General features: G+C 34.1%; 5 protein-coding genes, 1 long non-coding RNA gene and 4 pseudogenes across 7 annotated transcripts in view; 6 read left to right on the top strand and 4 right to left on the bottom strand.

The window, feature by feature from the left end:
- Positions 1-2,571: 2,571 nt before the first annotated feature.
- Positions 2,572-6,810, top strand: LOC101215438 (FHA domain-containing protein PS1). The gene is made up of 6 exons (XM_004139710.3): positions 2,572-2,982; positions 3,069-3,277; positions 3,584-5,482; positions 5,562-5,697; positions 5,797-6,182; positions 6,363-6,810. Exons 1-6 carry the CDS (start codon positions 2,724-2,726, stop codon positions 6,594-6,596), a joined length of 3,123 nt encoding a protein of 1,040 aa, XP_004139758.3. The 5' UTR covers positions 2,572-2,723; the 3' UTR covers positions 6,597-6,810.
- Positions 6,811-15,045: 8,235 nt separating this feature from the next.
- LOC101220745 (protein SENSITIVE TO PROTON RHIZOTOXICITY 1) lies at positions 15,046-17,859 on the bottom strand. The gene is made up of 2 exons (XM_004139657.3): positions 17,705-17,859; positions 15,046-16,828 (listed from the first exon to the last, which is right to left on the bottom strand). The coding sequence occupies exon 2, from the start codon at positions 16,777-16,779 to the stop codon at positions 15,241-15,243; it is 1,539 nt and encodes a 512-aa protein (XP_004139705.1). The 5' UTR covers positions 16,780-16,828; positions 17,705-17,859; the 3' UTR covers positions 15,046-15,240.
- Positions 17,860-21,324: 3,465 nt separating this feature from the next.
- Positions 21,325-30,763, bottom strand: LOC116405255 (annotated as a pseudogene).
- On the bottom strand, positions 23,570-26,290 carry LOC116404949 (annotated as a pseudogene).
- A 3,483-nt stretch (positions 30,764-34,246) lies between the features above and the next one.
- On the bottom strand, positions 34,247-36,620 carry LOC116404950 (annotated as a pseudogene).
- Positions 36,621-37,705: 1,085 nt separating this feature from the next.
- On the top strand, positions 37,706-37,986 carry LOC116405291. The gene is made up of 2 exons (XR_004218447.1): positions 37,706-37,820; positions 37,941-37,986. It is a non-coding gene; the product is annotated as an uncharacterized LOC116405291 (long non-coding RNA).
- Positions 37,987-38,400: 414 nt separating this feature from the next.
- LOC116405254 (ABC transporter G family member 34-like) lies at positions 38,401-40,695 on the top strand. The gene is made up of 4 exons (XM_031889223.1): positions 38,401-38,730; positions 38,825-39,297; positions 39,775-39,849; positions 39,929-40,695. Exons 1-2 carry the CDS (start codon positions 38,401-38,403, stop codon positions 39,080-39,082), a joined length of 588 nt encoding a protein of 195 aa, XP_031745083.1. The 3' UTR covers positions 39,083-39,297; positions 39,775-39,849; positions 39,929-40,695.
- A 3,195-nt stretch (positions 40,696-43,890) lies between these two features.
- LOC116404957 lies at positions 43,891-50,556 on the top strand (annotated as a pseudogene).
- A 4,045-nt stretch (positions 50,557-54,601) lies between these two features.
- Positions 54,602-60,460, top strand: LOC101215394 (tetratricopeptide repeat domain-containing protein PYG7, chloroplastic). Of its 2 annotated transcripts, none has more exons than XM_004150352.3 (6): positions 54,602-54,848; positions 55,808-55,894; positions 58,095-58,146; positions 58,908-59,170; positions 59,373-59,519; positions 59,941-60,460. In XM_004150352.3, the coding sequence occupies exons 1-6, from the start codon at positions 54,738-54,740 to the stop codon at positions 60,220-60,222; spliced, it is 942 nt and encodes a 313-aa protein (XP_004150400.1). In that variant the 5' UTR covers positions 54,602-54,737; the 3' UTR covers positions 60,223-60,460. The 2 variants fall into 2 exon arrangements, with proteins under 2 accessions (XP_004150400.1, XP_011659092.1); XM_011660790.2 differs by having other exon boundaries at positions 54,604-54,848; positions 58,091-58,146.
- Positions 60,461-70,634: 10,174 nt separating this feature from the next.
- The window catches only part of LOC101215151 (dihydrolipoyllysine-residue acetyltransferase component 5 of pyruvate dehydrogenase complex, chloroplastic), a 4,577-nt gene continuing 3,470 nt past the window's right edge, over positions 70,635-71,741 (top strand). The window contains exon 1 of the mRNA XM_004150351.3: positions 70,635-71,649. Coding sequence (XP_004150399.1) covers positions 70,795-71,649 — 855 coding nt within the window. The 5' untranslated portion in view covers positions 70,635-70,794. The remainder of the gene's footprint in view (positions 71,650-71,741) is intronic.

Genomic DNA, 71,741 nt, shown 5'->3' with positions numbered 1-71,741 from the left:
TTGGGTAAAGAACACTGAAATTTTCTTAAACTATATGGATACTCCCGAATGAAAGAAAGAAAGTCCATTTAGTAGCCTTAAAACTTCGAGTTGGTGCTTCTGCGTGGTGGGATTAGCTGGAGATCAATAGACAAAGATGTGGAAAGCAGTCCATCTGCTCTTGGGAAAAGATGAAGAACCTATCGAAGGCGCGATTCCTACCCCCAAATTATAAACAGACCTTGTACAATCAGTACTAGAATTGCAGCCAAGGTACTCGATCAGTAGCCGATTATATTGAAGAATTCCATCGCTGGAGTGCAAGGAAAAATTTGAGTGAAAATTGACAGCATTGAATTGCAAGATTTGTAGGGGGTCTTCGACTTGATATCAAAGAAAATGTGAAGCTACAACCATTTCTTTTCCTATCTGAAAGCAATCTCTTTTGTAGAAACAATAGAAGAAATGAATGTTATTCGAACCAAGAACTTAAGTCAAAAGACAACTTGGGAGGCAACCTCAACTAAGAGACCAAACTATTCTAGTAAAGCATATGATCAACCTTCAACTTCAACGCAAGGAAAAGGAAATGAGGTTGAATGTCAAAACTTAGCCAATGACAAAAAGAAGGAAGTTGTGAACAAAGGCAAGGCCCAAAACAACTTCACTCGACCCTCATTAGGCAAATGCTTTCGATGTGGCCAATCTGGTCACTTGCCTAATACTTGCCCCCAGCAAAAAACTATAGCATTGACAAATGAAGAAGATGATTTGATAATCGAAGATAGCAAGGAACTGGAAAAAGAGACTGAATTAATTGAAGCTGATGATGGAGATAGAATCTCTTGTGTCATCCAAAGAGTCCTCATTGCCCCAAAAGAAGAAAGAAACCCACAACGCCACAGTCTAATTAAAACAAGGTGTACAATAAATGGAGAGTATGTGATGTGATCATTGACAATGAAAGTAGTGAGAACTTTGTGGCAAAGAAACTAGTAACTGCATTGAATTTGAAAGTGGAACCTCATCCAAATCTCTATAAGATAGGATGGGTGAAAAAGGGAGGTGAAGCCATTGTCAACGAAATTTGCACAGTTCCTCTTTTCATTGGAAGTAGATACAAGGATCAAATTGTATGTGATGTAATTGAGATGAACGTGTGTTACCTTCTCTTAGGAAGGACTTGGCAACATGATGCTTGAACCTTACATAAGGGGAGAGAAAACACGTATGAATTTCAGTGCATGGGAAAGAAAGTAGTTCTACTCCCATTAACAAGAAAAAATGGCGAAGGAACAAAACACCATAAAATTGATAGGCATCTATTCATTACTATTAGTGAGAAAAAGCTACTCAAAGAACTGGAACAAGACCTCCTAGGACTGATTATTGTTAATAAGTTCAAAGAACAACCTGAGGCTGTGGAACCGAAGTTACAACAACTATTTAATGAATTCCAACACTTAAAGAAAGAACCTGAGGGACTACCACCACTTCACATCACGCAATATAACCACCATATTCACATCTATCTTGTTCTCCTCGCACGTAGTGTAGTTAGTATTAGGATAGTTCATATTGTGAATATGACAATACTGTACAGTCACCGTATAAAGTTCACTTACGCGTTATAACCATAGGCAACATAGATTCCTTGTGTTCGATCCTGACTTACCCATGAAACCTCTATTTTCCCTTACACTTAGACAAGAGAGGAAAAAACTTGTACGCAATTGACAAATTTTTGGAAGTAAGCAACACATAAGTAGACATTACCCCCTTGTATCGCATAACCCTAACTTAGCCACCTAGCCTAGTTGCATAATTAGAACCTAAACTCAATACCCATGATAACACAAAATTCATTGCATACAAACAAACAAGCAACCATATATATGTATTGCTTATATACTATTTTTATGTTTAACGTTGATGAACAATTTCTATGTATATTATCTATAGACTATTAATAAGAAAATTGTGTGGGGGACAATTTGAGTTTAGGGATTTACAAGCTTGTCACACATAATTTCCATTTTGCATTCTTCAACCCTGGCCCTGCTCCACCCGAAAGAAAAGAAAATCTGTATGTTACATACACGCACGGAACCCGATCTCCACGGAATTCCCCTCCTGGTCCCTATGGAGAAATTTGTGAGGATGTGGAATGAGATAGGGTATTTTAATTTAATGATAATTAAGTAAACAAGCCTAATGGTATTTAGGTAGATAAAATAATGTGAAATTTTTATAAATAGTATGTATTCGAAGTGTAGATTATTTTATATATTTTAAACAATTTTATCATTTAAAACAATTTTTAAAGTAAGGATAATAACAAATGAGGATGCAAATAATTTAATAATTTAATAATTTAATAATTTAATGAACAATGTATGGAGTATGGTTGATATATATCTATTGATGTCCACTAGAGATAACAATTAATATGTTTATTAACTTGTATGTAATTTGCTATAAGTTTGTGTAGATTGCCATACGTGCGATTGCCCTAAAGATGAATAAGAAAAATAGTGCTTCGTAACCGTTAAATAATTACTCAACGGTCGCCTTTTCGAATATTCAAATTAGAAGCGAGTAAAAGCATAAATCCAAACAACAAACAACATCAATCCAATTCATTTCTCCTCTCTCCCACTCGGTGCTTACAAAATTCAAAAATCCATTTCGTCTCCTTCCCTCTCAAGAAAATCGAAGAACCCTGACCTGAGTCTTTTTCCAAAATGCCTGGCAGGGAAGAAGAAACCCCAGATCGAAACGAGTTGAAAGTCCCAGTCTTCACCGTCCTCAAGAACGGCGCAACTCTCAAGAACATCTTCATTGTCAACAATGTTGCAGATCGAGAGAAAGAGGAGGTAATAACCCTCGGACGACACCCGGATTGCAACATAATGCTCACACATCCAAGCATTAGCAGATTCCATCTCCAAATCCATTCAAACCCCTCTTCCCAGAAGATTTTTGTTGTGGATTTATCGTCAGGTAATTCCTAATTTTGTTATACCCTTCTCCATTTCTTGTTTGTTTCAGCTATTTACGGATTTTAATGGGATTTGGGTCTTGTATAGTGCACGGAACATGGGTTTCAGGGAAGAGGATTGAAACTGGGGATGAAGTGGAGATGAAGGAAGGAGATACTCTGAGGGTTGGTGGTTCGAGCAGAGTTTATAGGCTTCATTGGGTTCCTTTGAGCTGCGCTTATGACTTTGAAGGTCCTAAAGAAATGAAGGAACATGAAGTAGCAATTGTAGAGGAGAAGGATGTGAAGGATTGCGAGGTAATATCTGCCTGTAAGGTGTTTGTGAAAATGCTCTCTCAGATTTAAATATTTTTCTGTTAAATTACTAGTTTAATCTCCAAAATTTGAAGTTCATAAATTTTAAGAAGTGTGGTTCTTGAGCTTACATTTTCATGTTGAATCCTTGAATTTTGGACTACAAAATGGCTCCCTCGTTTTTGAAGTGCTCCAAAGGTCGAAAAATGACTCAATTAGAACATGATATTACAAGAGAGAATAGAAATCTCTTTATCTGAATTGAGTATGATTTTTTTCTCTTTTTTTATTAAATAAATTGTTGTGCAGAAGGAGATTTCATTGTTGGATGAAAATAAAGAAAGGGCGGTGGATTCAGTTTTTGATAGTATTGAGCCACTATATCCTGATGAGAATTGGAACACGGAGATGATGAAAGAGGTTCCTTTAGCACCTCCATTGAGTGAAGTTAAAGAAATGGCTGTGCCTTTAGTCAACCGTGTCGAAAGTGTGAGTGATTTGAGAATTGAATGTGAACAAGTGGAAACTAGTTTGTTAAGCAAACCTTTTGGAAATGAATTAAAAGGGTTGGAAATGAGTTTACAACCCCCTTCTCTGCCTCTTTCAGCAGAGAATCTGTCTTTCAATGTTGAAAACATTATCATGTCTTCATTCTTTGGGAATGACAACAAGATTTCCTCGAGTAGTATGTTTGAATGGAATGATACTAGTGGAATCTGGAACATACCAATGGAAAATATATCAAGCAATTCTCTGTATGGAAGGCAACTGTGCCACAGTAAAACTGAGAGCCCTCAACAACCTTCTCTGCATCTTTCAGCTGAGAATCTGTCTTTCAATGTTGAAAACATCATCATGTCTTCATTCTTTGACGGTGAAAGCAAGAGTTCGTCTTGTAATATGCCAGCATTGGAAAATAAATCAAACATCTTATCTGTGGTTGATGATACTGAAGCTACTCCAGACTATGCAACATTCAACATTCTGTGTCAGCAGGTAACCGAAAGTTTTCTGGATTGCCTATTGGAACCCAAAAATGATAGTCCTGTGAAGTCCACGTCCGAGGTAACATCAAACTCGCCAATGACACATAATGTTGAATGTTGCGTTGAAGAAACATATAATGGAAGACTCGAAATGCTTGAACCAAGCAAAAGCAGCATACCAGGGGAAGATAATGAACATAGGGAGGAACTCTCAGAGTCCAGTTTTATATCTTGTGCGTTGGAATATGTTTACTCATCTCTTCCAGACGAGGAAGTTCCCCCAGAGATTGCAGTCGAAAAAGAATGCCAGACACCACATGAGAACTTGGACTTGACCTTGCCCATAAGATCGGAGAGTGCATCAGCCATGGGAGGAAACATTTCGTTAAGAAAAGGTAAACCAACTAGTTTTCCTCAAATCGAGACAGGTGTGAGTCAAACAAATCGAGCAGGGACATTGTTAACAGATGAATTTAATCATGAGATAGTAGGAGATAAATCAGGAACAAATACTCTTGCTCATTTGGATGAGGAGGAGGAAGAAATCTTCACTCCAAACAAGGAGAATTTCACACCAAACACACTTTTGATGAAATCGTTGAAAGAGAAGGCTAGCATAGAAGACAAGGAGAGTGCATCAGCCATGGGAGGAAACATTTGGTTAAGAAGAGGTAAACCAACTAGTTTTCCTCGAATCAAGACAGGTGTGAGTCGAACAAATCAAGCAGGGACATTGTTAACAGATGAATTTAATCATGAGATAGTAGGAGAGAAATCAGGAACAAATACTCTTGCTCATTTGGATGATGAGGAGGAAGAAATCTTTACTCCAGACAAGGAGAATTTCACACCAAACACACTTTTGATGAAATCGTTGAAAAAGAAGGCTAGCATAGAAGACAGTGGGAATTGCTTCAGGTCATCCAAGTCCCAAACATCAATTTTCAAGTCTAGACATAAAATCAAACTAGAAGAAGAGCTAAGTGAAGAATCAGACAAAGAGAACCGAACTCCCAGAGTTCTCCAAGAACAGAAACTGTCAAAACAATTCTGTCAGAGGAGGCTTGAACAGGAAAACACAATGACAAAGAAAGGAGGAGGTGGACGGGCTCCATTTCAATCTTTGCAGTCAAATGTTGCCGGAAAGAAGAGACTGGAGGCTGCTTTAGTTAAGAAGTCTGCCAGAAAGAGTAATACATCTGTTTGCACAGGGGCCGTGAAGGTCAGTTTATCAACTATTTACCACATGCTTTCAAACAATTCTAATAAAGAACACAAGTTTAATAAATCTTTCTTTGCAGAATAAATTCACTGTGGAAGAAAAGAAGTGTTGGACTATGGTTGTGGACACTGATTCTCTTCTGAGTAAGGAATCGATGAAGTCACTACAGCTTTTACAAGGTCTCCAAGGGACACAATTGATCGTTCCACGCATCGGTAAAGAGCTCAAGAAGTTTCACACATTATTTGTCTTGCTCGATCTATTCATCAAAAGCTTGTTCATATGATTAATATATTTTAATCTTTTTCAATCAGTCATAAGGGAGCTGGACAGCTTGAGGAGACACGGAAGCCTCTTTCGAAAAAGGACAGAGGCAGCTTCAATTCTTCAATGGATAGAAGATTGTATGGTGCAAACAAGGTGGTGGATTCATGTTCAGAGTTCAGAAGAAGGCGTGGCTCCTGTGACGCCTCCTGCTACTCCTCAATCTCCATATACTGAGGGGAGGAGTCAGAGTTTATTCTGGAGAACAAGCTCAATCCAATCAATAAAGCAGAGAAGTTTCATGGAAGCTCTTTCACCAACTCCAGAAGATCATATCCTTGATTGTGCACTTTACTTTAGGAGGGGAGTGAAACATGGACAAGAACTTGTTCTTATAAGCGACGACGTGACGCTAAAAATAAAATCCATGGCTGAGGTACCACTTTCCTCAACCCAAGTTTTCTTTACTACTATATTCTTATTTCATATTGATTGAATTCTGTGGAAAAGCTGTATTTGATGTAAGTTGTAATGTAGACAAAGTCAATCCTGATAATTTCAGAAGACATTTTTCAAATCATTTCTTAAGACATGCCTTGTTTGGTTAATTTTGTAGGGACTAATTTGTGAAACAGCAAAAGAGTTCAGAGAGAGCCTAGTGAATCCATTTTCAGAGAGGTTCTTGTGGGCCGAGAGCTCTCCAAGGGGCCTGACATGGTCTTGCCCCGATGATATTGTGTTGAGGGAACGGTACGACCGATGCTGGTCGAGGTCATCGAAAGGAGCAGAAGGAGCCAAGGGTCTGAAGCTTATTTTGCTTCACAACTCCCATTATGGAATGTTCAGATAAAGAGATCTCTATTCTCTTTTGTAATACCATGTTCTAATTGATTCATTTTTGGACCTTTGGAGTACTTCAAAAACGAGGGGAACCATTTTGTAGTCCAAAATTCAAGGATTCAACATCAAAATTTAAAGCTCAAGGACTACACTATGTTAAAATTTATGAACTTCAAAGTTTGGTGGTGATTAAACTAGTAATTTAACCGAAAAATATTTAAATCTGAGAGAGAATTCACAAGGACAGGTAGATATTCTTTGCACATGTCATGCATGTGGTAAATTATTTTAGGTCAAAAACTTTTTTTTTATATATAAAAGTTTGTTTATAATTTGCAAAACTTTTATCTGAAAACTTTGGGCATTCCATTATAGGTTATAAATTGTTTTAAAAAAAGACATAGATTTTAGAATTAATTTATTAGATCATATATAAGGTTTTTACATATATTTTGATGTAAATATCACAAATGCCATATCTATAAAAATGAAAAATAATTAGAGAATCAAAACATAAATAAAAACTAGAATCTGGCCTAGGGAGCTTGGAAGAGTGGGAGATTGTGTTGCAAGGAGTTTGCCTTTTGTATTTTCTAGATTCGTCTAGTTTCTTTTATTTCTTTATTTTCTCATTTATTTCTTTATTTTCTCATTTGTTTGAATCGACTAAGCTTGTAACTATGATTTTTTACTCGGTAAATTATTTCATTTCATTTTAAGCATGAGCTAAATTTCTGAAATGATTGAGGTTTTTGTTAATTGATTCAAATTGTGTTGGAATGGTTGTTTCAAACTCCAGTCAATACTTCAAACCACTAAATTTTTTTAGTGAATAGAATTAAATTTGTTATCATCAAACATTAATTGGTTAAATAAAATTAATTAATTAATTTGGAATTAATAACCTAACATATTTGAATGAAGGCTATTTACTAAAATTTGGTGGTTATGTTTCTTGACTTGAAAATTTTTTATTGGAAAATTGCATTAGATGACACTACAAGAATTTAGGGTTATCCCGACACAAGAAAACGCGTCAGGATAAAGAACGTCGTAAGAGACGGGTTTTGTCGACGTCATTGCATTAATGTAGACGATAGGGACAACATCGACACAATACAATGATGACATCATTGAAGGTCATCAGTTAAAAATAATATTATAACTTCTAACGACGCCATGAAAGCCCACATCGGTGTTTCCACCCTAACGTTGACATTGTTGATGACGACGTTAGCAAAGCTTAATATATTATTAAAATGGATGATCTATCGTGACGTCTATGACGACGTTGTTGACCGCATCAGCAAAGATTGAACATCTCAGTCACTACAACGAATGACGTTTTGATTGATTTGACAGAAAAATGTCGACGTCGTAAGTGGCTGCGTCGCGAGAACCCTACTTCTTTTATTTGTGTTCATTTGACAGAGAACGGAAGGGAGAAAAAAGGAAGGAGGAAGGGAAGACAAAAGACAAAAGACAAAAGTGAGAGAGGGAGATTGAGCTACCACCATCCTTACCGCTGTTTGTCTGTCGTTGCCATCGCCGTCTATCGTCACCCATCGACCTCCTACTGGTAAAAAATGTCATTTTGTATGTTGGATATTGTATGTGTATTGTATATATATTGTATGTTTAAGATTTATGAATTGTGTATTATTGTATGTATATGTATATTGTAAATTGTATTTATGTTTAAGGTTTAGAGTTTGTGTGTTTATGGTATATGTATGTGTAAATTGTAAATTGTATATGTATATATTTGTAAGTTGTATGTGTATATTGGATGTGTATATTGAAAGGTTGTATGTATGTATATTATGTATATGTATATTGAAAATTGTTAATTGTATATATGTTTATTGGTTTATTGTTTAAATTATTATATGAAAAGTTTGCAAAAATAGCAAAAACAATTATAATAATAGAGTTCATGTTACTTACATTTTCAAAATTGCAAAAATAGTAAATTTAAAAATGGATTACCGTCAAATTACCATTTGGTTACTATCTGATTACCGTCATATTTGTCAATTTTGTAATATGTAAAAGGAGGTGTTATGAGCTATTTTTTCTATCTTTTTTTCATCTAATGCAATTTCTCTTATTGTATTCATGTATATGTATATTGTAAATTGAAATTGTATATTATATTTATGTATATGTATATTGTTAATTGAAATTGTATATTGTATTTGTATGCATGTTTATTATAATTAAATTGTAACTTGAAATTGTTATTTGTATGTTTAAACATAAGGTAAGATCACCTAGAACCATATGACCAAGATCTCCTTCTCCGCCACTCAGAAAAACTAAAAAGAATTTCAAATATTTCTAGAAAATAAACACTTGTAAAGCATATAATCAATAATGCCTGATTTGCGCATCTTTAATAACCATATGGTATCTAGATATTAAAATAATAATAAATAATTAGACAAGAGAAAATAAACAAAAAAAGTTGCATTCAAACCAACACGAATACCTCTTGGAAGATCTCTATTTCATTTAAAATGTCATATGCAGGAATTGTACGACTAACATGTGATGTAATGTTTTGAAATGAAATTAAGTCATACTTGAAGAAAAGGCCAGAACATTATAAGATAATAAAAAAAGTAATTACGAAATTATATTAAGAAGTCATGTTCTAATCTAAACACCAGAATGAGACTGCTGACCACAAAATATAACTAGCAACCTCTACTAAGTTATATATTCCACTCTCAAAGACCAAAGTCAACAACAAAATTGACAAACACATACAAATGACAAGCAAGAAGAGAGGAGAGAGATGCATACTTTGTCCTGACCACCAATATCCCATACGGTGAAGCTGGTGTTTTTATATACCAATCTCCATATTAAATTCTGATAAATAAATACATTGTTCTAAAAAAAATTCTGATAAATAAATAAATAACACACAAACTCCCTGACCTACATGATTTGGAATAGCATTTCCACATAATGCAAGAAATCTCGCAATTAATATCATAATACTGAGTACAAAGTCATTGGCACCTAGAACACAATCAAAGTTATAGAGAAAATCTTCAATAATTTTCATTTTTCTTAAAAGGGTACAAAACTAAAAAAAATAAAATAAAATCCCAATTCGATGCGTGTACATTTCATAAATGAGTAACAATAATTCAAATTAAGCAATCAAAACTTGACATTTCATGAAAAAGAAGAGTTTGTAATCAAAGAACTCACCAATTGTAGAAATAGTTGTGACAATTTCTTCGAGCTAGAGCTTGTACGAGATCGTGGTCTTTCTAGCAGCATCAAGACCAACCATAAAAATTTGCATCTCCTTCTTGGCAAAAAGCCTACTGAAAAGCTTGGTGAAGGTCAATCCCATTTCTCCTTTCCCTTAACCGGCTATTTCAGTTTGTGTAAGAATGACCTGAGATGAAACAAAAAGAAACCCACAAAAGTAATCAAATCAAGCAGTGTAACAAAAAACAAAGACACCAAAAGAGAACAAGAAATCAGGAAAAGATGAAGAAATAACAATTAGAAGAATGGTAAAACCGATATCCCGTCACAAAAATCCGTAAAATATGAAAAGAGATTGAAGAGATTACATAAGTGATAAGAAAAGAGAAGGGATGAATTGAAAGAAGATATGAAAAGTGAAGAGAGATTCAGATTGGAGGAATATCGAAGGTGGAGAATGATGAAGAAAGAAAGGTCGTGAATGAGAGAGGAAGAGGGCCAAAAGGGAAAAACGAAGTGTATGGAAAAAACAACCGTTGGAGATCTTGTGGAGTTTTGTGGGATCGTAGTAGTCCAAGACGATATGGAGACTGAGGAAATTTTTGATAACGAAGAGAGGATGTTTGTCGAGGATGGGAGAGAGAGTGACAATAGCAACGACAAGGACGGTGATAGTCTGAGGCTGTGATCTCATCGGCGAGTCTGGTTTGTTGGAGAATAATTGCTAAAAATGATGTACTGAGGGAAGTCTTTGAGCATGTTGGTAATATTGTTGGCGGAGCTGATGGCAACAGTGGCAAAGCGACGACGAGGAAAAGGTGAAGAGATTTGGAAGCCACTATGGGAAGTAGAGAAAGAGAAGAGAGGAATGATGATACGAATGAGGTGTTTGCGATAAGAGGAAAATGAGGGGAGGGGTCTATAAGAGAAGAGGAAAATTGGTGGAAGTTCGAAAAAAAATAAAAAAGAGCATTTGGGGCCATAAGCATAACGTGCAAAACCTAAAAAATTCAATTTTTTTTTAAAGTTTTCATTTTTCGCCTTCTTTTCCCTTCTATTTTTTATAGCTTAATACTAAACATGTTATGGTTGGATGCTATTAAAAGGCATATTTGTTGTAGTGTTTGTTATTAAAGTAAATTTAAGTTTAAATTGTTATTGTATGTATGTTTATGATAAATTGTAGAATTGATGAAAATGATGAAAATGATGAATTTGATGAAATTACACGTATGTGTAATATATGTATTGATATTATGTGTTATTTGAATTTTAGATTGTATGTGTAATGTACGTATGTGTAATTTATGTGAAAATTGTATGAGTTTGTATGTGTAAATTTTTGTGGTATATGTATAAATTTGAAGAAAATAAGCGTTCGATTGTTAAAATCCATGGATGAAGAGCTCTCAATGTATGTATATGTTCTTCTTGTTGTATTTATATTGTATGTATAGAATTATAGATTATATGTATGTTATTTGATATTAAATTTGTTGTATATTTTAGAATTACAATCTGCTCTGGTGGTCCGATATACAAGTGGAAAATTTTCTATGGTTTACCTGTTCGGTTCTCGATCTTGTCATTTTCTGTTCCTCTTTTTTCAATCAATTTTCTGGAACCACCAGAATGAGGGTTGCTTCTCTTTGAAGCAACCTCATATTTCTTTTGACACAGCTCGTAATAATGTTCAACTTCTCTCTTTGCACATTATGCCCATGTACCTACTCTTGGATTCGAGGTCATCAAACGTGGTCGAAGGAAATTCTTGCACCTAAGCTCTTCTACAGTCTTTTCATATTCTTCCTTTTCTTTCTTCGCCTTCAAGGGTTTTGCTGACGCATATACGACGACGTCGACATTAGGGTATTGCCGGCATGTTGACCTTGTCGGCAAATCATGCGTTGACCAAAGTTCTACGCCGACGTCGTCTCGTTTCTACATCATCATTACCTTTTACAACGCATCATTTATGACGCCTGTGTCGATGTGTTTCTCGACGTCGTCGAAACTTTCGCCAACGCACAAGGGCTTTTTGGCGACACATTTCTGTGTCTGCAAAACCCTAATTTCTTGTAGTGTGACAAAAAAAATTTAGAAAAAAGTAACCCATAGCACGAATTTTTTGCATATTGTAAATATGACAAGTAATTAGATATATCAAGTAACTCTTTTAAATTGTCTAATTTTGTAATGAAACCTTGAAAGTAGTCGTGATGCGATCTATGGTTGAACTTTATCAAATAGACAAGTATACACTTTGGTAAAACTGAGTTAGCCTAGACCAGAGTTAAATAGATGAATGTCTATTTTAGGGAAGGTTTAGTTGAAACTTTGTTTGAGAAAAGGATCATTAGGAATTCGACCAAAGTTTCACATTGGTTAGATAAGATTGTCATGGGTACATTAGCTGTACTTTATAATTTCAATTGATTGAAAGTATAAATGAAGTCTTTATTTAATTAAGCATGTTAGGATCTTTAAAATAAATACGATGACTTATGGTTGTTATGTGATTTAACACCTTATAAAGAGACATTATGAATTAAACATGAATCTTAAATTTCTTATTGGAAAGGAATACTAGTTAGGTTTACCAGACTCGATCTTCAAATATTTTGATGCATATTCTCATTTGACTAAAATATTTGAATTAGTGACTATAAAATGCTCGATAGGATTTGTATCATATATCACATGGACATCAAGAAGTCATTTACTCAAAGTTATTTGAGCTGATTATGTGAATATTATTTGTTAATATTCTTTGATACACGTGTTTGAGCTGATTGTGTGAATATTAGCTGTTAATATTCTTTGATACATGTGTTTACTCAAATTTATTTGAGTTCATTGTGTGATTATCTCTTGGTATGTTGATGATATATTGATTTTTTATACAAACATGATGTAAGTTACCTATGTTCTCACAATTTGAAATGGAAGATTTAGATGAGGGTGATGTGATACGTGATATTAAAATAAGAAAAACTGAAAATGAAATTTCTTTATATCAATCACACACTAAAATATGTTAAGAGATTTGAATTATTTGATAATGCTGAGGTAAGAAACACATTGTGGTGCTAGTACGAGTCTTAAAGAAAAATAAGGAAGATAATGTTTCTCAATATAGAAGTAGTGCATGCAAAACCTGATAATATAGAATGACGAAGGTTTAATAATTGTTGTGTTCTTAATGAGAGATGTACCATTGTGTGGGACCATCCGTATGAGTGACTTAGAAGCTTACTCGAGATGTGTACCATTGTGGAGGACTTCTATGTCAATATTTCTTTATTATGATTCACAAGTTATCATAGATATTGCTAAGAAAAACGTATTTAATGCCAAAAGATGACATATTCACTTGAGACATATGGTTGTAGAACAACTGTTGAAAAAAAATTATTGAAAGAGAAAACTATCTCGTTGGAGTATAGTATGTGAGGTCTAAGAAGAATTTAGCCAATCCTCTATTAACTAAAGACCTAACAAAGAGAGGAATTCTAATGATCTGAACAAGTATGAGACTCAAACATTTGATGGTCCATAGTCCTTTATTTGGTGATCTATTATGATAGACTTGATGTTCCGTAGCCTTGTATTATCGGTCCAAATACAAACTTGATGGACAAAACCAAAACCTTTAAAAATTTCATAGCCCTTATCTGGGTGGTCCTCGTATAGACTTGATGGACGGTAACTGTAATATCTTCATAGCTCAATTTTCTAATGGTTTGTCTTTGACAGACTTGATGAAGTTGATCTGGTATGGACTAGATGTGAAGTTTTCTTAACATAGTTTTTGAGTGGTCTATTGTGATAGACGGAATAAAGCAATAAACGTGATTGCATGAAAGCTTGGTCGCTTTTAATAATTTGAAGAATTATAAAAAAAAATTAAGATTTTTTAAAAAAAGATTTCACGTTGACCCGAGTTCTATGTTGGCCTTAAATAACACACTTTTTTATTGTGGAATCGATGGAAATTGAAGAAGTAAAACGCGTTATGGAGATCTCAACCATAGTTATTGAACATTTAAAAGGTTAACTTACTTTCTTTAATTAGATTGTTGTCATATCTGAATGCATCAATTTAAATAAAAAAATATTGATGTTTTATACTTATTTCTTTTATAAAAGAAAATGTTTTATTATTGTATTAACTGGAATGCTAGTCCATCATGTAAGATTAATAGGAATGACTGTCATTGTAATGATTTACCCGTTAATGTTACAATTGAAAATTAATGACAATAATGATAATAATAATTGTTATTGTTTTGATGGTTACAGATATTATAATCGTCTTATGGTTATAATGTTACGTTTTTAATACGTAATTGTTTTTCTTTTCTTATAAATTTGAGAAAAAACATTTGGTGTGGTGTGGTTCTTCTCCTTTTTTTCCAAACTTTCGATTTTCTTTAAGCAAGATTTTCTTTGATTTCATTTGTTATTTCAGCGAGTGCACGCTTGAGTTGAGATGTGTTAATTTTAGGGAGTAACCAACATATATGATTTATAATGATGTTACATCAAATTTTCCTTTCAAGGCAGTGGATCGTCTTCCACCATACAAAATAATCAATATTCGTTTTTAATATCCAATTGCCTAAACGAACTCCTATTTACTTTGTTTGGACTTCATTTTTCTTTACACGCTTTTAAATACTCATTGTAATCAATTTTCTTTTCCGTACAAATGAGAGTGGGAGGATTTAAACCAATGATCTCTTTAGTTATTTGTCTACCGTACTCATTATACTTGATTTCCTATAAATAAACTAAAATATCATTTGCTAGCACGATTAATCCATCCGAGATAACTCTTTTATAGAGTTATAATTACAAAATAATATAAGGTAAAAATCAAGGATTTGATAAGAGTAAGATCTGCCAAATTTGAAACCTATTCATTCGGGATTTTAAATCCCTACACCACACCTTTGAGCTAAAACAAAAAAGAGAATTTCTAAGAATCGTTCGAATATTTGCAAGGAATTGGAGGGGATAAGTGAACAGGAAGGAATGCAGAGGATGGTCCCTAAATATTATTATTTTAGTTTTTAGAATTCACATAAGCATTTCTATTAATTATGACTTGATTGTTCAATTTTGAAACGACTATATGATCATTAATATTAATTCAAATGGAAGTTAAAAGATTAAAACTATATATATAAAAGAAGAAGAAGAAGAAGAAGAAGAAGAAGAAGAAGAAGAAGAAGAAGTAGCAATAACAATTAGAATGAGAATGAACATTTTTTACAAGATTTTCTTATTATGGCAAGTTGAAAATAATGCAGCCGCAGATAGTTAATAAAAATAATTCATTTAGGAACTGAAGAACTTACAAAAGTACATCATATTTCAATTTTACAGAAAACCAAGAGGACTGAGAAAAGGAACATCATTCATTCAAGGTTATTAGAGCTTGATTCTGCACCAGATTTTTGGGTGTAATTGCCAGATCCAGGGATAAGGAACGAAAATGCATTGTCTGTGTTCTCGAATGGCGGTCGAGGAAACTCATGAAAGCCACCAAAATTACACGAATCGAAGTTCAAAGGTGAGAAATAACTAAGAGGATCATCAACACCACCTTTTGCATCTGCTATGGTTTCAACTGAGCTTCCTCCAGAAGCAATCGACCCAAAACTGAAATTTATACTCCCAAGCTTATTCGTTGTTTCATAGCGTTCTCCTCGATCACAGGACACGGTGGCTCCCTTCGACTCGTCGAGAGGAATTGCAGGAGTGTGGCCTTGGAAGAGAGCAATGTGTCCAAAGAGCTTGTCTTTCCTTGAGAAAGTAGTCCCACAAGAACAAAGCCACTTATCTTTCCCACAATGCTTCTCATGTGTTTTGAGATCAGCAATTACTGAGAATTTCTTAGAGTTGCATTTGCTGCAAGTGAAGCTTTTATCACAGTGAGTTCTCTTGTAATGGTTTTTAACACACAGAATAGTTTTCAAAGGTTGAAACTTCTTGTGATCCTTGTTCCGCTTGCAGCCGGTAAAGGGGCAGGAATACCTCTTAATTAGCATGGTCTCGGAACCCAATTCTTTGTTCGGCTTTGCAAGAGCAGCTGCGGTTTTATACTCATCACCATGGCCCCTCATGTGCATCCGTAAATTTGCATCTCTCTTGAACCCTTTTCCACATATTGCACAGAAGTGGGTGTGAGGAGCTAGAATCTCTTCTTTTTCTAGCTGCAATATTTCATATGAACCGGGTGGTAGGTTCTCGTGTTCATCTGCATCTTCTTCGTCCTTTGATTCGTGTTCTTCAACAGTCATGTTCTGTTCCTTCCCACACTTGCTACTTCCGTCCACTTGGGTTGGAAGCTCGGGGAGTTTAGTTCCATCACCATGTTGTGACTGAACACCACCATTGGTCCCGGGTCCAGATGCGAAAATAACCTTGTCAAACGGCTCCAGCTGCCCGACTGGAGGAACAGCAGCAGACAAGTTATGCTTTACAGATGGAAGCAGACTACCCGCAGTGGAGATTAACTGAACAATAATTGAAGTTAGATCTGCAGTTATCAGCTGTTGTTGCTGAACTACGAGTTCATCTGGCCTCCCAAAGACCTGGCCTCTTCGACCAACGATCAAATGCACGAGTTCCTGAAGCTGATGAATCTTCTGCTCAAGGAAAGAAAGATTATTTAGCATGGCCCTTGGGTCCCAATCTTGAATTTTACTGGCTAGAAGTGCTGCATTCATCTGATTACTATCTTTATCTAGGATTTCAATTTGTTGATTCGGGTTACAGGTTAGGGAGGCCTTCGATTCGGTCTGTTCTTGAAATTCTTGAAAAGGTTGATCCATAGCATAGTCTAAAATGGAAGTATCTGGCCATTTTTGTGGAGGTTGCTGAACATTACCATTAGGAAAAGAAGAAGATTTTGTCCAAACTTCAGAACTACACAAACTATCTTCAGGTTCCATCTCTAAAACCTTTTCTCTACTACAAAGATCAACAATGGTTGATTTAGATCTGCAACAAGTTACAAACAAATTCTCAAATTTAGTAAAATGAGGCAAATTTTGGTTCATCCCAGTTGATAAAGCTTTTTGTTTACCAGTTTTCGGTTTTTAAAAATGATGATTTATCTACAAAAGAGAATAAAAGTTCTTTGTTTTTTCTAATTTAATTCAGTACTGCTTCTAAAATATTGACCAAATATTGAAATTTGAAAAGTAGCTTTGGAAAGAAAAACATAATAAAAAAATGACTGCAATTTCAAAAGGGTATTTTAAAAAACTCAAATCTAAGCAATAAATAGTTCAGATAGCTTAATTTGTAAAGGCAGAAAACGAAAGCATAATCATGATCAACCCAAAAAACTAAAGAAACAAAGACAAATAAATCAGTTTTGGTAAAATTAATTCCCTTGAAATCAAATTTCCAAACCACAAAAGCATATTTAGATCACAGAAGAGTTCATGTATATTTAGATCACAAAAGAGTTCATGTTCATTGATCAAAAAGATAAAAAGGGAAAAAAGAATTAAGAATTCAAAAGGAAAGTCAAGTTCTCATAGTAAAATTCCCAAGTTGAGTCATCATCCTTACAAAGTCCTTCAATAATCCATTTCATTCAATTGATTTCACCCAAACAGAACATCCAACACATACTCCACTTATCAAATCTAAACCACAAAACAAATCCCAAATTCCAGATTAACATCAAAAAACAATCAAACCCATCTTCCAATCATAGCCACAAATCCCAAAATTGCAGCAAACAGAATCCAACCCAATTAACAGAGAACAAAAAGGAAAAAAAAAGAAAAGAAAAAGAAACAAACACCAATAAACAAAAGCAAGAAAAACTCAATCCAGAGAAGGCCGATTTGGAAAGAAATTTACCGATTTCAATCACTTCTACGATGGCTGCTCCAAATCCTAGAGAGAGAGAGAGAGAGAGAGAGAGAGAGAAAGAATGAAGTGGGTTTGTAACTAAAGAGGAAGAGGAGCAGTCTGTGAAGACTTTCTCGAGTCTGAGGTTCGAAAAGGGAATGGCTGAGGTGGGGTTTGGAAGATGGGTCAACCCCATGAATCAGAACCGTCAAAAGGGATTGAAGAAATCAGAGCCGTGGATTGAATGAGAACAGAGGATCAGAGGAAGAAGACAGGAAAGAGAGTGGAGTGGGACCCATACAAGTTGGATGATTCTTATTGGGAAATTGCAAAAAATAGGCCAAAAATTGGGTAGAAAAAGAGTTTTAGGATTGATTATAAAAAAGTTGAGATTTAGGACAAATTTGAGATGAAATGACAAAAATACCCTTATTTAATTTTACTTCACAGCTTTACTCCGATGTCGTTTATCTCACAAACATCTCGCAGGTTCTTAAATTCAAATGTTTAATCTGAAATGAAATGAAATTCAAACGTTAAAAGTCATCCTAAATCAATTCATTTCAAATTAAACATTTAAATTTAAAAACATGCGAGATGTTTGCGAGATAAAATAATAATAACAATAACTTGCTAACATCTTTTGAAACATCTCTAAGACAACCCTAAATCAACTTGAAACAATTAAAAATTATATTTGATTTATACATTTAATATGCAAATATATATACATGTAACACGATACGATTCAGATTAAAAAATAAAAATAAAACAAACCATAGTGCGTGAGATATTCGTCGGAGTAGATGATGATTGACAACGAACTAAAGCGGAAAGTTGACAAACTTTTTAGAGAGGAGAAGAATATTCGTCGGGTTAGCGAACAGATATTTGAGTTCTCCTCTCTCAAAAGTTTGTCAACTTTCCGCTTTACTTCGGTGTCGTTTATCCTCTACTCCGACGAACATCTCACGCACTGTGGTTTGTTTTATTTTTATTTTTTAATCTGAATCGTGTTGTGTTATATGTATATATATTTGCATCTTAAATGTATAAATCAAATATAATTTTTAATCGTTTCAAGTTGATTTAGAGATGTTTCAAAGGATGTTAGCAAGTTGTTATTATTATTATTTTATCTCGCATATTCTTAAATTCAAATGTTTAATCTGAAATGAATTGATTTAGGGTGATTTTTAACTATTGTTTTTTGTATCTCGCAATATCATAAACATTTTGTAGCTGTCAAACTTTAAATGTCGAAGACTAAATTAGTCATATACTTATTCTTCTTGCAACCTCAACCATTGTTGAATACATGCTACATGATACTTGTGCTCACATTGCAACTTCATCTCCACTCACATATTCTTCCTGCAAAAAAAAAAAACATTTTTTTGTACAAAAAGATTTAAATTTTCACTAGCATAACATAGGGTAGGGAGCAACATTCTCATGACTTCCCTTCGCCATGTTTCCACTAAATCAACTTATCTCATTCACATGATTATTTATAAAGACAACTCTTTTCAGATAGTAAACAGAGAAAGCCATTATGTCCTGCAAAGCAAATTAACTTTACAAAAGAGAAGAAACTTTATCATATTAGGAAATTCAAAAGTCACCCAACATTGCAAGAGAGACATGTGAGAATGATCCAAGACTACCCTACTAATTGAATGTTCATAGGTATTTAGATTACACAAAAGTGATGGAAGAGAAAAACATCCTTGGCAAAGAGGAAAGAAAGTTGAATTTTTTTTTTTTGCGACAAATGAAGATGCAGGTGAAGGTTCATTAAGCTCAGTATTCCACTCCCTAAGCATCTGAAGGACTCGCTCCTCCAAGACAGCAATGTCAGTAGTACGACTCTCCTTCCTTGCATTTTGAAGATTAGTGAATATCCCTTGAAGGTCATTAACACAATTCTTTTCTTTTTCCTTCAAAACCTAATGAGAAGTAGATTGATATTTACTCTTCAAACGCTTTGGCATTGATCCGTCTCTTTTCTTCCACCAAAATTATCTTAGCAGCAACTGAAAAAAAAGAAATCACAAAGAAGCACCAACCCTATATATAAAGTCCGTTCAGATTGCAAAACAGAATCTACCCAAAAGGAAAAAAATCATATGGGCTTTCGAAACAAATACATTTCTAATGCTACCATTGAATATTCATCCACTCCCTCTTACTCAGTTCAAAAAATAGGAGACTGAATTGGAAACAAGTAAAATTGTAACCATTATACCGATCATAAAATGATCACAAAATTTCACCTAAGCTAATCCATCCTTACCTAGGTCTCTATTTAAAATTTCGGCAAAATCTTAAACATGTTTTTCTATCATGTACTAATTCACCGTGATCTCTGTGTGCCATCATCAAAGATTCGACTCAGTAAGCGGTCTTTTGATTCAACCCTAATTCACGTATTAAAAAGGAAGAAAAACAGAAATAAACAAAGAATAGTTACCCACCAAATTGCTGAATATTTGAGTCGAAAATCAGAGGAAAGTTTGGAGGAAGAAGATTAGGGGTTTAGTTTTTTCCTTAGAGAAGTAACAAGTGTAGCTTTGGCTCTTTGTTCAGATCTTTTAGTTCACACCGGAGGAACGACGAACGACATCCGAGAAGCGATGATATGCACCGAAGTAGAAGGAGAAGAAAGCGAATGTGTGTGTGTTTTTTTCTTTTTTCTTTTTTTTGCGTTTTGTTTCTGCGTTGAGGAGAAGGAATGGAAGGTAAAATGAATTAAGGGTAATTTAACAATTCACACATAATTTGTCCTAGAAATCAACTTTTTAAAAATCAATCTCATAAATCTTTTATTCCTCCATTCTTGGCTTAATCTTTTATTCCTCCATTTTTGGCTTATTTTTGGTAATTTCCTATCAATCTTAATGTATATGAAAATTTCTTAACATTCATAATTGCAAATGTGATCGATTACTATTGTTAGAATTACATCAATTTTCATTATGAATAAAAAATTACAATATTGGATATCAATGATTTAGTTCATTTCTTTTCATTTATATAATAGTGAAGTATAATGTACTTTTAAATTGGTAATAATTTTTAACTTAATTCAACTATCGCTACTTGTATGTTCTCTAATCACATGTAAAGAAAAAGAATCTTCATCATTTGCTCACTCCATGTCTAAATTTATATATCATTTTTAACACTTTTTCACCCACTATTACAATTTAAACAACGAAGATTTAGACTTAGAAATATTTACGAAACGGTTATAACTGTCTTTGTTTACACTTGAATTAAAAGCAAGTTGAGCTGAGTTTATTATTATTACTTTTCATTTTACTAAACATGATTGATGATTTGATTAAAAAAAAGCAACTGAAAAACGATTTTGTGAAGAATTGAACCAACGAAAAGCAATCATAAATTCAAGTGAATAAACCAAAATTATGCAAATCGCCCAGATTGATAAAATGAGTTTAGTGATTTTAGTATTCAACCATTTCTTTCGAAAAGGGTGAAAAGTGGCATTTTAACTAATTAATTAACATAAGTTAAGATTTTACTTCCTCCACTTCAATTTATTACCTATTGCTATTAGCGCAAATCAATTTTATAGTAAAGAAAAAAAAGCATATATAAACATATATAGGAAAAAATCATATATAAACAAATATAGGAACAAACATACATAAACACTGCCCAATATAAGATGCCTATTTCTTCTTAAAGTTAAGGAACTTGATCCCACAAACAAACACAACGAAGAAGATCAAAACCCAGAAGCCATGTGCTGCAACGACGACTGGAATGAAGTCGTGATGGTACCCGAACCGTTCCTTAAGCAACATCTGTAATCCTATATTTCCAAATCCAGGAATCTCAATGTCAACGTCTCTATCCCCAACTAGAGAAGCCACAAGGCCATACATGGTCCAAGCCACGGGAGATGCCCAGTAACACCATCTCCACCAGATGGGAATTATCTGCAAAAAAACACAGTTGATTTAAGTTGGTATACGTTGAACTAAAAAATCTGGATATCAAATTCCGATGTCCATGTACCGGTTGAGGGATGAAAAGGCCAGTAAACAAGTTCCAGAGGGCAAAGAAGAAGAATACAAAAATGAATGCAATGTGGTGGTTTGGAGTCAGTGCTACAGCCATCATTCCATACAACGTGAGGTATATGAAGCACATTAGATAGAAGTAGTAGAACAGAAGAAACTTTCCCACTTTCCACTCAAATCCAAGCATGCTATAAAGGGGGAGACAGTAAGTTAAAGCCTGAACTGAAATATAAATAGTTTCAATTGCCACCTGCAGGAACAATAGGATTAATCTTTAGTTCTCTTTTTCTAGGTATGTATAGCTAACAAATACATCCAGTTGATTCAACTTGTTAAGATATTATACACAACATTTGTCCTAGAAGTTCAATGTACCTTCCCACACTGTTGAACCCAAAAAATAAAACTAATTAACATGATATCAAAATAGCAACTTATTATTTCCTACCAAATCCGTATAATCGATCATGTGTTAGGTCAAGGCAAGGTACCTTAGCAAATGCATAAGACAAGGTAGTATACATCCCTGCAACTCTTTCTCTATAGAAAACCACTCTTTCAGTATCAACCACACAGATCACAGTCGCAGAATTGAAAATTCCAAGGAAAAGGGCAGTTGCATATATAACTCCCATAATATTCAACACATCTTGTTCCTTGGCACTGTTAAACATGAAAGAAAACACAATATCAAAATATGGAATGTAAAAACAAGCACAAACAATAAACTTATAATGGCCAGCGAAGCCTTACAAATTTTGTCCCGTGTTCCAGAAAACTAGACCAAATAAGAAACTAACAAATATGGTCACGAGGAATCGGATGGCATTGTATTGAGTGTTTCGCCGGTAAGAGTGACATTGTTTCCAAAAACAAGATTTGCATTGAGAGAGATATGATCGTGAGTATTCATTTGAGAAGTGTAAGTCCTCGGAGCCTTGAGTTGGAGTACAAAGTTGCATTATAAGTTCTTGGTTCCTCCTGAGAAAAGAGGAACCGTGAAGTTAAGAAAAATGCTGAAAATCAAATACACTCTAGAGCTTAAAAGAACAGTCATACGTACCGATACGGTGGAAATTTAGCGAAAATTTCAGCAAAATTGATATCCAGTTGAGCCTCCATTGGTGGGGCAGTAACCTCAAGCATCCATGTGGCAGGATTTTGGCCATCTTCAATCTTTGGAATCCCAGGAATAGCCTGTGATTTTTAATCATCCACAAACGGCATCCAAATTGAATATTTGGTGCAAAATAAACAGAAGGCTTATAATACCAAAAACAAATATACTCACTTCAAGATATTCGATAAGCTTGCAAGATTGCCGACCAAGCGGTCCAGCATAAATTATTTGCCCACCACGTTCCATAAGCAGTAACTACATTAAGCAAATATAAAAGTAAACACGATTAAATGAAAATTTAAGTTTTGGAGGATTTAAAATGGCTTACCAAGAACTAAACAAGATCACATAGACACTGAATAATATAATACCTCATCAAAAGCTTCAAAAATGTCTATGCTTGGCTGATGAATCGTGCATACAACAGTTCTTCCTGTATCAACAGTGTTTCTGACAGTACGCATAACAATAGCAGCAGATCTAGCATCCAAACCAGAAGTTGGTTCATCCATGAAGGGGTTGGAAAGGCAAAACCGTTCTTCTTTCCTTAAGATCTGAATCATCTACTATTTCTGAAGATTTGGTGACTCCATTGTCAATGCCTTCAATTGTTTTCCGAAGATCAGACCTCTAACTATTGAAATATTACTAAAATGCTCATGTAACTTGTTTGTGTAGTTTTTTTCTTCAAAACTCAAACCTGCTAATTTATGTTGTGTAGTGGATCCACTGTTTTTCCCTTGCTTGTCGTCTTCATCCATGCTAATTGCAGTTCTTGAATGAGTCAATGCTGAAAATAGATTCAAAAGATAAATACAATACTAATAAGAATATATTCAAATTGATAATTTAACTTAAATTCTTGAGCATATCAAAGGATGAGATTGCTTACGATTCAAGTAAGTTAGAGCTATTTGTAAATAGAATGTTAAAGAGGAGAGTATAGCCGAAAAGTGCTGCAATACAAATCCAGTACCAATATTCTTCCTTATAAAAACCCCTACTAGCAATGAGCACTTTCCCAACTGTAAGTTCATTAATTTCATGGCTAGTGCTTTCCTGCATTAGGCAAGAACATTTTGAGTTGTTATGATAGAAAACGAGCATATAGTTCCATTAAATATCTTTTCCCAAATGAATCTTCACAAACATAGATCCAACTAAGAGTTTACCTTGCTCCATCTTTCGTCAAGAAACTCATTAATGACAATTGCATTTTGTCCATACATCATGGGAGAAATATAGAATCCCCAAACCATCCATGACTTAGCGTTATCTATGTGTATGAAAAGAAAAAATCAAAATCCCGCAAATAAAACATTTTCCTCTAGTCAGTATGTTATAGGGTTTAAATTTAGCCAAAACGAGAGAGGGAAAAACCACTTACTTTTGTCAATAACGAAACCTCCAAATAAGATCATTACTGATAGAGAAAGGGTACCCAAAGCGGTTGCTATAACTTGTGTTCTTCCAATTGCAGCCACAAGTCGAAAGAATGATAAACCCGTTTGATGTGACGAAAAGAGTGCCAAAAACTGCTTGAAGAATCTAGAGAATCAATAAAGAATTGAGTACATAAAGTGTACTTTCTTGATCAATGAAAAAGAGAAAGATAGAAAATACATACCTACTAGGAGTAGGAGCAAACCCAATTGTGTAATAAGTAAGAAGAACCCATATCCCCGATTCTATGAGAGAGAGAGGAGTTCTAAGAACATAGAAAGGTAAACTGAATTCCCAGGCTGGATAAAACAAAAAATCCCTATGCTTATAGAAAGTTGAAAGACTGTTAGTAGTGAAACCTAATTTTGCCATTCCATTGAGCATGACATTCATGAGGCTGAAAAACAAGGCTCCAAGGAACTTGCTTCCATCAATCACATTGCCCACTTTCATTTCAGTCCTAAAAAACACGGTCATACTAATAATGGCCATGATAGTAATTTGGATAGTCTTGAACACATAGATAAAAGCATTTCTCTTCATCAGCAACATCTCCCTTGAAAAGCATGCCTTGAAGAGCTCCCAATTTGACAAAGCATATTTCTCTTTGACCAAAGCAGCTGGGTGGATTCTAGATTTGTCATAAGGTATTTCAAGATCAGAGGCAAGGTGTTGGCCAATGGAAAAAGAGTTGAATCCACGCAGAAAATCAGGAACAGAAATGAATCTATATGGTTGGTTCTTTCTATACCAATATTATTCTTGGTCCTTTTTTGATGTCACTTCCAGTAAGAAATCAGCAACTCCTTTCCTTTCTGGGCATTTGAAGCCCATAAATTCAAAGAATTCAAGGACCTTTGCTCTTGGACAATGGTAAACGATTTGGCCATCTGAAAGTAGAATAAGATCATCAAATAAATCATAGGTCTCTAGAGTTGGTTGTGGTAGAGAAATGACCATCGTCAGGTCCATCATATGAACCATCTGCCTCATGAAATTGCATACCTGAAAACTAGTAGAACTGTTCAGTCCTGTTGATATTCTTGCAGTCGTAATATTTTTCGAATTTACCAACTTTTCAACCAACTTTGTTCTCTTCAACCTTAAACCGAGTTATCTTACGTTACTCTTAATTTGTTCATTTCCAAACTCTTCAACCAAATTTATATTCTTCAACCTCAAACCAACTTATATCATCAAGTGACTATTAATTTATTCATTTCCAAACTCTTCAACCTCAAACCTTAATCCAAATCTTGAAGTTCAATCTTCATCCTTAAATCATCTAATCTTTAGCTCTTAATTTGTTCATTTTCGAACTCTTCAACGTCCAACCTTAATAAAAAAAGTTGAATTCCAATCTCATACTTTAATCCAAAATTCTCTTCTCCTCTCTTATCTTCATCCTGAAATAGATAATGTTCAACAACTAATTTGTAAATTTTCTCTTTCAATATATCGTCAAGAACCTTACTCTCCCATTTCCTAGCTTCACATCATATTTACCAACTCTTCAAACAATTTTGTACACTTCAACCTCAAACCAACTTATATCATCAAGTGACTCTTAATTTATTCATTTCCAAACTCTTCAACCTCAAACCTTAATCCAAATCTTTAAGTTCAATCTTCATCCTTAAATCATCTAATCTTTAGCTATTAATTTGTTCATTTTCGAACTCTTCAACGTCCAACCTTAATAAAAAAAGTTGAATTCCAATCACATACTTTAATCCAAAATTCTCTTCTCCTCTCTTATCTTCATCCTGAAATAGATAATGTTCAACAACTAATTTGTAAATTTTCTCTTTCAATATATCGTCAAGAACCTTACTCTCCCATTTCTTAGCTTCACATCATATTTACCAACTCTTCAAACAATTTTGTACACTTCAACCTCAAACCAACTTATATCATCAAGTGACTCTTAATTTATTCATTTCCAAACTCTTCAACCTCAAACCTTAATCCAAATCTTGAAGTTCAATCTTCATCCTTAAATCATCTAATCTTTAGCTATTAATTTGTTCATTTTCGAACTCTTCAACGTCCAACAACTTAATCAAAAAAGTTGAATTCCAATCACATACTTTAATCCAAAATTCTCTTCTCCTCTCTTATCTTCATCCTGAAATAGATAATGTTCAACAACTAATTTGTAAATTTTCTCTTTCAATATATCGTCAAGAACCTTACTCTCCCATTTCTTAGCTTCACATCATATTTACCAACTCTTCAAACAATTTTGTACACTTCAACCTCAAACCAACTTATATCATCAAGTGACTCTTAATTTATTCATTTCCAAACTCTTCAACCTCAAACCTTAATCCAAATCTTGAAGTTCAATCTTCATCCTTAAATCATCTAATCTTTAGCTCTTAATTTGTTCATTTTCGAACTCTTCAACCTCCAACCTTAATAAAAAAAGTTGAATTCCAATCACATACTTTAATGCAAAATTCTCTTCTCCTCTCTTATCTTCATCCTAAAATAGATAATGTTCAACAACTAATTTGTAAATTTTCTCTTTCAATATATCGTCCATAACCTTACTCTTCCATTTCTTAGCTTCACATCATATTATCTACAATTTAATGTAAAGAATGAATTGGTTTCTTTAATTAAAAACTCGTTGTCTCATCTCAAACTTTAAACCAATTTCTATTCTTGTACTCTAAATTTTTTCCAATTTCTCATATCTTCAACCAATTTTGAACTTTCCACAATCTCAGATCGAGTTATCTCAACTGACTCCTAATTTGTTCATTTTCAAACTCTTCAACCTCAAACCTTACTCCAAATCTTGAAGTCCAATCTCCACCCTTAAATAATATTTCTCTAGTATTTAGTCTCTTAATTCGTTCATTTCTTGAACTCTTCAAACGTCCAACCTTCATAAAAAAGTTGAAATCCAATCACATACTTCAATCCAAAATTCTATTCTCCTTTCTAATCTTCATCCTAAAATAGATAACTTTCAACAACTAATTTGTAATTTTTCTCTTTCAATATATCGTCCATGAGCCTTACTCTCCCATTCCTTAGCTTCACTACAATTGAATGCAAAGTACGACTTGGTGTCTTCCATTAAAAACTTGTAGTCCCATCTCATACTTTAAACCAATCTCCATTCTTGTACTCTAAATTTTTTCCAATTTCACATATCTTCAACCAATTTTGAACTTTTCAACCTTAGATCGAGTTATCTTAAGTGATTCTTAATTTGTTCATTTCCAAACTCTTCAACCTCAAACCTTAAACCAAATCTTGAAGAACAATTTCCATCCTTAAATCAAATTTCTCTAGTATTTAGTCACTTGATTTGTTCATTCTCTTGAACTCTTGATTTTTCTCTAATAAATATCAAAGCTCTAATTAAATGAAAGATTACTAGAAATCCAAAAGAATTTGGATTAAGCAAATTCTTCCTTACGAAACTTAAACCTTGTGCATTGACCGTATTATTTTTTCTTTTCTTCTTGTCTTCATCCGTGGTAATGAGAGCCTTTGCATCAGCAAGTGCTGAAAATAGCTTCAAAAGGTTCAGTACAGTTACGACAATGATAATGACAATAATCATCATTACTTAAATGGTCAATTCAATTTATATTCTTGAATAAATGTAGGGTTGAGATGACTTACGATTCAAGTAAGTCAAAGCTATTGTAAATAGAACGTTGAAAAGAAGGTTAAAGCCAAAAAGTGCTGCAACGCAAATCCAGTACCAACGTTCTTCCTTAAAGAAACCCTACTAGCAAGCACTTTCCCAACTGTAGGTTCATTAATTCTACTATCTGTATTTTTCTGCATTAGAAAAATATGCTTTTATAATGAAAAAAAATAACAAATGACTAAATTTAATATTAGTTTTCAATTTATCCAAATCATTGTTGAGTTGAGATTTACCTTGCTCCATCTATCATCTAGGAACTCATTGATGACAATGGCGTTTTGTCCATACATTATGGGAGACAAATAAAAGCCCCAAATCATCCATCGCTCAACATTATCTAATGTGCACAAAAGGAAAACCAAAAGTTGGCAAACAAAAATACTGGAATCTACTAAAGTAACATGCCCAAGAGTTAAAATTTGTGTTATGGAATCAACAAATAAAGAAAAGAAAAAAAAAACAATAGAGCGTTGGCACACATCTATGTGTTATATCTACGAACAAAGGGAGAGGACAATTTTATCAGAGAGAAAATCCAAAATACATATCAATTATCAAATGCATCACTCAAGGGTAAAGAGTTTTATAGTGCATTTCTTTAGACTCTAAGGTCACAATTATAAATAATGTAAAATTAGAAAATACAAATTTAAAAGCAAGACTCTATACTTGGTTGTTCCATGCGTCAGATTTCAGATGCAAGACATTCCAACGATAAGGAAAGGGAGAACAATCACTTACCTCTGTCAATAAGGAAACCTCCAAGCAATAAAACTATTAAAAGAACAAAGGTTCCCAAAGTACTTGTCACATACAACTAGCGTTCTTCCAATTGCAGCCACGAGTCGAAATAGAGATAGAGCTGTTTGATGAGTGGCAAAGAAGGCCAAAAATTGCTTGAAGAACCTAGAGTATGAATAGACAGGTAATTAAGTAAAGCTTGTTTTTGTTAACAAATGAAAAAGAAGGAAAGGAAATATATATACCTACTAAGAGAAGGAGCAAACCCGATCGTGTAATAAGTTAGAAGAGTCCATATTGTTGATTCTATGAAAGAGAGGAATTCTGAGGATAAACATAGGCAAACTGAATGCCCAAGCAGGATAGAACAAGAAATCCCTCTGTCTAAAGAACACTGGAAACAAGGAAATAGTGAGGGCCAATTCTGCTATTCCATTAAACATGACATTTATGAGACTGAAAAACAAGGCTCCAAGGAACTTGCTTCCACCAATGACAGTGCCCACTTTCATTTCAGTCCTAAAAAACACAGTCATAGCAATAACGGACATGATGGTGATCTGGACCGTTTTAAAAACATAGACAAATGAATGTCGTTTCATTATCAGTACTTCTCTTGAATAGCATGCCCTGAATAGCTCCCAGTTTGATAAACCATATTTCTCTTTGACTAATGCAGCTGAGTGAGCTTTAGATTTGTCATAAGGAACCTGGAGATCAAAGGTAAGTTGTTGATCAATAGTAAAAGATTTAAATGCGACAAAACTTGGAAACAGAAATGAATCTATATGGTTTGTTTTTTTTGAACCAGTATTGTTCTTGGTCCTCCTTTGATGTCACTTCTTGTAAGAAATCAGCAACTCCTTTCCACTCCTTTCCTTTCTGGGCATCGAAACCCCATAAATTTGAAGAAGTCAAGGATTTTTTCTCTTGGACCTTGGTACACGATTTGACCTTCGGAAAGAAGAATGATATCATCAAATAGATTAAAAGTTTCAGGAGCTGGTTGTAGAAGAGAAATGACCATTGTTACATCCAATATATGAACCATTTGCCTCATGAACTTCCATATCTGAAATGTGGTAGAACTGTCTAAGCCTGTTGATATATCATCCATAAAAAAAGCCTTTGCTGGTCCTACTAGCATCTCCCCTACACATAAGTACCTTCACTCTCCCATTTCTTAGCTTCACTACCAATAATCTAAAATCCAATGCAAAGAACAACTTGAGGACTTCCGTAAGAAACCTATAGTCCCATCTCATACTTTAAACCAATCTCTATTCTTGTACTTTAAATTTTTTCCAATTTCTCATATCTACAACCAATTTTGAACTATTCAATCTTAGATCGAGTTATCTTCGGTCACTCTTAATTTGTTCATTTCAAAAAAAAAACATGTAGTCTCATCTCGTACTTTAAACCATTCTCTATTCTTGTACTATTAATATTTTTTCAACTTATCAACTCTTCAAACAATTTTGTACACCTCAACCTCAAACCAACTTATCTCAAGTGACTCTTAATTTATTCATTTCCAAACTCTTCAACCTTAAACCTTAATCCAAATCTTGAAGTCCAATTTCCATCTTTAAATCAAATTTCTCTAATATTTAGTCTCTTAATTTGTTCTTTTCTTGAACTCTTCAAACGTCCAACCTTAATAAAAAAAAAAGTTGAAATCCAATCACATACTTTAATCCAAAATTCTCTTCTCCTTTCTTATCTTCATCCTAAAATAGATAACTTTCAACAACTAATTTGTAATTTTTCTCTTTCAACATATCGTCCATGAGCCTTACTCTCCCATTCCTTAGCTTCACTAGAATTTAATGCAAACTACAACTTGGTGTCTTCCATTAAAAACTTGTAGTCCGATCTCATACTTTAAACCAATCTTTATTCTTGTATTATTAATATTTTTTCAATTTATCAACTTCTCGCTCTTAATTAGTTCATTTCCAAACTCTTCAACCAAATTTATATTCTTCAACCTCCAACCTTAATCCAAATCTTGAACTCCAATTTTCACCCATAATTCAAATTTCTCTAATCTTTAGTGTCTCTTAATTTGTTCATTAACGTTCAACCTTAATCAAAAAGTTGTAGTCTCATCTCATACGTTAAACCAATAATTTATAATCTTGTGTATCTCGTATCTCTTAGGGCGTGTTTGGGGTGGACTTGAGGGGAGTAGAATGGACTATTTTAGCTCACTCCACGTTTGGGGCATGGATCAAGCAAAAGGGGGATTAGGGTTATTTTACTCTTTGCCACACAATGTTCCTCCACTCTCTCAACCGGGTGCAACTCGAGACCACCATTAATTTTGTTTTCTCATAGTCAATCTCGACCGAGATCGACCCTAAGATCTCTTCCCAAATTTAAATAACTCTTTGAAGAAAATTTCTCGATCTCCCTCAAAGACATCTTTGGCAACCTTAGACCGAGATCATACTACATAATGTCAATGTTCTTTAGCTCGGGACAACTTTAACCCAGGATCATACTACATTATGCATATGTTATTTAGCTCCAGGCAATCTCAGGCCGAAGCCCCGAGCTAAAGAAGATAAAGTAATGTAGTATGATTTCGGGTCAAAGTTGGCCTGAGATATAGCCCCGAGCTAAAGAACATAAGAAAATGTAGTATGATCTCGAGCAAAAGTAGGCCCGAAATAAGCCCAAGAGAGACCAAGAAATTTCCGTTAAATAGTTTTATAATTTTGGAAAGAATCTTGAGCTCGATCTCGCCCGAGTTCGACCACAAGAAAAACAAAATTTTCAGTTGTCCTAAGATTCACTCGATCGAAGGAATGAGACAGTGTGCGGCAAGGAATGGAACACAAAATAAGGGGGTAAAATAGCACTAATCCCCCTTTTGCTTAATTCATGCCCCAAACGTGGAGTGGGCTTAAATACTCCACTCTTCTCGCCCCAAACGCCCCCATAATTTTTCCAATTTATGAGCTCTTCAACCAATTTTGTACTTTGGTGTAATCCAAATATTGTTTAGGTCCCTTGAATTCAAATGTTGAAATCCAATCTCCAACCTTAAACCAAATTATTTGAAGTGACTCGTAATTTGTTCAATTTTCGAACTCATCAACCAATTTTATACTCTTCGACCTTCAACCTTAATCCAAATCTTGAAGTATCTCCAACCTCAAATCAAATTTCTCTAATCTTCATGGTCTCTTAATTTGTTTATTTTTCGAACTCTTCGACCTTCAACTTTAATCCAAGTCTTGAAGTATCTCCAACCTCAAATCAAATTTCTCTAATCTTCAGTGTCTCTTAATTTGTTTATTTTTCGAACTCTTCAATCGAACATCAACGACCGATCCAACCTTAATCCAAATCTTGAACTCCAATTTTCACCCATAATTCAAATTTCTCTAATCTTTAGTGTCTCTTAATTTGTTCATTAACGTTCAACCTTAATCAAAAAGTTGTAGTCTCATCTCATACGTTAAACCAATAATTTATAATCTTGTGTATCTCGTATCTCTTAGGGTGTGTTTGGGGTGGACTTGAGGGGAGTAGAATGGACTATTTTAGCTCACTCCACGTTTGGGGCATGGATCAAGCAAAAGGGGGATTAGGGTTATTTTACTCCCTGCCACACACTGTTCCGCTCTCTCAACCGGGTGTAACTCTAGACCACCATTAATTTTGTTTTCTCATATTCGATCTCGACCGAGATCGACCCCAAAATATCTTCCCAAATTTAAATAACTCTTTGAAGAAAATTTCTCGATCTCCCTCAAAGACATCTCTGGCAACCTTAGACCAAGATCATACTAATTAGTCTACGTTCTTTAGCTCGGGACAACTTTGACCCAGGATCATACTACATTACGCATATGTTCTTTAGCTCGTGGTTATCTCAGGCCGAAGCCCCGAGCTAAAGAAGATAAAGTAATGTAGTACGATTTCGGGCCAAAGTTGGCCTGAGATATAGCCCCGAGCTAAAGAACATAAGGAAATGTAGTATGATCTCGAGCAAAAGTAGGCCCGAAATAGCCCCAAGAGAGACCAAGAAATTTCCGTCAAATAGTTTTATAATTTTGGAAAGAATCTCGAGGTCAATCTCGCCCGAGTTCGACCACGAGAAAAACAAAATTTTCAGTTGTCCTAAGATGCACTCGATCCAAGGAATGAGACAGTGTGCGGCAAGGAGTGGAACACAAAATAAGGGGGTAAAATAGCACTAATCCCCCTTTTGTTTAATTCATGCCCCAAACGTGGAGTGGGCTTAAATACTCCACTCTACTCCCCACGAATGCATACTATTATAAAATCCATACTATTATAAGTCACTTTCTCGCCCCAAACGCCCCATAATTTTTCCAATTTATGAGCTCTTGAACCAATTTTGTACTTTGGTGTAATCCAAATATTGATTAGGTCCCTTGAATTCAAATGTTGAAGTCCAATCTCCAACCTTAAACCAAATTATTTGAAGTGACTCGTAATTTGTTCAATTTTCGAAGTCATCAACCAATTTTATACTTTTCGACCTTCAACCTTAATCCAAATCTTGAAGTATCTCCAACCTCAAATCAAATTTCTCTAATCTTTAGCGTCTCTTAATTTGTTTATTTTTCGAACTCTTCAATCGAACATTAACGACCGATCCTCTTTAATCAAAAAGTTGAAGTCAAATCACATTCTTTAATCCAAAATTTCCTTATCTTTATTTATTTGCCTTCATCGTGAAATAATTAACTACCAACAAACTTTTGTTTTCCCATTTTCAAAATATAGTCTCTAACATATTATGTTCCAAACACAATTACTTAAAAGTCAATTTTATTCACTTCCCATCCAACAATCACCACCTTCATCCAAACAATGACATGTTGTCTTTCACTCCTTCATCCAAACAATGACATGTTACCTTTCATTAAAAAAGTTGTATTCCAATCTCATATTTCAAACATAATTTTACCAACTTATGAACTCTCCAACCAATATTGTACTTTGTATACCAAAGTTTGGCTAGCCCCCTTAAATCCAAATGTCCAAGTCCATTCTCCAACCTTAAACAAAAATTCCTTCAACTTTTTGCCAAAATTACTTTATCCTTTGTATCTTGTAATTTGCAAATTTTCTAAACTCTTCTACTAAACAGTTCCTTTTTAATTCAAATAATGGTTGGACCACTGCCATCAAATAGCATAAATAAAAGCGCATACTTTAATCCAAAATTCTCTTATCCTTACTTATCTATATCTTCATCGTGAAATGGATAACTATCAACGACTAATTTGTCTTTTTCCTCTTTCAATATATCGTCCATGAGTCCTATATATACCTTTACTCTCCTATTTCTTAGCTTTCACGTCATATTATCTACAATTTAATGCAAAGAACGGTTTGGTATCTTTCATAAAAAACTTGCAGTCTCATCCCATACATTAAGCCAATCCTTATTCTTATATTCTTAATATTTTCCAATTTATCAACTCTTTCAACCAATATTGTACTCTTCATAAAAAATTATCTTATCCTTTTCTAATTTTCGTCGTGAAGTAGATAACTATCAACCCTAATTTGTCTTTTTCCTCTTCCAATATATCGTCCGTAGTCTTATAAGTACCTTTACTCTCCCATTTCTTAGCTTCACATCCAGTTATCTACAATTTATTGCAAAGACTGACTTGGTGTCTTCCATAAAAAAAAAAAAAACTCAAAGATATAATAGAAAAGTAAACATTTATAAGATATGAGAAATGTTTATAGAAAATTATATAAAAACTAGGGAGAAGGAAGGCTAACCTTATTTTGAAGAGAAGAGTATAGTAAACTATATATTACCTCACTCCCACAATTATTTTGAAGCCATCTTCTAAATACCTTTTAATATGTTTTTTAACATCAAATTTACATCCTGGAGCAAGGTTAACCTAAAGATAAAGAGCACTATCATAAAAGGAACAAATAATTGGTTTATGATCACTAGATAGTTGGAAATTGGAAACTCACCTCGATGAATCCATTACATAATGCCAAGTAGTCAGCCTTGCCAACGAACTTGAAAAATTGTCGAAAGAAGCACCGCTGAAACGAAACAACATACATTAGGTGTTTCAAATCTCTATAGGAAATCGATTGTAAGTATTATAAGTTTGAACCACACAATATCCATATCTCCATATTCTTCAAAACCTTTTTTATTCTCAAATATGCAGCATAATATGTACAGGAGTGTGCTACGTATGTTGCAGTTTTTTACTATGCACATGCAATTTCATGTTTTTCATTAATGTAGTCGTCAATTTTTCCCACACAATTTACAGTATGAGCTCTTATGTTGAGGTGAGAAATATGTGATGCAAGTGTTGAAAGAGTCGTCTGTGTCACATTAGTTAATTCTACTTGATGATGATCTCTTTACATTCAAGATCTTGTTTACTAACTCATTTTTATTATTATATTTTAGTTTATTTTTAAACTGCAAGTGATAAAATCATAAATAAAACATCATAGCTGTAAGAGTTGATGCATCTGGAGCGACAAAACGGTTCAGTTTGGAGGTTAGGAACCTTCACCTTACACCCAAAGATGAAAACTTGAAAAAAGAAGGTGAAGAAATAATCCAGCTTTGATAAAGGGAGAACTTCGCTTCATGTCTGTGTGTGCAAAATAAGAGAAGAGAAGAGAGAAAATTTCAAAAAAATTCTTAAACAGAAAGGTTAAGTACCAATTTCTACTTAGAGTGAAAAAGATCATCAATTTTCTCCTTTTTGTTTTTTTTTTCTCACCTTATTAGTTCCCAAGAGAATTCATATGCAACTATGATATTTCGCACGGTACGCATAACAATGGCAGCAGATCTAGCATCAAGACCAGAAGTTGGTTCGTCCATGAAGATAGTCGACGGATTAGCAACCAACTCCACTGCTATTTTCAATCTCTTCCTTTGTTCTGTTGAAAGACCATCAATTCCTGGTAGCCCCATTAAAGCATCTCTCAGTTTATCTAGTTTTATTAGTTCCATAACTTCTTCCACAAACATCTACATCAATGTAGAATAGCTATTCAATAAAACTTCAATCATATTCTGCATTAACTGGAAGCATAAAGCAGCAAGCGTTTCTAGTGGGAAATACCTTTCTTGTTTTGGTATCAACATTGGAGGAAAGGCGGAGCCAAGTAGAAAATAGGAGCGACTCACAGACAGTGACATGAGGCGAATGAATGTCAGTTTGTTCACAGTAACCACTTACTCTAGCAAAGGTTGATTGCTTCTTGGCATAAGCAGAGATGTATATACTTCCTTATAACCACTGGTCTTTCGTCCAGCTAATACATCCAAGAGAGTAGTTTTCCAAGCCCCACTAACACCCACAAGAGCTGTTAATATCCCTGGTCGAAAAGGTCCGCTAACATCTTCTAAAAGTCGAAGACGATCTTTCTCGACCCCATGCATCTTCATTTCCTAAATTAATTGGAAAACATTGATATAGTTTCAGTGCCTTCAAAACGACATTCATTAAAAAATAAAAAATTACAGCCTATTTAGAATGGCTTTCTAAGTGCAAACACCCAGAAAGCAAATCCAAATAGGTTATTTCAAACTTGAGTTAACTTACAGCAGGCATATCCACATAATAGTTCACATGGTTGAATGCAAGTGAAAGTGGCTGGAAAGGCAAAATCATTCCTCTTCTTTGCAGTTGATCTAAATAAAGATTTGACAATTTTGATCGTTAGCCTATGAATTTTTCTCTAATAAATATCAAAGCTCTAATTAAAGGAAAGATTACTAGAAATCCAAAAGAATTTGGATTAAGCAAATTCTTCCTTACGAAACTTAAACCTTGTGCATTGACCGTATTATTTTTTCTTTTCTTCTTGTCTTCATCCGTGGTAATGAGAGCCTTTGCATCAACAAGTGCTGAAAATAGCTTCAAAAGGTTCAGTACAGTTACGACAATGATAATGACAATAATCATCATTACTTAAATGGTCAATTCAATTTATATTCTTGAATAAATGAAGCGTTGAGATGACTTACGATTCAAGTAAGTCAAAGCTATTGTAAATAGAACGTTGAAAAGAAGGTTAAAGCCAAAAAGTGCTGGAACGCAAATTCAGTACCAACGTTCTTCCTTAAAGAAACCCCTACTAGCAAGCACTTTCCCAACTGTAGGTTCATTAATTCTACTATCTGTATTTTTCTGCATTAGGCAAAATATGCTTTTATAAATGAAAAAAATAACAAATGACTAAATTTAATATTAGTTTTCAATTTATCCAAATCATTATTGAGTTGAGATTTACCTTGCTCCATCTATCATCTAGGAAATCATTGATGACAATGGTGTTTTGTCCATACATCAAGGGAGACAAATAGAAGCCCCAAATCATCCATCGCTCAACATTATCTAATGTGCACAAAAGGAAAACCAAAAGTTGGCAAACAAAAATACTGGAATCTACTAAAGTAACATGCTCAAGAGTTAAAATTTGTGTTCTGGAATCAACAAATAAAGAAAAAAAAAAAAACAATAGAGCGTTGGCACACATCTATGTGTTATATCTACGAACAAAGGGATGTGTGCCAACGCATAGATGTGTGCCAACGCTCTATTGTTTTCTTTTTTTCTTTATTTGTTGATTCCAGAACACAAATTTTAACTCTTGAGCATGTTACTTTAGTAGATTCCAGTATTTTTGTTTGCCAACTTTTGGTTTTCCTTTTGTGCACATTAGATAATGTTGAGCGATGGATGATTTGGGGCTTCTATTTGTCTCCCATGATGTATGGACAAAACACCATTGTCATCAATGAGCTCCTAGATGATAGATGGAGCAAGGTAAATCTCAACTCAATAATGATTTGGATAAATTGAAAACTAATATTAAATTTAGTCATTTGTTATTTTTTTCATTATAAAAGCATATTTTGCCTAATGCAGAAAAATACAGATAGTAGAATTAATGAACCTACAGTTGGGAAAGTGCTTGCTAGTAGGGGTTTCTTTAAGGAAGAACGTTGGTATTGGATTTGCGTTGCAGCACTTTTTGGCTTTAACCTTCTTTTCAACGTTCTATTTACAATAGCTTTGACTTACTTGAATCGTAAGTCATCTCAACCCTTCATTTATTCAAGAATATAAATTGAATTGACCATTTAAGTAATGATGATTATTGTCATTATCATTGTCGTAACTGTACTGAACCTTTTGAAGCTATTTTCAGCACTTGCTGATGCAAAGGCTCTCATTACCACGGATGAAGACAAGAAGAAAAGAAAAAATAATACGGTCAATGCACAAGGTTTAAGTTTCGTAAGGAAGAATTTGCTTAATCCAAATTCTTTTGGATTTCTAGTAATCTTTCCTTTAATTAGAGCTTTGATATTTATTAGAGAAAAATCATAGGCTAACGATCAAAATTGTCAAATCTTTATTTAGATCAACTGCAAAGAAGAGGAATGATTTTGCCTTTCCAGCCACTTTCACTTGCATTCAACCATGTGAACTATTATGTGGATATGCCTGCTGTAAGTTAACTCAAGTTTGAAATAACCTATTTGCATTTGCTTTCTGGGTGTTTGCACTTAGAAAGCCATTCTAAATAGGCTGTAATTTTTATTTTTTAATGAATGTCGTTTTGAAGGCACTGAAACTATATCAATGTTTTCCAATTAATTTAGGAAATGAAGATGCATGGGGTCGAGAAACATCATCTTCGACTTTTAGAAGATGTTAGCGGACCTTTTCGACCAGGGATATTAACAGCTCTTGTGGGTGTTAGTGGGTCTGGGAAAACTACTCTCTTGGATGTATTAGCTGGACGAAAGACCAGTGGTTACATTGAAGGAAGTATATACATCTCTGCTTATCCCAAGAAGCAATCAACCTTTGCTAGAGTAAGTGCTTACTGTGAACAAATTGACATTCATTCGCCTCATGTCACTGTCTGTGAGTCGCTCATACTTTCTACTTGGCTCCGCCTTTCCTCCAATGTTGATACCAAAACAAGAAAGGTATTTCCCACTAGAAACGCTTGCTGCTTTATGCTTCCAGTTAATGCAGAATATGATTGAAGTTTTATTGAATAGCTATTCTACATTGATGTAGATGTTTGTGGAAGAAGTTACGGAACTAATAGAACTAGATAAATTGAGAGATGCTTTAGTGGGGCTACCAGGAATTGATGGTCTTTCAACAGAACAAAGGAAGAGATTGAAAATAGCAGTGGAGTTGGTTGCTAATCCGTCGACTATCTTAATGGACGAACCAACTTCTGGTCTTGATGCTAGATCTGCTGCCATTGTTATGCGTACCATGAGAAATATCATAGTTGCATATGAATTCTCTTGGGAACTAACAAGGTGAGAAAAAAAAAAAGGAGAAAATTGATGATCTTTTTCACTCTAAGTTTATTTTGATGAGAAATTGGTACTTAACCTTTCTGTTTGAGAAAAGTTTTGAAATTTTTTCTCTTCTCTTCTCTTATTTTCCACACACAGACATGAAGCGAAGTTCTCCCTTTATCAAAGCTGGATTATTTCTTCACCTTCTTTTTTCAAGTTTTCATCTTTGGGTGTAAGGTGAAGGTTCCTAACCTCCAAACTGAACCGTTTTGTCGCTCCAAATGCATCAACTCTTACAGCTATGATGTTTTATTATGATTTTATCACTTGCAGTTTAAAATAAACTAAAAAATAAGTTAATAAACAAGATTCTGAATATAAAGAGATCTTCATCAAGTAGAATTAACTAATGTGACACAGACCACTCTTTCAACACTTGCATCACATATTTCTCACCTCAACATAAGAGCTCATACTGTAAATTGTGTGGGAAAAATTGACGATTACATTAATGAAAAACATGAAATTGCATGTGCATACTAAAAAACTGCAACATACATCGCACACTACTATACATATTATGCAGCATATTTGAGAATAAAAATGGTTTTGAAGAATATGGAGATATGGATATTGTTTGGTTCAAACTTATAATACTTACAATCGATTTCCTATAGAGATTTGAAACACCTAAAGTATGTTGTTTCGTTTCAGCGGTGCTTCTTTCGACAATTTTTCAATTTCGTTGGCAAGGCTGACTACTTGGCATTATGTAATGGATTCATCGAGGTGAGTTTCCAATTTCCAACTATCTACTGATCATAAACCAGTTATTTGTTCCTTTTATGATAGTGCTCTTTATCTTTAGGTTATCCTTGCTCCAGGATGTAAATTTGATGTTAAGAAGCATATTTAAAGGTATTTAGAAGATGGCTTCAAAATAATTGTGGGAGTGAGGTAATATATAGTTTACTATACTCTTCTCTTCAAAATAAGGTTAGCCTTCCTTCTCCCTAGTTTTTATATAATTTTCTATAAACATTTCTCATATCTTATAAATGTTTACTTTTCTATTATATCTTTGAGTTTTTTTTTTTTTTATGGAAGACACCAAGTCAGTCTTTGCAATAAATTGTAGATAACTGGATGTGAAGCTAAGAAATGGGAGAGTAAAGGTACTTATAAGACTACGGACGATATATTGGAAGAGGAAAAAGACAAATTAGGGTTGATAGTTATCTACTTCACGACGAAAATTAGAAAGGATAAGATAATTTTTTATGAAGAGTACAATATTGGTTGAAGAGTTGATAAATTGGAAAATATTAAGAATATAAGAATAAGGATTGGCTTAATGTATGGGATGAGACTGCAAGTTTTTTATGAAAGATACCAAACCGTTCTTTGCATTAAATTGTAGATAATATGACGTGAAGCTAAGAAATAGGAGAGTAAAGGTATATATAGGACTCATGGACGATATATTGAAAGAGGAAAAAGACAAATTAGTCGTTGATAGTTATCCATTTCACGATGAAGATATAGATAAGTAAGGATAAGAGAATTTTAGATTAAAGTATGCGCTTTTATTTATGCTATTTGATGGCAGTGGTCCAACCATTATTTGAATTAAAAGGAACTGTTTAGTAGAAGAGTTTAGAAAATTTGCAAATTACAAGATACAAAGGATAAAGTAATTTTGGCAAAAAGTTGAAGGAATTTTTGTTTAAGGTTGGAGAATGGACTTGGACATTTGGATTTAAGGGGGCTAGCCAAACTTTGGTATACAAAGTACAATATTGGTTGGAGAGTTCATAAGTTGGTAAAATTAGGTTTGAAGTATGAGATTGGAATACAACTTTTTGTATGAAAGGCAACATGTCATTGTTTGGATGAAGGAATGAAAGGCAACATGTCATTGTTTGGATGAAGGTGGTGATTGTTGGATGGGAAGTGAATAAAATTGACTTTTAAGTAATTGTGTTTGGAACATAATATGTTTGAGATTATATTTTGAAAATGGGAAAACAAAAATTTGTTGGTAGTTATTTATTTCATGATGAAGGCAAATAAATAAAGATAAGGAAATTTTGGATTAAAGAATGTGATTTGACTTCAACTTTTTGATTAAAGAGGATCGGTCGTTGATGTTCGATTGAAGAGTTCAAAAAATTAACAAATTAATAGACATTGAAGATTAGAGAAATTTGATTTGAGGTTGGAGATACTTCAAGATTTGGATTAAGGTTGAAGGTCGAAAAGTATAAAATTGGTTGATGAGTTCGAAAATTGAACAAATTACGAGTCACTTCAAATAATTTGGTTTAAGGTTGGAGATTGGACTTCAACATTTGAATTCAAGGGACCTAATCAATATTTGGATTACACCAAAGTACAAAATTGGTTGAAGAGCTCATAAATTGGAAAAATTATGGGGGCGTTTGGGGCGAGAAGTGACTTATAATAGTATGGATTTTATAATAGTATGCATTCGTGGGGAGTAGAGTGGAGTATTTAAGCCCACTCCACGTTTGGGGCATGAATTAAGCAAAAGGGGGATTAGTGCTATTTTACCCCCTTATTTTGTGTTCCACTCCTTGCCGCACACTGTCTCATTCCTTCGATCGAGTGCATCTTAGGACAACTGAAAATTTTGTTTTTCTCGTGGTCGAACTCGGGCAAGATTGACCTCGAGATTCTTTCCAAAATTATAAAACTATTTGACGGAAATTTCTTGGTCTCTCTTGGGGCTATTTCGGGCCTACTTTTGCTCGAGATCATACTACATTTCCTTATGTTCTTTAGCTCGGGGCTATATCTCAGGCCAACTTTGGCCCGAAATCGTACTACATTACTTTATGATCTTCTTTAGCTCGGGGCTTCGGCCTGAGATAGCCACGAGCTAAAGAACATATGCATAATGTAGTATGATCCTGGGTCTAAGTTGTCCCGAGCTAAAGAACGTCGACTAATTAGTATGATCTCGGTCTAAGGTTGCCAGAGATGTCTTTGAGGGAGATCGAGAAATTTTCTTCAAAGAGTTATTTAAATTTGGGAAGATATTTTGGGGTCGATCTCGGTCGAGATCGAATATGAGAAAACAAAATTAATGGTGGTCTCGAGTTACACCCGGTTGAGAGAGTGGAACAGTGTGTGACGAGGAGTAAAATAACCCTAATCCCCTTTTGCTTGATCTATGCCCCAAACGTGGAGTGGGCTTAAATACTCCACTCTACTCCCCTCAAGTCCACCCCAAACACGTCCTAAGAGATACGAGATACACAAGATTATAAATTGTTGGTTTAACGTATGAGACGGGACTACAACTCATTGATTAAGGTTGAACGTTAATGAACAAATTAAGACACTAAAGATTAGAGAAATTTGATTTATGGTTGGAAATTGGAGTTCAAAGATTTGGATTAAGGTTGGAGGTTGAAGAGTATAAATTTGGTTGAAGAGTTTGGAAATGAACTAATAAGTGTGAGGAGTTGATAAATTGGAAAAATATTAATAATACAAGAATAAAGATCGGTTTAAAGTATGAGATGGGACTACAAGTTTTTAATGGAGGACACCAAGTCGTACTTTGCATTAAATTGTAGTGAAGCTAAGGAATGGGAGAGTAAGGCTCATGGACGATATATTGAAAGAGAAAAATTACAAATTAGTTGTTGAAAGTTATCTATTTTAGGATGAAGATAAGAAAGGATAAGGGAATTTTGGATTAAAGTATGTGATTGGATTTCAGTTTTTTTTTTTATTAAAGTTGGACGTTTGAAGAGTTCAAGAAATGAACAAATTAAGAGACTAAATACTATAGAAATTGGACTTCAAGATTTTGATTAAGGTTTGAGGTTGAAGAATTTTTAAATGAATAAATTAAGAGTCACTTAAGATAAGTTGGTTTGAGGTTGAGGTGTACAAAATTGTTTGAAGAGTTGATAAATTGAAAAAATATTAATAGTACAATAATAGAGAATTGTTTAAAGTATGAGATCGAGACTACATGTTTTTTTATGGAAGTCCTCGTGATGTTCTTTGCAATTAAATTGTAGCTTATTGGATATGAAGCTTAGAAATTGTTGTATGACTCATGGACTTTATATTGAAAGAGGAAATGACAAATTAGTTGTTGATAGTTCTCTATTTCACGATAACGATAAGAAATGAGAAGAGAATTGTGGTTAAAAGCTTTTGATTGGACTTTAACTTTTTATTTTTTATCAAGGTGGGACGTTGAAGAGTTAAAAAATGAACAAATTTAGAGAGACTAAAGATTTGAGAAATTTAATTTAAGTGTGGAGATTGGACTTCCAGATTTTGAACAAATTTAGAGACTAAAGATTTGAGAAATTTAATTTAAGTTTGGAGATTGGACTTCCAGATTTGGATTAAGGTTTGAGGTTGAAGAGTATAAATTTGAGTGAAGAATTTGGAAATGAACAAATTAAGAGTCACTTAAGATAACTCGATCTATGGGTGAAAAGTTCAAAATTGGTTGAAGATATGAGAAATTTGAAATAATTTAGAGTACAAAATAGATAATGGTTTAAAGTATGAGATGGGACTACAAGTTTTTTACGGAAGTCCCTAAGCTGTTCTTTGCATTAAATTGTAGATTATTAGTAGTGAAGCTAAGAAATGGGAGAGTGAAGGTACTTATATGACCCATGGACGATATATTGAATGATGAAAATGACAAATTAGTTTGTTGATAGTTATCTATTTCACGATAAAGACGAAGATAAGAAAAGGATAAGAGAATTGTGGATAAAAGTATTTGATTTGAAGAGTTCAAGAAATGAACAAATTAAGAGACTAAATACTAGAGCAATTTGATGAAGGATGAAAATTGTTCTTCAAGATTTGGTTTAAGGTTTGAGGTTGAAGAGTTTGGAAATGAACAAATCAAGAGTCGCTTAAGATAACTCGATCTAAGGTTGAAAAGTTCAAAATTGGTTGAAGATAAGTGAAATTGGAAAAAATTTAGAGTACAAGAATACATATTGGTTTAAAGTATGAGATGGGACTACAAGTTTTTAATGGAAGACACCAAGTCGTACTTTGCATTCAATTGTAATAAAGCTAAGGAGTGAGAGAGTAAGGCTCATGGACTATATATTGGAAGAGAAAAATTACAAATTAGTTGTTGAAAGTTATCTATTTTAGGATGAAGATAGAAAGGAGAAGAGAATTTTGGATTAAAGTATGTGATTGGATTTCAACTTTTTTTATTTTTTATTAAGGTTGGACGTTTGAAGAGTTCAAGAAATGAACAAATTAAGAGACTAAATATTAGAGAAATTTGATTTAAAGATGGAAATTGGACTTCAAGATTTGGATTAAGGTTTGAGGTTGAAGAGTTTGGAAATGAATAAATTAAGAGTCACTTGAGATAAGTTGGTTTGAGGTTGAGGTGTACAAAATTGTTTGAAGAGTTGATAAGTTGAAAAAATATTAATAGTACAAGAATAGAGAATGGTTTAAAGTACGAGATGAGACTACATGTTTTTTTATGGAAGTCCTCAAGTTGTTTTTTGCAATTAAATTGTAGCTTATTGGATGTGAAACTTAGAAATTGGAGAGTGAAGGTACTTATATGACTCATGGACTTTATATTGAAAGAGGGAAGGACAAATGAGTTGTTGATAGTTCTCTATTTCACGATGAGGATAAGAAATGATAAGAGAATTGTGGTTAAAAGCATTTGATTGGACTTCAACTTTTTTTTTTTTTTTATCAAGGTTGGACGTTGAAGAGTTAAAAAATGAACAAATTTAGAGAGACTAAAGATAAGAGAAATTTGATTTAAGTGTGGAGATTGGACTTCAAGATTTGGATTAAGGTTTGAGGTTGAAGAGTATAAATTTGGTTGAAGAGTTTGAAAATGAACAAATTAAGAGTCACTTGAGATAACTCGATAATGTTGAAAAGTTCAAAATTGGTTGAAGATATGAGAAATTGGAAAAAATTTAGATTACAAAAATAGCTAATGGTTTAAAGTAATAGATGGGACTACAAGTTTTGTACGGAACTGCCCAAGCTGTTCTTTGCATTAAATTGTAAATTATGGGTAGTGAAGCTAAGAAATGGGAGAGTGAAGGTACTTATATGACTCATGGACGATATATTGAACGAGGAAAACGAAAAATTCATTAGTTGATAGTTATCTATTTCATGATAAAGACGAAGATAAGAAAGGACAAGAGAATTGTGGATTAAAGTATTTGATTTGACTTCAACATTTTTTTTCATTAAGGTTGAAAGTTGAAGAGTTCGAAAAATGAACAAATTAAAAGAGACTAAAGATTAGAGAAATTTGATTTAAGGGTGTAGATTGGACTTCAAGATTTGGATTAAGGTTTGAGGTTGAAGAGTATAAATTTGGTTGAAGAGTTTGGAAATGAACAAATTAAGAGTGACCGAAGATAACTCGATCTAAGATTGAATAGTTCAAAATTTGTTGAAGATATGAGAAATTTGAAAAAATTTAGAGTACAAGAATAGAGATTGGTTTAAAGTATGAGATGGGACTATAGGTTTCTTACGGAAGTCCTCAAGTTGTTCTTTGCATTGGATTTTAGATTATTGGTAGTGAAGCTAAGAAATGGGAGAGTGAAGGTACTTGTGCAGGGGAGATGCTAGTAGGACCAGCAAAGGCTTTTTTTATGGATGAAATATCAACAGGCTTAGACAGTTCTACCACATTTCAGATATGGAAGTTCATGAGGCAAATGGTTCATATAATGGATGTAACAATGGTCATTTTTCTTCTACAACCAGCTCCTGAAACTTTTAATCTATTTGATGATATCATTCTTCTTTCCGAAGGTCAAATCGTGTACCAAGGTCCAAGAGAAAAAATCTTTGACTTCTTTAAATTTATGGGGTTTCGATGCCCAGAAAGGAAAGGAGTGGAAAGGAGTTGCTGATTTCTTACAAGAAGTGACATCAAAGGAGGACCAAGAACAATACTGGTTCAAAAAAAACAAACCATATAGATTCATTTATGTTTCCAAGTTTTGTCGCATTCAAATCTTTTACCATTGGTCAACAACTTACCTCTGATCTCCAAGTTCCTTATGACAAATCTAAAGCTCACCCAGCTGCATTAGTCAAAGAGAAATATGGTTTATCAAACTGGGAGCTATTCAGGGCATGCTATTCAAGAGAAGTACTGATAATGAAACGACATTCATTTGTCTATGTTTTTAAAACGGTCCAGATCACCATCATGTCTGTCATTGCTATGACTGTGTTTTTTAGGACTGAAATGAAAGTGGGCACTGTCATTGGTGGAAGCAAGTTCCTTGGAGCCTTGTTTTTCAGTCTCATAAATGTCATGTTTAATGGAATAGCAGAATTGGCCCTCACTATTTTCAGGTTTCCAGTGTTCTTTAGACAGAGGGATTTCTTGTTCTATCCTGCTTGGGCATTCAGTTTGCCTATGTTTATCCTCAGAATTCCTCTCTTTCATAGAATCAGCAATATGGACTCTTCTAACTTATTACACGATCGGGTTTGCTCCTGCTCTTAGTAGGTATATATATTTCCTTTCCTTCTTTTTCATTTGTTAACAAAAACAAGCTTTACTTAATTACCTGTCTATTCATACTCTAGGTTCTTCAAGCAATTTTTGGCCTTCTTTGCCACTTATCAAACAGCTCTATCGCTATTTCGACTCGTGGCTGCAACTGGAAGAATGCTAGTTGTATGTGACAAGTACTTTGGGAACCTTTGTTCTTTTAATAGTTTTATTGCTTGGAGGTTTCCTTATTGACAGAGGTAAGTGATTGTTCTCCCTTTCCTTATCGTTGGAATGTCTTGCATCTGAAATCTGACGCATGGAACAACCAAGTATAGAGTCTTGCTTTTAAATTTGTATTTTCTAATTTTACATTATTTATAATTCTGACCTTAGAGTCTAAAGAAATGCACTATAAAACTCTTTACCCTTGAGTGGTGCATTTGATAATTGATATGTATTTTGAATTTTCTCTCTGATAAAATTGTCCTCTCCGTTTGTTCGTAGATATAACACATAGATGTGTGCCAACGCTCTATTGTTTTTTTTTTTTTTTTTTTTGTTTTCTTTATTTGTTTATTCCAGAACACAAATTTTAACTCTTGAGCATGTTACTTTAGTAGATTCCAGTATTTTTGTTTGCCAACTTTTGGTTTTCCTTTTGTGCACATTAGATAATGTTGAGCGATGGATGATTTGGGGCTTCTATTTGTCTCCCATGATGTATGGACAAAACGCCATTGTCATCAATGAGTTCCTAGATGATAGATGGAGCAAGGTAAATCTCAATTCAATAATGATTTGGATAAATTGAAAACTAATATTACATTTAGTCATTTGTTATTTTTTTCATTATAAAAGCATATTTTGCCTAATGCAGAAAAATACATATAGTAGAATTAATGAACCTACAGTTGAGAAAGTGCTTGCTAGTAGGGGTTTCTTTAAGGAAGAACGTTGGTACTGGATTTGCGTTGCAGCACTTTTTGGCTTTAACCTTCTTTTCAACGTTCTATTTACAATAGCTTTGACTTACTTGAATCGTAAGTCATCTCAACCCTTCATTTATTCAAGAATATAAATTGAATTGACCATTTAAGTAATGATGATTATTGTCATTATCATTGTCGTAACTGTACTGAACCTTTTGAAGCTATTTTCAGCACTTGCTGATGCAAAGGCTCTCATTACCACGGATGAAGACAAGAAGAAAAGAAAAAATAATACGGTCAATGCACAAGGTTTAAGTTTCGTAAGGAAGAATTTGCTTAATCCAAATTCTTTTGGATTTCTAGTAATATTTCATTTAATTAGAGCTTTGATATTTATTAGAGAAAAATCATAGGCTAACGATCAAAATTGTCAAATCTTTATTTAGATCAATTGCAAAGAAGAGGAATGATTTTGCCTTTCCAGCCACTTTCACTTGCATTCAACCATGTGAACTATTATGTGGATATGCCTGCTGTAAGTTAACTCAAGTTTGAAATAACCTATTTGGATTTGCTTTCTGGGTGTTTGCACTTAGAAAGCCATTCTAAATAGGCTGTAATTTTTATTTTTTTAATGAATGTCGTTTTGAAGGCACTGAAACTATATCAATGTTTTCCAATTAATTTAGGAAATGAAGATGCATGGGGTCGAGAAAGATCGTCTTCGACTTTTAGAAGATGTTAGCGGACCTTTTCGACCAGGGATATTAACAGCTCTTGTGGGTGTTAGTGGGGCTGGGAAAACTACTCTCTTGGATGTATTAGCTGGACGAAAGACCAGTGGTTATATTGAAGGAAGTATATACATCTCTACTTATCCCAAGAAGCAATCAACCTTTGCTAGAGTAAGTGGTTACTGTGAACAAATTGACATTCATTCGCCTCATGTCACTGTCTGTGAGTCGCTCCTATTTTCTACTTGGCTCCGCCTTTCCTCCAATGTTGATACCAAAACAAGAAAGGTATTTCCCACTAGAAATGCTTGCTGCTTTATGCTTCCAGTTAATGTAGAATATGGTTGAAGTTTTATTGAATAGCTATTCTACATTGATGTAGATGTTTGTGGAAGAAGTTACGGAACTAATAGAACTAGATAAATTGAGAGATGCTTTAGTGGGGCTACCAGGAATTGATGGTCTTTCAACAGAACAAAGGAAGAGATTGACAATAGCAGTGGAGTTGGTTGCTAATCCGTCGACTATCTTCATGGACGAACCAACTTCTGGTATTGATGCTAGATCTGCTGCCATTGTTATGCGTACCGTGCGAAATATCATAGTTGCATATGAATTCTCTTGGGAACTAATAAGGTGAGAAAAAAAAAAAAAAAACAAAAAGGAGAAAATTGATGATCTTTTTCACTCTAAGTAGAAATTGGTACTTAACCTTTCTGTTTAAGAAATTTTTTGAAATTTTCTCTCTTCTCTTCTCTTATTTTCCACACACAGACATGAAGCGAAGTTCTCCCTTTATCAAAGCTGGATTATTTCTTCACCTTCTTTTTTCAAGTTTTCATCTTTGGATGTAAGGTGAAGGTTCCTAACCTCCAAACTGAACCGTTTTGTCGCTCCAGATGCATCAACTCTTACAGCTATGATGTTTTATTATGATTTTATCACTTGCAGTTTAAAATAAACTAAAATATAATAATAAAAAATGAGTTAGTAAACAAGATCCTGAATGTAAAGAGATCATCATCAAGTAGAATTAACTAATGTGACACAGACGACTCTTTCAACACTTGCATCACATATTTCTCACCTCAACATAAGAGCTCATACTGTAAATTGTGTGGGAAAAATTGACGATTACATTAATGAAAAACATGAAATTGCATGTGCATAGTAAAAAACTGCAACATACATAGCACACTACTATACATATTATGCAGCATATTTGAGAATAAAAATGGTTTTGAAGAATATGGAGATATGGATATTGTTTGGTTCAAACTTATAATACTTACAATCGATTTCCTATAGAGATTTGAAACACCTAAAGTATGTTGTTTCGTTTCAGCGGTGCTTCTTTCGACAATTTTTCAAGTTCGTTGGCAAGGCTGACTACTTGGCATTATGTCATGGATTCATCGAGGTGAGTTTCCAATTTCCAACTATCTACTGATCATAAACCAGTTATTTGTTCCTTTTATGATGGTGCTCTTTATCTTTAGGTTAACCTTGCTCGAGGATGTAAATTTGATGTTAAAAAACATATTAAAAGGTATTTAGAAGATGGCTTCAAAATAATTGTGGGAGTGAGGTAATATATAGTTTACTATACTCTTCTCTTCAAAATAAGGTTAGCCTTCCTTCTCCCTAGTTTTTATATAATTTTCTATAAAGATTTCTCATATCTTATAAATGTTTACTTTTCTATTATATCTTTGATTTTTTTTTTTTTTATGGAAGACACCAAGTCGTTCTTTGCATTAAATTGTAGATAATTGGATGTGAAGCTAAGAAATGGGAGAGTAAAGGTACTTATAAGGCTATGGACGATATATTGGAGGAAGAAAAAGACAAATTAGGGTTGATAGTTATCTATTTCACGACGAAGATTAGAAAGGATAAGATAATTTTTTATGAAGAGTACAATATTGGTTGAAGAGTTGATAAATTGGAAAAAATTAAGAATATAAGGATAAGGATTGGCTTAATGTATGGGATGAGACTGCAAGTTTTTTAGTGTGAATCTTGATGCATGTTCTTAGTTCATTAGCTTAGGGAAATTGGTCCTTTAAGGCCAATTGATTGAGAATTGATCATGTTAGCAATTATCCTTTTGATTCAATGATGGTAATTATACTAAAACACCCCATTCCCTTCTTGAATCTATATTCTTATGTTGTTGTTGCAATTCTTGGTTAAAAACAATTAAAGAAAAAACATTTGATTTTCTTTCTCTACTTTCTTGCCTATCATCAAACACTCCCCAATGTTATACTACTACTTGATTCTTGAATTCTTTTAACATTCTCTCATCTCTTGTGCATCTTATCCTCGAATTCTCTTGAAATTCGAACCCTTCTTACTCTATACTACCAAAAGTTTTTATTAGTAAGTTGGGTATTTTTGTTGAAGAGTTTCTTTGGCTGTGGAATATTATTTTTACCCAGTTCACTATTTGAGTTGCCATTCATTAGCTTCTTCTTATCAACTTATCATCTTCTTATCAACTTATCATGTGTTTAGACTTTGTAATCGAGTGACATTGTAATCACGTAAAATAGGCATGATGCTCATGTAAGATGTATTTCTAAATACTTATGAATTTACATTATAAGTTACGCATTATAGTCATCTTCTTATGCGTTTTGGCCACATTATTCTAATAAAAGAGGCTATAATAACATGTATTTATATACAACAATCTCAAATTCAATAAACAACTCCCCTCAATTCAATATAACCTCACAAGTCTTAACAATCTCAAATTATTTATCAATCTCAAATCAATTATTTATCGATCTCAAATCAATTACAACAATTAGCAAATTATAAGGACTATTTAATTAAATTAAAATTTAGTGGGGGTTGTAATTTCAACAAATCTATTATTTAGAGGTAGTTGTCTATATTTTCCCCCTTTTCATAATGTTTCTCCCAAACACATTTTATCATAACACTAGTTTTATTACAACATCAACCCTTTCATAACTCAACCCTTCCCCCAAATGGCCCTTAAAGTTAAAAGAATCAAGCTTAGTGATAAGAAAATGCAACATTTCCAAAACTTGGAAATACTTCACATCTTATTTCCTCTTAACAAACTTGATACAAATACAAGGTAATACTTTAACAAAAACTGAAACTAAACTCCTAAATTCTAATGTCTTGCGACAGCTCTTAATGTCTGGTGCAACATCATGTCTTCTCTTATCGACCCTTTTGCTTTGCTTACCTAAGGAAGGAAAACTTAAAACGTAAGTCTAATGCTTAGTGAGTGACATTTAGGAAAACCTTTTGAGGAATACACGTACATGTATAAAGTCATTTTAACAAGATCAACTCCTCATCGCCTTAACACGTGCTGAGAATGTGAAACACCACATTAGCCTCTACTTATTCATTTCGCCTAGACATTTCCTCAACGCTAAAACTATTGTGATGATTCTCATTTCACCACCAGTATCTTTGTGGAACCTTGTTCAATTCCAATTGCCCAAGCGATCAGCTCGAATGCGAACCTCTCACGCATCTAGCCAACTTCTCACCATGCAAACCACTTAACGCATGGTTGCCATTACTCTTATGTGCACATAACAACTAGCTCTTGATAGGAAGAAAGTTAATGGTTTACTAGCATTCAAGCATCATAAGGACGCATACTTTAACTCATAAATATACTTTCGAACAACCATGCTTGTCATATAAATTATGAACAAGACCATAACATGCATTACACTATGCATAACATAAAATGACTTTAAAAGAAAAACTTTAAAATCTTTCTCTTTTCTTTGAAAGGCCTATTCACAAATACGTTTCCTCCTAACCCCCCTTCTTAATGCCTAACTTATTCCTCTTATCGTCAAGGTTCTCTTGGCAAAGCTTAAACACTTTTCAAAATTAATTTGTAGCTTTCTTTTTGAACTCATGAGCTATTTATACTAATCTCAAACTGGATTAGTCATCCTTAAACTCATCTTAGCTTGTCAGCTCTTACTTAGTGCTTTACATATGGTAGTTTAGTATCCTTGTTAATCCATGCTTAACCTAAGCATAACACATGTTTAGCTAACTAACCATTCAGGTTTAACACTTAATCGATTCCTCCTTAGCTCGTCACCCGATAATTGGTTAGCGTTCGTTGTTGCCTTCCCTTTTCAACTTTTTTTCCTCACCTAGCTAATCATTGCCTAGATCAAAACATATATTGTCCTTCCTTGTGATGCCTACCCGTAACGTACACTCCTCCTTAAAATGCCTAATACTTAGTTATTTTTATAACTTCCTTCTTTACAACCCCTTTATTTCTTGCATGTTTTTCTGATATGACAAATTTTCTTTTATCTCAATACTTCCGATTTTAGGGATAAATCTCTTCCTCCACCATCAGTCCTTTGGATTACTCCTTTGATTTTTCTGCTCTTGACTGATAGTAGTGTGATTCCCCCATGCCTTCTACTTAATGTGTCTTACCTTTTGTTGGGTCTCATATAAGTTCAACTTCTTTCCCTTTCTTGGGTTTACTTTCTTGTTGGTCAATTACATTGAGCAAGCATGCCACATATTGTCCTGTTCCATCTACTTTGGCTTCCAGTTCTTCATATCTATCTTCTGAAGGTCGGTTCTCTAGCTGAGGTTAAATAACCTCTTCTTATAGGATTCGTGGATGATGGCACTCTTGATCTCATTCTTCATCACTGAGATTCATGTTTGTTACCTTCCTACTCATATTTCAAAGAAGGTCTCACAAACTTTCCATTGAGTATTCTTCCGCACCGACGATATTGTTAGAACTATATTTGACATAATTTTGTAGTTTAACTCTCCCCACATCACAACATTTATTCATTAAATTTAAATTTTGTAGAAAATAATAATCCAGATATCAAAACGAGTCCAACGCAATGAAAATCGCTTAAATTAGAGCTAAAACAAACGAAAACAAACAAAAACAAGATTAGTGGCAGTTTTGTATATATACGGAAAGCTGGCATTGCGGCCGTCAAATGCTCAAAAGTGCGTTAAATGCTCATTTTTTGGTATATTTTTGCCCTCAAAGAGACCTAATGACTTATTTAAGCCAAAAATCACTTTGTAAACTCAATTAAGCACTTCATTTTTCAATTTGCACTCAAAATTCTCTCAAATCAAACTCTTTTAAAATTCAATAATTCTCTCTCAAGATTCTTCAAGAATGACTATATTCTTTCTTCCAATCTTTGAGGCTACTTTAAAGATCATAAAGAACTAAAGGCAATCTTCTTGGAAATTTGGTGTTTTTAGTAGAATTCTTTAGGAACGTATGGCTAAATTGATTAATAAAGAATTCTTGTTTGATTGAATTAGCTATGAAAGAAAGCATGAATTTAACCTTAATTTTAGATGCAATAAGCACAAAGTTAAAATATGATTGTTCATAAATTTAGATGGATTTTTTAACATGAAAGTATCCTATTAAATTGTATTTATTTGTCAATTTGAGATTCCGAAAACAATCTTCCTTTAGATTAAGGCATTCCCGCTTATGCGACTTTAATCCAACATGTGGAAACTGCTAAGATGAAAACTTGTTCGTTATGATTAGGATGAATTAGGATGAATTTCTTAGTTCATTAATCTAGGATACCGATTGGTCGAGGATTGATCAAAATTGCTATGTTTCTTTTCGTTCAACGATAGAATCTTGCTAAAACATCCAATTCTCATCTTTTACTATGGGAGAGAACCAATATCTTTAAGTTGTGCTGGTCTAAATCTTGAAAATACCACAAAAACATTTTATTGCTTTGTTTACTTTTCTTGTTTGTCACCAAAATCCTCTCGGGCCCCATATCATACAATTACTTGATTCTTGAAATCTTTTCTAACATTTTTTTACTTCTTGATTTGCATAGCCTATCCACAAAATCTTTTGAATTAGATTCTTTGAATTGCATTTTTTCTTTTGCTATTGCATGATATTGTTTTTGGGCATCACTAATTCACTTGTGCAATTGAATCATTTTTTTTTTTTTTATCCTTTGATGTCAAATTTGGATGAAGCCAAACGTTCACAAGGCAACAATAAATTTGTATTATGAAAAAAAAGAGCTTGTTTGTGTACGTCATAGCCACGTTTTTTTTGGAAAATTTATGAGTATTTTAGACCAAGTGTAAAGTTGAGGCATCATTTTTATAAAAGGAAAATGATAACTTAATGTTTTTACATTCAAAATGTGATATTTATTTTTCATTGCCTTTTCGTATGCGGATGATGTATGAACGGCCCAGATTTTATCAGATAAAATAAACGGCTAAAAAGGGGAAAAATCAGCCTTTCGTATTTCCTTCTATGCATTTGATTTTTACCATTATCTTCTGGTCAGTGTAGTACCTGCCTCTCTCTTCCAAAACCACACCCAACAAAATTGGAGTCTGGAGGAGCATCCCGTCTTCAATTCTGAGAACCACCCAGATTATTGAATTGAGTCCCTAAAATCCCTCAAAATGGCTTTACAGACGAGTTTGTCTCTTCATCGTTCACCACCTTTTTCTCCTTCTCATTCCTTCCTTCCATTTGGGTCTCTCCAGCTCAAGCCTCACAATCTCCTTCTTCAGGTGAGATTTCATGTTTTCTTATTATGGGTGACTATATTTTTCTCATGGATCCTTCTGTTTACTTTAGAATTCTAAGTATGTGGTTGTGAGCTTCACTTGTTGAAATCTGGTTGAAATTTGAGAAATTGAGGAAGGTGGTGGCTGGAAATTCGGATTCTATTTTTGAACTCTCGTATTTTGGATAGTACGTCAGCTGGGGAATTTCGTTTTATTCCTGGATTTCAATCATAAGTTGTTCTTGAGAGTTGAGACCAGCCCTTTGTAGATTTCTACCCTGGACTCCCAATTTATTGAAGATGAAATGAAATCTGCTGGTTCTCTATAAGTTGGTAAAGATGATCAATCTTTGAGGGGGTTTGAAATGATTGTTTCAGAGTTTTGATTTTGTGAAAAGCACTTTATATGGTAGCGTTTTCTTTAAACTATTTCCACTGAATGTGCTTGGAAGTTTCTTTAGGATTTTCAAAGTTACTTCTGATTGTATAAAATTATAAATCTTGACAAGTGTTTTTAATTGGTCAAAAATAAAATTCACGGTTCTAAAAATCTCACCTTACAAACGGTTGGAACTTTTAAGAATTTGTTGGGTCTTGAACATGACTGTGTTTGTTTGTGTTCATTTAAGTATAAAACTTCTCTTTTGGTCTTGACATGTTTCATATTTTAGTGAACATTGTTCTGATTCTACACAATCCGTCAAGTTAAGTGTGCATTTTGTAAACGTCCAATTTCTGAAATCATTTTGTCCGGACAGGTTTGGTATTTAATTGTTTGTTCAACACTTCATCTGTTTCATTTCAGTAAGAGCCTGAAAGTTATTTCATTATTTGTTTCTTTGTTGAACTCATTTTTATCATAGTATCAGATTCCAAGTAATTTCCTATCTGTTTCTTCAAGACTGTTCTCTAATGGACACTTTCACCATTTTAATGGCTTTGAATGATGTTGTTTTTATGTAGGAAATTGTGCATCATTTTGACGTACCAATTTTACAGACTGTTAGAAAGGGATGTAGACTTAATGTTAGGAGGTTTTCTAAACTTCAGGTATGCATTTGTTCAAAAAGCATAGACTTATTGAGTTCATATTTCTGTAACTTATAAAACTATGTTTGTTAAGGTATTTCTTGTCACTAGAATTATCGATTATTATAGAACAACCAACCAGTTATCATATTTGAATAATTTTTTTTTAAGGGTTCTGTAGTTCTTCAGGTGGAAAATTTATCTGACTTTTTGACTCTTGACTATAGACTCCTGGGGCATTGGGTTTTCATGATTTTCTAAATGATGGTTGGGTTGTTACACAACAATTTAAACTACTAATTTTGTGTCTACTAGATTCTTATACTTTTAATTTTGTGTCTAATAGATCCCTAAATTTGAAAATTATCTAGTAGATCCCTAAATTTTCAATTTTATGTCTACTATATTTGAAATCATTTTAACATTTTTGAAAGTTTAGACTTGCTAGGCACGAAATTGAATTTTGTGTTCAATAAAGACCCTTGCCTTTCAATCTTATGTTAAGTCATGTAATTTTAAACAATGTCCAACAGTCAAGCTATCTACTTATTAGATACTTTTAAAGGTTAAACATATTCAGTACAAAACTAAAACCTTAAGGATCTACCAGACATTTTTTAAAATATAACGATCTATTCAACACAACTGAAGTTTAGAGACTAAACTGGTAATTAAACCTTAAAAATATCATTTACTTATTGTTTCTTTAACCTTTCACAGTTAATAGCCAAATATTTTTTAAACTCCTGTATTTTTAACCCTTCGTTAATCTAGGATAACTTGCCCACTAGCAAACGTTTTTCTGCTAGCAAACATTTTTCCCTCTCTTGCATCGCAGCTCTAGAAATTTTTTCTCATTCAAAACTTTCTGCTCCTCTCCAAAACAGATAAGATCTCCTCTTCTTCTATTCTTTCAGTGCTATTAATGTCTCACTCAAATCTCAACATATGGACAAACGTCATCTCACTTTTCATCATAACCTAACGTCTCTTTCTTTCTTTCTTTCTTTCTTTCAAGATGGTTTTGAAGACATTCCACGCCCCTTCACTAAGCACTTCTCCAAACCCGCCTTCTTCTCCGTTAAAGCCAACTTGGGTCCTCAAATAGTTTTCTCACTACCACTTATACTTACCTCCATATTATTTGCCTTCATTATTTGAAAAAATATACCCCTTAATTAGACAATGCCTTTTCTCATTTGGACCCCCACCTTCCTATTTCAACACAAAACATGGTCCAACACTTTCTTTCTATTAAACCACCAATTTACCCAAAAGCTTAAGCTAGTGGTTGAAGGAAAATTTAATTATATATCACCAACATTTTCCTACTAGTTACTCCTTTTTTCTTTCATTGAAGTCCTCTAGGCCCTTCAGGCCTACACTTTCGACATTAACACCTTTTCTACTGGGGTTTCTCCTCTAAATAGCCATTCACTCCCTAGAGATTTGACATTTTTTTCTTCCTCGACCGTGTATAATTCACCTTTATTAGACACCTCTTTGGGAAAAAAGAAAAAATAAATAAATAAAAGACATATCTCTTTGCATTTCCTCTACAATATCAGTATTCGTAATCCTTTTAGTATCCTTATCCAAATTATTCGTAGCCGTCATCCTGCTGAAATACTTTGAAACCCACCCCATTCTCTTGGTGTTCAATGGATGGGGTCCTTTGATTTTATCATATAATATTGAAGTTTCCTTCTTTTACATGCCATGAACCTTCCACCCTTTTCTAGACGGTAAATGTTCTTGAGCACTTGCTGCCACCTTGCATAATCACAATATCACGAGGAATGAATTTACAGAAATTCTACTTGAATACAAGCTTCCAAACAATCTTCTTAATCTTATGTCTTCTATGCCCACTGTAAGAGTCTCCCACATTCATCTTCATTGAATCCTAGAACTTTCTCCTTCCCCATGCGTTTTGATGAAACTCTCACTTTTATCCACCCTTCCGAACTTGGTAACATCCTGTCATATTCCTCACTTTTGAAATCCTTAATAAATATTGGAATCCTAACTGTAATTTGCTAACTTTGTTACTGTACAAAATGGGCTATGTTTAAGGATTTATGTACAAAATTTTTCCATTTTTCTATATGTACTTAAACTTATATGTTTCATAAGGTGACGTATTTTCCTCCATTGAATTGAAAATTCTTCAAATTGTCTCGTTATTAACTTCTTTTTTTCCTACACTGGATGAAGGCAGATGTTTCAAAGGGAATTGGCAATGGAATCTCAATCATCGGCAATGTTTGAGAGTATTTTGTTCTCTGATTCAACATTCTTTATAAGCAAATTATTTCCATTAAGTTTGTGGCTCATATCTTTCAAGTGGTCTGTAGGTTATGATTGAAGTTCAAAGATAGACATGTTGATTCACAATTATTTCCATTAATTTTGTGGCTCATATCTTTCAAGTGATCTGTAGGTTATGATTGAAGTTCAAAATAGACATGTTGATTCACAATTTAATCAATACTTTTTTAAATTAGACTTCATTCATAGATCATTTAAACAATACTCATATATATGGTGCAAGATATGTCAAACTAGATTCAACACATACCTCATTTAATTGGGTAACTCAGTAATAAGAACAAAGGGCTGAAATTTAAGTGAAAGATAAGGTAAAGCAATATCGTAACTCTCAAAGTATTTCGAACCCAAACCAACTAAGCCAATGTCTCATCTTCCTTACTTGGAATAATGACTAATATACTTTTAACACTTTGATAATATTTCTTACCTCTATCATAATGGCACTCCTAAATGTTGACCTCACTCATGTAATCAACAAAATTCATCCACAGTTTTTAACCTTCCGCTTGCCATCCACATTGCACTTTGTCTTCCCTGAAACTATCCAGAATTTATGAATTTGAATTTCCTTCTGCTTGTGAACATCCGTTGTAATTCAATTGAAAGAATGATAAATACATATATAAAATAATTAGCTCTTAAGTTATTAGTATAATATCTTTTATGGTGAATGTTTGAAGGAAAATTTTCATTTTTGCAGATTGTCAACCACAAAAAGGCCTAGCATTATTTTTATCTGCTTTCTCATCAGGGCAATCTTTATGGCTAGTTTCTGCTGAAGCAGCATTGGCTGGGGAAGACATGAAAACGAATACAGTTTACGAGATTGGAGAGTTATTTGAACTAGGAATACAGCTATCTTATCTATTATTACTATTAGGTCTTCTTGGGGTTGGTACCTTCTTCGTCATACGTCAAGTTCTTGTTCGTAGAGAACTCGATCTTTCTGCTAAAGAACTGCAAGTAAGAGTCCACATTTACAGATAATGTAATTTGATGGGTAAACTGTTAGTTCAAATTTGGATATACTAAGTCTCTGAAAGCCCCATGAACTTCTACTGAGCTTTTAAATATCTGAATTTGAAATCCCCATTGAAGCAGGTGATTAGAGGACATCGATTGTCTAGCTTTGCTAACGCAATTTCCCTCCGTATTATTTGGACAGGAACAAGTGAGAAGTGGTGATGCCAGTGCTATGGAATATTTTGAACTTGGTGCAGTTATGCTGAGGAGGAAGTTTTATCCTGCTGCCACTAAGTTTTTGCTTCAGGCAATCGATAAGTGGGATGGGGATGATCAAGATCTTGCGCAGGTTTGAAACTGTCTAGCTCACTGACTTCTGAATCTTATAGTATGAATATCTCTAGCTCACTGATTTCTGAATCTTATAATATGAATATCAAGAGCATCCTATCATATAGTATAAAATTTTATTCTCATCTTTGATTTTAATCCAAACTGGATGAGTGATTAACATGTAAATGAATCAAGAAAACAATTCCTCGTGTCTAGGATTCCAAAATCCGTTGTTCTGTTCATCATGTTCCATATTTTCAGGTGTGTTCTACTTGGAAACTAGTAATCTTTTCCACTAACGAACTGAATTCTGTGTTCTCTATCGCAATTCATTGAGCAAAATTCCATGAAGACAAATGGGAGCCAAGCATTAGTTGACATGTTGAGTAGATCGAGGGTTGATATTTAATGTTCTTATCTTTATTCGATGTTTGCAGGTGTACAATGCGCTCGGTGTTAGTTACGTGAGAGATGATAAGCTTGACAAGGGAATTGCCCAGTTCGAAACTGCCGTGAAGCTTCAACCTGGATATGTTACAGCTTGGAACAATCTTGGAGATGCATATGAGAAAAAGAAAGAATACAAGTCAGCTTTGAAAGCTTTTGAAGAAGTTCTTCTTTTCGATCCGAACAACAAGCTTGCTCGGCCAAGACGAGATGCATTAAAGGAGCGTGTGGATATGTACAAGGGCGTTCCAGTGAAATCTAAAAACAGATAATGATCATGGCCCGGTAGCTTTTCTACTGATTTTGTTGAAAATGAGGATTTCCATTTATTAATGTATTAGAGATGAGTATCTTAGAGCTATGGATAGAAGGTATCATGATGTTGTGTATGGTAACTACAAAAAAGAAAAAAAAAAGTGAATGAGTAGCTTTGTTTTCTAAAATACTTGTAGATATATGTATTTTAAAAAGGTTCATAAATGCACATGAATAGTAAGACTTTTGGTTAAACCATAATTTTACACCCTGGTTGAACTAAAAAACATGTAGTAATAAATAAAAATGAACTAAAAAACCTTGGTTGGTTAAAACATGTAGTAACAAATTACGAGTTTTAGCACATAATATCGAGATTCTATTTTAAACGGCGAGCTAAATTATACACATGGTCCTTTAAAGAGGTTTTCGTATATATGAAAACCATACATTAAGGTTTCTTTAAGAACAATTTTCTTTTAAGACTCAAGACGTGAGGAATTTCAACTATTTAGAGTTACTATCAACATCATCTTCCATTTTTAAAGTTCCTTTGAGTATTGTCTTTCATGGTTTTGAGTTCCTCTAAACATCTATGTTTCGATGAAAGTTTTTAAAGTTCATTTGAACATTGTCAGACAGACCTAATATTCTACGATGTAGTAGAAGGGATAAGAAAGGGGAAGCATGTGTGGAAAGGGGACGAGTTAGTTAGAAATACATTTGTTATAAGAGAGCAAATGGAAAATGAAGAAGGGGAGTTCATTTGTAGTGAAGAAGCCTGCAAACTTCCCTGAAAGAAAGGATAGGTAGAGAGGCAGGTTTCCTTTTTTATTGTTCTTAATTTCTAGTTCATTAATCTATTTGTAATTGTTGTTGAAGGATTGAGTTTATTAATTCCTTTTTATAATTTTCATACTATATCAATATATACAAACACATTTATTGGTGTTCTATCAAATTGGTATTAGAGCACTCATTCTTTGGAAAATCAAAGGAAAATGGTGTAAAAACACGTGGAAGAAAAGCTAGAGATGTTCGATCAAGAAATTTCAGAAAGCTGTGTGGAATTACCCAAACTTCTGGCAATTGCAGAAAATCCGATGTCCTTAGCAAAGAGCATTGAGCAGTTAGAGGTTAGAGGTTCAAGCAGAGAAACAACAATAATTATCGTTAAAGTGCGTCGAAAGCATAACGAAAAGGAAAAATTGGCAATGAGAGGAGGAATCACAGCATCAATGAGTCAAATGTCGATGATGGAGAGCACAGTCGAAGGAGGAAGTACGCCGATGAAAGAAACCGAGAACGAAGGGTGAACGAAGAAAATAGAAATTGAAGAGAATGTGAGCGATCGAAACAAGTTCAAGAAAGTAGAGATGCCAGTATTTAGCGGCAAGGATTCTAATTCGTGGTTATTTGGGGCCGATTGATATTTCCAAATACACAAACTGGCTGATTTTGAGAAATTGATCATTCCAATCATTAGTATCGATGGAGTCACATTAGATTGGTATCGATTGATGGAGGCTGTTAGTTCGTTTCCGATCAATGAGGGAAGGATCTATCTATGGACGATTCTTAGCAATCAAGCAGGAAACAATTGTGGAAGTCTATTGCAACCTCTAAGATAAATTAGTAGCACCATTGCTGCAATTACTAATAACTTGTAGAAATACACGTTATTGCTTTTATGTAAAATAATGAGGTCGAAACGCATACGAATAAAAGAAAACGAAGAAAAATGTGAGTGATTTGGCTAACTTGTAAATAACATGGCGTGAAAGAGTCTTATCCCTGTTTTATCTTGTTTCAATGACTAAAAGGATGAAAAGATAGTCTATGAAGCGCCACTGCAGCTTTTCAGAGCATTAAATGACGCGTGACACCTTGTCAACATCAACTTTCCCCTATAAATAGAGCATTTTACTTCAAACCTCAACGTGTAATTTCTAGTTGGAGAGCAAGCTCAAGCATCTTCATTTCTCTATCTCTAAGGTTTCTAGGTGAGAGCCTGGATCAAAATAGAAGAAGAGAGTTCATACCATTCACTTCCTCCTCAATATTAGGCATAAATCAAAGCCAAAGAAGATAAGAAATCGTACTATGAGGTGTTTCCCTTTCTATTCTTTTTCACTTTTTTTTATTATTGTTTTGTAGTATGTATTGGATGACCAAAAGGCCTACAATTATTGTTTTCAATATATTATATTTTATATTTCACTCACCTATATTCTTATTTCTATTCTTCTCTGCTATGTTTAACTAGCTTGTGCTGATAAAATGTGTTTTTGAAGTCATTGAAGGTCATGATGTTTTTATTTTAAGTTTTGTTGAGTTAAATGTGAGTGTCAAAGATGTTATATATTCAAAAGAGAAACGATGTCTTTGTTCGTGATCATCTGACAAATGAAAACATACATTTAACTGAGTGTTTGGCAAAAATAGTGTAGTAATATATTTTGATTGTCAAGTTCATCCTTTACATACATTGCAGAAATGACAATGTGTGTGGCGAAAGCACTGACAGGTTGTCGGTCTTAATCAAGGAAAAGCAATTTAAAATATTTACAGCATGATAAGACATAAATCATAAGTCAACTCTATGTATTTGAATCTCAAAAGAAGAGCAAGTATGGTAGAGTGTCGAGAGGCATCTCACCTTAATTTCAAGTTGAAGTATGCTTTATATCGCTTCAGACCTTCAAGTGCAACCTAGAGCGCTTAGATAGTTGAAATATTTCGCGTAATTTTGGTAGTATAATAAGGTAAAATAGGAACTTAAGCTTCCTATGTTCGACCCTGGACTTACTAAGGAAACCTCTCTTTCCTTGCACTTTGGCGAATGAGAGAAAATCTTTTATGAATAACGATTACATTTTGCGATATAACTATGTAGAGATAAGATTGCACCTTTTACCGCATGATCCTATTATGCCGCCTAATAATCAACTCTTTAATTAGAACTTATATTGTCATATCCATGACTACTTTGCATGCATATATATATAATCTAACAATCTAACATCAGAAAATTACTGAAAGAAGTCTTAGAAGAAACTTTTATGAACGGGCTTCATCTGCGAATTAAGTTGGAGGTTGAGTATTAGGAACCTGTTGGGTTGGCTCGAATGATGAAAGTAGCCCAAAGGGTGGAAAGTTAAGAAATTATGCGAAGGGAGACAAACTTAAAGTTGAATATTAGAAGTAAAACTCTATCTAATATGTGATGACCATGATCAATGACTTATCACGTAGAATTAGATTGAGATATATAGAACACTACATACAACACTGAGTCCAACAAACAACGCCTTCGACAAACATGTTTATGATACGCGACAACCCTACCCGCAAGGACACGCACAGAGTGTTGGGAGTGCGATACGCCTTGTGCATGAGGTTAGCATGCAACAAGGTTGGGCAAGCTTTGAGTCATGCCAATCCCCCTTGTTGTCCATGTCTGCATGCCAGCCTATGTCAATGGGTGTTTTTGGGCCATTTTTATGTTTTTTAGAATTTCTAAGTTTATTTTTTGTATTTTCATGATCAAAGGGAATTAAATGGACTTATTTACCAGTATTTCAAGTCAAGAAGATATCGAAAAATTTATAGACAAATGACCCAAAGCTTTTATTTGTGAGTGAAAAATGAATTTATAAAGTGATCTCGAATCATGTTTCTCAAAACTATTATTTAAAGTATGTTTTGAACTAAATGTTTGAATTACCTGGTTTATGGATGATTTCCAAAACATGTGATTTCCTTAAAGTATTTGATCAAGCATGGATGCGGAAAAATGTTTTTGGCTTTCAAAGAGAAAAAAGATTGTTAAGACAATGTTATGCCTTATAGTTTGCTTCTTGCACAAGAATCTTTAATGTATTAAAATATTGTTTACAAAGCTTATGGTTTATGTAACGCCCCGAAAATTAAGATAATTATCTTAATGTTATTTAATTCGAATTAACTTGTTGAGCATTATTTTGATTTCACAAAATGAGAATAATTTGATTTTGTGGTCATTGAAATTAATTAAATATTTGTTGGATGAATATTTAGTTAATTAGAGAATTTAAAAATTTTGTTGAAGATTTGATAATTATATAATTATGGAAAAGAAAATAATTATATTTGTTAAAATATAATTATTTAAGAAAAATATATTTTATTTTGAAAAGAAGAAGATTAAAAATAAATATTTGTGAAGGATAACTATTTGAAGGAAAGATATTTAGAGAAAAAGAAAAATAATTATATTGTGAAAAATATATTTACTTTTAGGAAAATGGTAAAAGTTGATTGGATTAGAATTAAACGAGGAAAGAGAAAGATTGGATTTATTTTGGAAATAAAATGATTAGGTAAAAAGGAAAAAAAATAATAACAATATTATTAATTATTATTATTATAACTATATTAGATCTCGTTCTGCATGTAATAAAAAGAAAAAGAGAAAAGAAACTCTTCCTCTTCTCCGTTTGCCATAGTTGGCCACCGTGCATCACACTGCAAAGCACACCATCGTTGATGTTCGCCGCTCCACGTTAGTCAGACAACCCCATGCATCGTTGCAAGCCTAGCCAAAGCATTCCATATTCGTCATCTCTCCCTACTGAGCCTCTCTAAGTCAAAGACAACTCCGTCTTGTGTGCGTCGATTTGTCTGCGTGTGAGTCGTCTCCTCCTTTGTCTGTCTGCTCTCTATCTACATCAGGTGAAGTTGAAGGGTCATCGTTCCACTGACTGTCCATCTCTGTCTTAGTCTGAGTCGTCTATTAGGTCCTAGCTGAATCCCCTCCCCCCAACTCAAGCCAATATCCTTCCTGATCCTCCAGCCATGCATGAGTTCCTCTAAACGTTAAAGTCATTTCTTCTACCCACCTGAGTTGCCTAAGCCATTTGGTCTCTTTCCCATGCCAAGCCAATTTTGCTATCATTTGAGCCACTTTTTGATTCGTTTGGCTAAATTTTAGTTGGAGGTTTTGAGCTGTGAATTTTTTCCAATCAAGGTTGAATTGGGTTAAACCTCTTTTGTTGGAATGGTTCTTTTGGATTTTGACTGTCAACCGAGGAATTGTAAATTGTTAGCTAATCTCTCAGGTAAGTGATTCTATTACTAGACCTTTGAAAATAAAATTAAGAATTTGCATGTATTTTTCATTATGCATTGATGTAGCGAAGATGCATAATGTGATTAATATGGATGACTGAGATGTTATGATCGATATGTTATGATTGATATGACTATGTTATGATGCACGAAATATTAATCACATGATAAGGACATTATGATTGATATTCTTGTCAGTTTTATGATGTTTATGATATGCTACATGGTATGGATGGGAGTTTAGTTAACTTTGTCTATTAGGGTCGCACCATATGGATGTCCCTCAGGATCACCACCTTTTTATGATTGACGTTAGTTTGACAGGACCACTAGCCTGTCATGTTATGTTTCTTTTTATGACTGATGTGAGTTCGACGGGACCACTTGTCTGTCATGTTATATTTCTTTTTATGACTAAGTGAGTCTGATGGGACCACTAGGCTATTATGTTATATTTTACGAGTGGTCGATGTGGTCACTTACAACCCGATTCTCTTAGGTGTTCCCTTTAGGTTCATCACAATCTAGATGTGTATTCCTATGTGATCATTGGATAGCATGTGTTTGGGAGCATGATAGTTTTCGGGTACTTCCTTATGGAACCCTAATAGAAAGTTAAGAGACACGTAGCAGGACTAGTAGTGGGTTCTTTACTGAGTATATGTTTATACTCATCATTTTCTATGTTTAACATTTCAGGCAAAGGTAAAGATAGAGGAAAGATGACAAGCGACAAAAAGGATCCATGACATGTCATATGGGGACACAATTTTGCTTCGGCTTTTCATGGTTTGTTTTTAGTGTTTGGATCTTAAACATTTTTATTTATTTATTTTTATTATCTTTAAAATTTGTAAAAACAGTTGCAACATGTCTTCATGGTATTTTTAATGAAAATTTAGTTTTTATCTTTTCAAGAATTTGTCAAAATAGTTATTTATCTTTTTATGACATTAACTTAGTATAAAGAGTTGGGTCGTTACAGTTTATAAATATTTTTTCTAGTCCAAGTTATCTCAAAATTAAACCTACGGGTATATCATCGAGTGTCATGGAGGTAAGGACACTTATCTTTGACGAACAGAGTTGGAGTCGCCTAGTTTTGAGGTTTGAAGTTAGGAATGCCTAGCTTTGAGGAACAGAGTTGGGGGATGCCCTTCTTCGAGGTATAGATTTGGTACTGATTAGCTCTATCATCTCCTGAGGATTAGATTATTGGTCCTAGACGAAGAAAAATAAGTACTTTCGTACAAGTGTCGAAAATGTTTGTCAAACTATCGTATTTAAGTTATCGTTATGGTTATTGTTTAAATGTTTATGAAATGCTATTTGAAACCTAATCATTCACTAGGCTTGTTTAGCTCATACTTTCAAAACTATTTTCCACTTTCCAGGTAGAGGTCGTATTGTAGAAGCCTGATTCGCTGTTGTCTGCCTAATGAAGGATTTTGTTCTTTTTTGTGTTTGTGTCTTGTTGATTTTCAAATAATGTATACTTGGTCTTTTAATTATGCTAGACTTAGGTTAGGGTTGGTTGGAGTTAGAGTCTGTTTTCTTGTAATTATGGATTTTGCTAAGTGTCTGTATGTAAAGTTTGTTTGGTCAATGGGTTGCACTACAGTTTTGTATATTCGTTGAGTATTTTGCTTCAGTTTGCTTATCATATAAAGGTTTGGGGTTAAGGGTCAATTGGTGTTGTTCAGAAGGGGAGCGATGTCGGTTGACTTCACGTCATCTCTTTGGATCTAGAGTAGGTGAAATTTGAGAGGGGGTGTGACACTTACACTTGGGCAAGAGAGAGAAAAACTTGTGCTAAACGTTAAACATTATGAAATTAGCAATGCATAGGTAGGATGTGCCCCTTTTATCACATAGTCTTAACCTATACGCCTATTTAAGTCACATAATATGAAAACACATCATGACATATTCACGAATCAATTTTGTAATGCAAATTACTGAAACAAGTAGCTATCTATGTCGTACACGTAAACCATACCAAAAGGGAATTTTTACGTGTTTTTTATATTTTTGCCACTTTTGAGTAAAGTTTGGATATTTTCTAAGGAAAAGAGGTTAAATATAATTATTTTAGAACAAGAGCAATTTGAAGGATTTTCAAGCTAAAGAGTTCAGCCACGAGTTTATGAGTGACAAAATTATTTTCAATGTTTATGAGTTTAAAGCTAAATGCTACTAAGCATGTTTGAGATTTTTTAATGATATTTCTTCATTGATTTGATAAATGATTTGCAAAGCGTGATTTTATGTATAAGTTTGAAAGTGTAAGTTTAAAAGCATGTGTTTCAAGCTAAGTTCTCAAGCATGTTTTTCATAAATCTACATATGTATGTTCTATGTTACTTTCTATGACCAGTTATGTGCACATAGTACTTTTCCGTTACTGATGTGAAAATTGACGAGCCTATGTTCCTTGTACATCAGTGAAGGTGCAATTTCATGTGCCTGCGTGGAAAATGATACAGTTAGAACTATACCTATGTTGAGAAAATTACGTCACAGACGGTGCAGTGTACCAACACCCATATTTCATGCTAAGAATGGGTTATAGTGTAAAGGGCAAGTAAAGTTTATGATATGTGCTTCAAATTTTTATAAGTTCAAAGCACATGTCTGTGACATGTTATTCAACTACTTTAATGTTTCTAAAGGCAAAGGCTTATGCACAACTGTTTAGAAACGCATGTTTTATAAAAACTCACTCACTAAGCCTTTCGACTTATTCTTTCAAATGTTTTTTTAGTTTTCAGGTAGTGATCACCATGCACCGAGTCTGTCTTACAACTGCTATATGCTATTTGTGAGTTGAGGTCATTATATTTCCATAGTCAACATGTTTTATGTTTTAGCATGGGTTACAAGATGTGGGCCTAGTTTGTAAGTTGTTATCAAGTAGTCTATGTTTCCTCTGAGTTTCTATCAAAGGTTGTAGCTTACTAGCAAGTAGTCCAAGTTGTTAGCAAAGCATTTACCTTGTGTTGTTTGTTTCTTTAAAAGCATGCATCTACGTTGTGACTGCTGGTTGAGTTAGATAGATTACGTTAGACGGTTTACGAGTGTTGTCAAAGTATGTTGATGTTTGCTAGCCCTTGCACCCTCTTTTGGGGTCAGGTTAGGTGCTAGGAGAAGGGGGTGACCCCTTCAACCTAGTGAGTACGTGTAACTCCATTGCATGATGTGTGGTATTGCATCAGTGAAAGCTCTATTGGCAACCTGACTACTAATGTTCCACTATCTCATATGTTGAAACTTACAAATGCAACAATTATGTAAATAAAAGAATAACAAAAAAAATTACAAGTATTGAAACAAAAAAACCATAATATGCATAAAATTAGTAACTTGAAATGTGAATGAGAATTTGTATAGACTATATGACTCTAGAGACTTGTTATTCACAAGTTTCTTCTTGTGCAAGATAACTTTTCCATTTAGTGGCCTTTTTAAACTAAAGAGCATCTTAACGCATATCAGCAAGTTACACTAGTCGTAGCTAATGAAGTCCTTCAAATCATTTATGAGGCCCATCGTGGTCCATTCCATATGTTGTCTCGTCTCCCTTCCCATCATAGCTAACTTGATGAAATAGAATATGAATATCTTCACCACATCCTCGTCACTCTCAAACTAAGGATTTGAGTAATCTTTATCCAACTCATACCCATTCATGTTTGTCGTACCACTTAAATATAATTGTCTTAATCTAATGGCTTGATCGTGTTCGATCAAACTTAACAGCACGTCTTGGCCTATACCACAACCTGTAATAATGTGAAAATCTTCCCGCCCGAAGGAGACCTTTTCACTGAGTAATTTAAAACTGATATTGATCATCCTCAACCTATCTCAACAAAATATAATGGCATAGAGGTCCATTGAACACCAAATTGACGTCCAACAAATGGACAAACGTAGTTTTCCTAAATATATACTACTTAGAAGTTAACTTATTTTTAATATTGGAGACGGTCTTGGCTAAGTGAGAACATGTCAAATTTGCAAGGAAAAAGTTTGAACTATACACTTTGGTGACAAGAGGCGTCTACCAAATAGAAAACAAACATAACAGAAGAAAATGAGTAATTTGTCTTAAAAACTTGGGGCAATTTCAGTTCAACCTCGGTTGCGAATAGCATAAATTCATTATGGTACTCGAGCCATTTACATTGGAATGTCACGAGATTAGGGTTTTATATGCATTATGTGATGTATCTCAGGTTAATCTCGAGCAAATCTACCCTAAGAACCAACACAATGCATATGAAATACAAACTTAGACCAATCTTCGGATTCATTCAACAAATGTTAGTGCAATTTCAACAATCTCGGCTGAGATTCATAATCTAAACGAACCCAGATTGATGAAATTGCTTACATTCATCAAATGAAATTGAAAACCATATATGCATACATCCAACTACTTATATCCCAACTGCCTTGGATTTCAAAAAAAAATCTTATAACAAAACTTAAAACAAAGTCCTAAACTATTAAATCATTTAAAACAAAATACCTCTACAAATTTAAGCTTGATGATACATTAAATAAGTTTGTCCATGCAAAAATTAGTAAATCCCAGAGATTTTGACAGCAAAGAAGTTCAAACTTGGTCGAAATGAGCACATAGTTTCACAAAAGTGAATATGAATCGTTGGATGAAAAAAAAAGGTATTTTGGTAATTGCATAATAACATTTAATTAGAATTTTAAACACAAAATAAGAAATTTCATGGTCGAATTTAGCTCATGATTTCAAATGTTTTCCACTTTCCCTAGAGATGGTGATTCCAGGGCCGACCCTCTTCTACTTGTTTGTCATCCAGTTTTAAGTTTCTTTTGTCACCATGTATTTTGATCATGCATCTAAGACTATTTGAAATGTGAGTGTTTAAGTGAACAAGTGTGTATAGGTTATTTTGGTTACTAAACTTTTATCATGTGTTTGTTACATATTGTACGGTTACGGTAAGTATGTTTATAGAAGCACTATGCATGTGAGTCAATAAATTTAGTAAGTTATGGGGAAATAGAGTAAGAAGAGAGCGGTACTTGTTGGCTTAAGACTCGTAGGGTTAGAGAAGGTGTGGAAGGGGTTGGTGACAATTATTCCAAAATGGTATAATTAAGGTCCTAAATATGACAATATGCATAAACCATCTTGAGAACTATATATAAACATTATTAAAACCAAATTCTCAAATGATAGAAATATAGGAAAAATGTATTAACATTTAACAAATTTTGTTTAACTTGAAATATATATATATATATAAAAGCAGAATTATTAGTAGGGAAGAAAGAGGGAATGAGAAAAAGGTACATTGATTTTCAACAGGTAAGGTCGTTGAGACCTCCGTCCAATTTCGATGAGTTCGAGAATTTCTTCCTTCATACAAATCCTTTCTTAGAACAAACTCGCTCAACTCTCCATTCCCATTCCCATTTCTCTCTTCATTCCAATGGCTCATCTTCTCAACACCTCCTTCCTCCCCGCCTCCTCCCCTTCTCTCCGCCCAACGCCTTTTCTCCCACCCTCGTTTCACTCTATACGCCGCCCTCTCCAGGTCCAAGCCAAGATCCGCGAGATCTTCATGCCTGCTCTCAGCTCCACCATGACTGAGGGCAAGATTGTATCTTGGATCAAGACTGAGGGCGACAAGCTCGCCAAGGGTGAGAGTGTTGTCGTTGTCGAGTCCGATAAGGCCGATATGGACGTTGAAACCTTCTATGATGGCTATCTCGCTGCCATTATGGTCGATGAAGGTGGCGTTGCCCCTGTTGGATCTGCAATCGCTCTTTTGGCTGAGACTCAGGATGAGATTTCTGAGGCTAAGTCTAGAGCTGCCAACCCTTCTGCTTCTCCGGCTTCGGCACCTCCGCCGGACAAGAGTCCTGAAAATGTAGTTGCTACCCCTGCGGCACCGGTTATGGTGGCGAAGGCGGCCGCTGCTCCGGTTGTTGTGGCTTCCACTCACCCTGCATCTGAAGGGGGGAAGAGAATTGTGGCGTCTCCGTATGCCAAGAAACTGGCTAAGGAGTTGAATGTGGAGCTGGCGACGGTGGTGGGGACTGGGCCATTGGGGCGAATTGTGGCTAAGGATGTTGAAGCTGCGGCGACTTCTGCTGCTGCTAGCGCAGTTTCGGCTCCGGGAGGCGGTGTGAAGCCCGCCCCATCCCTGGAGTTGGGCACCACTGTGCCGTTTACCACAATGCAAGGGGCGGTGAGTAGAAACATGGTTGAGAGTCTCGCGGTGCCCACTTTCAGAGTGGGGTATACCATTACAACAGATGCACTTGATGCTCTTTACAAAAAGGTACATTTAAAAGATTTGGAAACGATCATTGATTCGTTGCCTTCTTCCTTTCTTTGAAACTGCCTTTCAAACTTATGTTGGACATGTTATTA

The sequence above is a fragment of the Cucumis sativus genome, chromosome 7 (genome assembly GCF_000004075.3).
Source record: "Cucumis sativus cultivar 9930 chromosome 7, Cucumber_9930_V3, whole genome shotgun sequence".
Lineage (NCBI taxonomy): Eukaryota > Viridiplantae > Streptophyta > Magnoliopsida > Cucurbitales > Cucurbitaceae > Cucumis > Cucumis sativus.
Note: the sequence above shows the minus strand (reverse complement) of the source record. Positions and strands in the feature narration are given on the sequence as shown.

What these genes read in the sequence shown, in the direction of transcription:
- LOC116405254 (XM_031889223.1), top strand. Translation starts at nt 38,401, where the DNA reads ATGAAGATGCATGGGGTCGAGAAACATCATCTTCGACTTTTAGAAGAT. An exon ending in TTGATACCAAAACAAGAAAG is followed by an intron (nt 38,731 to 38,824) that starts GTATTTCCCACT and finishes ACATTGATGTAG; the next exon opens with ATGTTTGTGGAAGAAGTTAC.
- LOC101215438 (XM_004139710.3), top strand. Translation starts at nt 2,724, where the DNA reads ATGCCTGGCAGGGAAGAAGAAACCCCAGATCGAAACGAGTTGAAAGTC. An exon ending in TGTTGTGGATTTATCGTCAG is followed by an intron (nt 2,983 to 3,068) that starts GTAATTCCTAAT and finishes GGTCTTGTATAG; the next exon opens with TGCACGGAACATGGGTTTCA. An exon ending in ATTGATCGTTCCACGCATCG is followed by an intron (nt 5,698 to 5,796) that starts GTAAAGAGCTCA and finishes TTTTTCAATCAG; the next exon opens with TCATAAGGGAGCTGGACAGC.
- LOC101215394 (XM_004150352.3), top strand. Translation starts at nt 54,738, where the DNA reads ATGGCTTTACAGACGAGTTTGTCTCTTCATCGTTCACCACCTTTTTCT. An exon ending in ATCATCGGCAATGTTTGAGA is followed by an intron (nt 58,147 to 58,907) that starts GTATTTTGTTCT and finishes TCATTTTTGCAG; the next exon opens with ATTGTCAACCACAAAAAGGC. An exon ending in TTTCTGCTAAAGAACTGCAA is followed by an intron (nt 59,171 to 59,372) that starts GTAAGAGTCCAC and finishes TTATTTGGACAG; the next exon opens with GAACAAGTGAGAAGTGGTGA.
- LOC101220745 (XM_004139657.3), bottom strand. Translation starts at nt 16,779, where the DNA reads ATGGAACCTGAAGATAGTTTGTGTAGTTCTGAAGTTTGGACAAAATCT.